This window comes from Neophocaena asiaeorientalis, unplaced genomic scaffold (genome assembly GCF_003031525.2).
Source record: "Neophocaena asiaeorientalis asiaeorientalis breed wild unplaced genomic scaffold, Neophocaena_asiaeorientalis_V1.1 scaffold203, whole genome shotgun sequence".
Taxonomy (NCBI): Eukaryota; Metazoa; Chordata; class Mammalia; order Artiodactyla; family Phocoenidae; genus Neophocaena; species Neophocaena asiaeorientalis.
Window position 1 is genome coordinate 536,808 of NW_020172776.1, and position 71,881 is coordinate 608,688.

General features: G+C 40.6%; 3 protein-coding genes across 3 annotated transcripts; 1 reads left to right on the top strand and 2 right to left on the bottom strand.

The window, feature by feature from the left end:
* Positions 1-1,329: 1,329 nt before the first annotated feature.
* FAM229B (family with sequence similarity 229 member B) lies at positions 1,330-10,181 on the bottom strand. Its single transcript, XM_024740941.1, has 3 exons — positions 9,971-10,181; positions 2,704-2,842; positions 1,330-1,544 (listed from the first exon to the last, which is right to left on the bottom strand). The coding sequence occupies exons 2-3, from the start codon at positions 2,826-2,828 to the stop codon at positions 1,418-1,420; spliced, it is 252 nt and encodes an 83-aa protein (XP_024596709.1). The 5' UTR covers positions 2,829-2,842; positions 9,971-10,181; the 3' UTR covers positions 1,330-1,417.
* Position 10,182: 1 nt separating this feature from the next.
* On the top strand, positions 10,183-29,247 carry TUBE1 (tubulin epsilon 1). The gene is made up of 12 exons (XM_024740939.1): positions 10,183-10,287; positions 10,382-10,455; positions 11,091-11,143; positions 13,618-13,675; positions 17,324-17,439; positions 20,058-20,179; positions 23,482-23,669; positions 23,871-24,046; positions 24,855-24,995; positions 27,806-27,946; positions 28,580-28,754; positions 29,072-29,247. The coding sequence occupies exons 1-12, from the start codon at positions 10,263-10,265 to the stop codon at positions 29,228-29,230; spliced, it is 1,428 nt and encodes a 475-aa protein (XP_024596707.1). The 5' UTR covers positions 10,183-10,262; the 3' UTR covers positions 29,231-29,247.
* A 146-nt stretch (positions 29,248-29,393) lies between these two features.
* On the bottom strand, positions 29,394-49,256 carry CCN6 (cellular communication network factor 6). The gene is made up of 5 exons (XM_024740940.1): positions 49,209-49,256; positions 39,815-40,112; positions 35,722-35,964; positions 32,255-32,448; positions 29,394-31,219 (listed from the first exon to the last, which is right to left on the bottom strand). Exons 1-5 carry the CDS (start codon positions 49,254-49,256, stop codon positions 30,938-30,940), a joined length of 1,065 nt encoding a protein of 354 aa, XP_024596708.1. The 3' UTR covers positions 29,394-30,937.
* Between the last annotated feature and the right edge of the window lie 22,625 nt (positions 49,257-71,881).

Below are 71,881 nucleotides of genomic sequence, written 5' to 3' on the forward strand. Positions count from 1 at the left end.
TCTGAGGAATTTTTCATTACTCCTTTCTCCTTTCCCATGATTCTTTCCCCAGCCTTGGGCAATTTCCTTAATGGATTTTTTTCTCTTCCTTTGAAGAGTATTAAATTTTTATTTGGCAAATAATTAAGTTACTCACGGATCATCTTGATTCTTTCAAGTCTTATTTTTAAACTTTGTTAAAGTTAGTATACATTAACCTTTAATCTAGTGCTACTTTAGACCTCCTACTAAGACATGACCTTTCTGAGGACTCTACTCAATGCCCCACAGGTTCAATAAGGTCTTTCTACTCTGGCTGGTTGGAATTCAAACATCTCCTAGCACTGTGTGAGCTCTCAGAATTTCTCCATTTATAAATCCCTGATGAAAAGCTTTTCTTTTCACCTCATGTAGCACACATGTATCTATATGCAAGTAATTATAAGCTAATAAACCTTTCACTTAAAAAGGTTTATATATATATATATATATCTTCAGGAGCAGAAAAGTAGACAAGAAACTGGAGAAACTATATCTGACACTAAAGTCAGTCTTTTGGAGAAAAAAAAATTTCATGGGATGAAGACTGGCAACCATCAAGAGGTAAAGAAAGCAAGCTGAGTTTCTTGGAACTATTACAAGAAGAAAAAGAAAACAGAAAGAGCTGGCCTACACCTCAAAACTGAACCTTAAGTCTAATTGAATAAATTTAAAAAATAAAATCTGAGGTTTCTCAATACTAACTGTAGACAATTTCAAGATGACTGGTTGGGACTTGAGGTAATAGTGTAACGATGAGACATCATTTTGCCTGGAAAAATAGGGGTTAGAATCACAGCCTTGACCTCTTTATAATAAATTTAACCAATAACCTGAGCTCCCATATGATAGCAGTGTATATGCTTTGCAGATTAACCATGGACTAAGAATTTCCTTCAGTCTTGGGTATTATTTCAAAATGCATAACCCACAGGGCTCCATTTCTCACCCAGTATAATCATTCCTGGGCAGAACATTATCAAAAGACAGAAACTGGCTTAGGGTATTCAAGTGAAAGGATTCAGCTAAGTAGCAACCCAAAAATAAGCAAAGGAAATCAGCCCAAAACACATTAAGCATTTAGAATGGGCCTTTCCTGACTGATAATCAAGGTGGCTTAAGCTTCATTGTGAATTGTTGATATTAATGATCCACTGTGAGCAAGATGATCTCTAAGGCACTTTCTAATTGTGAAATATTATTCTGTCTTATCTATCAAACATAACTGATGGCTTATCACTACACATGTTTTACAGACTACATTCCGGTCTTTCCCTACAAAAAGTAAATATTTCAACTACTGTCACCATCCAAAGGTGCCACCACTTTTATTTGCTTACCAGATCATAAGATGATACTGGTCCATTACCCTTGACCTAGTCAAACCTCTACAAAAGACTTAATGATGGTATTTAGGATGCATTTCCTCGTTGCTTTGTGCAGGTGGCTTTCGCATTGTTGCAAAGACAGTGATGGGAACATTAGTTATTGTCAGGCAATGATTTCCAGGGCATCTTCGGAGTTGCCTAAATAAAAGAGCAAATGACATGTACTTAGATATAAAAAAGGAAATTTTTTTCAGAGGACCAAAGTTTGAGTGTATATTCATTCAACTGTTTTAAGTCTTTTTGAAATCTCTGAATGTCACAAAATAAATATAACACGGTGGCACTAATGAGGCAGACATTTTAGACTTACATTGCAAAGAAATTGTTAAATGTTGTGCCATACATTTAATCAAAAGAAACTTATAAATACAAAGATAACCCTCCAGATGTTCTTTTGAAAGGTATGCAGTGATTGCTAAATGGCAAAGTAAAGTGGGGCAGGGGGGAGTGCATAGTTATAAACATAAGTGATAATCCTATGGCAATTCATACATATATGCACCTTAAAATCACTCCAGTTGAGTGATTTTAAAACTAGAATATTTGTGGAAAAATATAAAACTGAACATATTATTCCACATACTATTCAAATGTTGATAGGATCTCAGGTTTAAAAGAGCCCTTAAATAACATCTAGTCTAAAAATACACCTAGTACTTGAATTTCCTTTCCAACATCCCCATCAAATAATAACCCCACCTTAAACATTTCTAAAGACTATTGATCAGTATTTCTGAAGTAGCCTATTTTATCCTTGAATAACTCTGATGTTTAAAGTACCTACCTTATTAAGCTTAAATCTGTGTTCTGAAAATTCCAAGCCATGAGAAATCAAACAATGTACTATGGTAAACAGAAGAAAAGTGGAATAAATCCTATTATAGTTTTCTTCAATTTTGCAAAAATAGAATCTTCACCTCTCCTTCTGCCAAAGGTCAAGTCAAAGCCAAAGTGACACTGACTCTGAGGTCTGAGTATTTTTCATATTTTGTAGCCTTAGGCCTAGCACAGTGCCCTGCAAATAATAGCACTAAAGGTTTGCTTATTTGATTGAATGTTATATAATCTTGAAATTATTAACAAAAAACTAGCTAAATATTTACCCCCCAAAATTGGTCTATCATTCAGACTTACAATATACAGACTCTATGCTAAGAAAACCTAGGCTCTGGTAATACTAATTTAATAACAGCAATGCTCCTAGGCTTCTTTCTTACTAATTCAATGTCAGCTAAAGCTTGCATTGATGATAGCCATTACACATCTCCTCAGCTGTTAGGACAAGAAGACTTTTTACCTGGTTAGTAATATCTCTTTCCCGTTACAGGAAGCACTGGAGCTCAGCCCAGGCTCCAGCCCAACTGAAGGATCTCCCCCTTCCATTGGAAACCTCCTTGGCTGGGTCCCAAACCGAAAAGGCATAATTCACTGAAAACCTAGGTTAGAAAGTTAAAATAATGGAGAGGAGGGGTGAGTTGTTTTTAAATAGTTCTTTGAAATTCTTAATATTAATTTTGCTATAGGCATATAGAAACATTCTGAAAATGACATACTTAATATAAAAGTACATAAATACTCTATAACTCTCCTTTACATACAATTTTAAGTCTTGAGCAAATATAAAATAGCTACTAGATGGTAAAGTAAACTGTGCCCTATGGTTAACATAACTGAAGTCCATTTATGTTATGTGAAAAAAAATTGTTTTCCTTTGAATGGTTATGGCAATTGACAAGCTTGAGCTCCCACTGCCTCTCTGCCTATCTAAACCCTTGTCTTCCTTTGAAGTACAGGAGTTTCACATCTGCCTGATATCTACAGCTATTCCTCTCTTCCTGGTGATTATTTGTTAACCCCTGCCTCTCTACATTTACAGTGCATTAGTTAAGAAAGTGCCTTGGAAGAGCTGGACTGACCTGGATTCAAATCCTGGCTCTGGCTCTTCCCAACTATGTGATCTTAGGCAAGGTACTTAACCAAGTATGCTTCTCAAAGATAAACTGAGCTCGGGGCTTCCCTGGTGGCACAGTGGTTGAGAGCCCGCCTGCCGATGCAGGGGACACGGGTTCGTGCCCGGGTCCGTGAGGATCCCACATGCTGCGGAGCAGCTGGGACTGTGAGCCATGGCCACTGAGCCTGCGCAACGGGAGAGGCCACAGCAGTGAGAGGCCCGCGTACCACAAAAGAAGAAAAAAAAAAGATAACCTGAGCTTAATAATATTATCTACCTCCAGGGTAATAGTGGGGATTAAATAAAGTAATACATGTGAAATGCAGTGCCTAACACGTAGTACAGGCTCAATAAATGTTAACTGCTATTACTCAGCAGATACTACTGAGCATGATTAAATATATACATACACATATACAATGTAATGTATATATGAGATATATACGATATATATGATACACATACACACACACAACTACACTGCCTACTGTTGCCTCTGCTTGGAATTCTTCCCCACCTCACTGCTCCCACACTTTAGTTGTTAGGGCCAACTCATTCAGTAAGTCTGAATTTAAATTTCACTTTCTCGGAGAAGATTTTTATAAACCCTCCATTATATGTTTTCTTAGCACTCTACTTCTGCTTTATAGCAGTTATCATCACTCTAATTCAGGATTTCTCAACTCTGACACTATTGACATTTAGGGTCATATAATTTTTTGTTTAGGAGGGAGGAGACTGTCCTGTGCATTGTAGGAGGCTTGTAGGAGGTTTTGCAGCATCCAAGGCCTCCACTCACTCACTCACATGCCAGGAGCACCCCACCCCAAAGTTGCGACAAAAATATCTCCAGACATTGACAAATATCACTTAGTAGAAAAGGGGAGAAAAATCTCCCCCTGTTGAGAACCAGGGCTCTAATTTTTTTTGTAAATGTTTTTGCTTAATCATTGTCCCCCCCCCACTCCCATTCCATGTCTGTCTTTGTCACCACTGATTAAATCCTTAATACCTAGAACAGTGTCTGGGACACAGTGGGTAATTAATAGCTCTATCTTGTATAAATTTACATGTCTTCAGCAAAGGGCAGGAAAAATGAAAAATGTCTTGTAACTGTTCTTATGCCTAGTGCAGTATTCTATGCCTAATAAGTAAGTGTTTATTGTGGTAATAATAAAACTAAATTATTAAAAGCTTTGGAATTTGAATATTATATAATAGTTTTTATAGACTGTGTGTCCATTATCAAAGAAAAAAGTGTTATGCTCAATGACAAGTTAGTAAAACCATAGTAAAAACTATGGTTTAGTGTAACTAGCTATCATATGTAAGTATTAAGCTTCAGCTAACTTGATCAAGGATACACAGACTTATCAAAATAGGCCGAGTCTGATTCCTATAGAGATGTATAAATCAATTGCTTCTACTGACCTTCCAGAGAAGGCTGGAATTGCCAAAGGAATGATGATCAAATGTTCCGGTGATACCCAGAAATTGTGACACCAGAAGATTCTTTCACATAATTTCCTACCTGCTAACAAATATCACGATTCATAGCTCCAGCAACAAGCTGAAACCTAGCTAAAAAATTGTCTCTAAAGTTTGTGTGAAGCTTTTATTCTTGTTGTCATTGCCTTGTTTATTTTCCAACATTAAATATTTTAATTTATGAATTACTTTATCTATATCTATTCTAAACCAACAGTCTAATCAATCTGCACAAAATCACGAGATTCTCCTCACTTTATATCCCAGTCTCCTCATTACCTTTGTCTTCCAGACTTTCCCTTGACTAATAACCCAAATTAATCCAATCTAGTCATGTCCTCATCCTATGCCAAAAGCCTCAAACTGCACCTTTACAAATTTCTTTATCGTTCTTCCTATGTAGGACTCTCTAAAACCTCTCTCTAATGCCTGGACTACCTCTTCTCTCCCGTTTCCTCAAAAGGGGCTTGAAATTCCCACGTGACAGGAATAAGGAGAAAGGAAGAATACATCTTATACTGTCTGCCTTCAGTAACATTATACCACTTCCAACACAAGAAAATTACAAGAATATATTCTATTTCCCCTCTCACACCCTGTATTACTTTGTTGTCATGTACTTTACATCTACGTATACCATAAACCCCACAGCACATTATTATTAGTTCTTCTTTAAGCAATCATCTCTTTAGGAAATTTTTCAAGAGAACTCTTTTATATCTACCCCCATATTTATCATTTTCAGTGTTATCCCCTTGAGTAGGTCCAGATTTCCATCCAACAATTTTCCTTTTATCTGAAGGTTTTCATTTAAATTTTGGACTTCTGGTGATTAATTCATTCACCTTTTGAATGTTTTTCCTTAATCTTCATTCTTGAACATTCTTTTTGCTGGGTATAGAATCCTAGGTCAACAATTTTGTGGGTTGTTTTTTTTTTTAAGGACTTTAAATATTCTTCTACAGTGTTTTTTGGCTTGCATTGTTTCCAACAAGAAAGTCTGCTGTCATTCTTATCTTCGTTCCTCTGTCTCCCCAACTCAGGATGGCTGCTGGGCTGTGTTTCGATGCTATTCATTAGAAAGAAACCACTAGGTCCAGCCCAGACTCAATGGGAGGTGATTACACAAAAATAGGAGGCAGATCATCTGTAGAGAAGTTCAAAAAAAAATAGGAGGCAGAGATCACTGGGTACCATCTGAGAGGCTGCCTATCACAGATACTGTGTTTTGGTGTCATGTTTGAGAGTGCTTGTGATACACTTACAAATGTTTTTCATCAAATATTTCTGGCTTTCTGTCTCCCAGAAATTGTAATTCTTAGTCCCCTTATGATTACTTGGAGCCCATGTGACTAGCTTTGGCCAGTGAATTAACAGCAGCCATTAATGGCAGTACAAGACCCTCCTGAGTTGTCTTTCTCTTTGCCACAAAACCCAGGAATTATCAGAGTGGTAGCTCAGCAACTTGGGTGCCAGGGTGAAGATAACATAAAGCATAGCCACCAGACTCCCCCCCTCTAATGGACATGTATCATGTGCAAAAAATAAACAACTGTTGTTTTACACCACTGAGATTTGGGGGTTGGCTGTTACCACAGCATAATAAAATTTATCCTGACTTATACAGACTTAGGTCCAGACTTAGGTACTGCCATAACAAAAACATAAAATATAAGTCAAGCAGCGAGTGTCAAGAAAATTGTTATTGGAAACTGAGAGGATAGTTGTCTATGTTATTCAGTGGCAAACCTACTGGAAAAAACTTTGGAAAACTCTGTGATAACCTGGAAAGCAGATGATTTGCTGGTGAATGCTAGGTGAAGAGGTTGGAAGAAAGAATGTCAGTAACATGTTCGCTGCTGTTGGCTGTGTCTGTCAAGTTATATGACAAAGAGATGGGCTCAGAAATGCAGTGTGCAAGCAGGAATAAAAATTGATAGAGTGCCCACAAATTCAAAGTATATTTAAATGACAACTTTGAAAGCCATAGAAGTATATTTTTCTTGGAACACATTTTATTCCTTCTCAGAAATTTGTAGCATCTTTGTGATGTCGTCAAATACTAAATGTATTATATAGATGAATCTAAAGGAGCCTTATTGTTTTTTCTCCATGCCGCCCCCCAACTTTTGTTTCTTGCCTGTGTACATAAACAGTTCTTTCTTTATTCTGAAAACTGAGTAACTGAACCAGGATATATCCCTTAGTGTTGACTGTTCTATAGAAATTATTCCATGTAACATGGTACATGCTTTTAATCTATAGATTTTTCCTCCTTTATTATTTTCTATATCAATAAGAACATTTCTTCTTCAATTTGCTGTGTTCTCTATTTCAGGGGCACTTATTAATCTTATGTTGAACCATCTTTACCTCTTTCACATATATTATCTTCCAAGAGATTTTATACCTTTGTCCTTTGCCTCAGTATTCTCTGTGATTATATCAATCCTTTCTTCTAATCAGTAATTTGATTTTCAGCTCTCTAGTCTGCTTCTCTGTGCTTCTAATTATTCATTAGTCCTTTAACATGTTTTGGTCTTTAGTTTCCTTTCTCTTTTATTTCCATTTTAGTTCATTTATTCACCAAATATTTATTGATTACCTATAGTACACCAGGCAAAATACTAAGGATACAGTAGTGAAAAAAACAAGGCAAGACTCAGCCCTCAATACATTATTTTAGCATCTTGTCTTTAAGTTCCTGTACTACCAAATTCATATTCTTATTATTAATAAGTTCCTCTACAGCACAAAAATTATATGAGTTTTCTTTTTTCCTCTTAGGTTAAGTTTTACAGGTCATGTACTTCATTCATCTTTTACATGCTAGTTTCCTTCCATCCTTCCTTCCTTTCACAGGAGTAGTCTTTATAATTTTCATTGATGTTTTTCTCTTGCTCACATTTAACATATAAAATTTTGCCCAATCTATTTGCTTGGTGTGTTAGACAGCTATTGCTCCGATACTATTGCACCCCAAAATCTCACAGCTTTAACCAAAAACCTTTTTCTTGTTAAGACTGTGGAGAGCCTGCTGTTCAGCTGGTCTCCACTTGCCTCTCCTGGGTTTGGTTAGGATTAGCAGTACTCCACACTTCAACTGAGATGCAGATTCAGATCTGATCCACATGTCTTCCTCATTTTGGAAACAGCAGCCACCTGAGGTAGTTTTTCTTACGAAAAATAGCAAAGACCAAGAGGCAAAAGCATGCAAGCACACCTAAAACCTTTGATACTTGATATCATTCCACTGGCCAAAGCAAGCCACCTGACCAAGCCTGACCAATAGGACAAAGACGTATACTCTGCCTACCCACCTATGCCAGGAGGTACTGCACAGTCATGTGCAAAGGGAGAGGGTAAAGAATTCAGAGCAATACTCCAATCTACCATACTCTGCTATTCTGTGGGTAAATTCTCCTTGACTTCTTTCCTACTTATCTGAAATCTGCTCTTCCACTCACAGACAGAGTTTGAAAGGTAAATCATATTTTCTTTTTCATTGTGTTTTTATCAGAGGAGGTGTATCAGAGAGAATTCCACGAGAGCTGTGTGTAGCCTTCTGGGTGGCCTGCGTTCTGCTTGCTCTTCTGAAAGTTTGTTGAATATTTTAAATGAGGTTTCAGTCCGTCTAATTAGGAGTGCATTCAACTTTAGGATATGTTCAGATATATGACTTCAAGGTGGACTCCTGGAAAGTATAAACTCTAAAATGTTTCTTCTGCTTCTACTGAAGTCCTAAAGTGGCTGGTAGGTAAGGTTCTACCTTGACTCTCAAGCAGAATTTCCTCTCAGTCTGATTCTCCCCAGACTGAAGTTTTTAATGAGACTTGTTAGAACTTTCTTAATTTAATTCTGTTCCTATGTATGACCTCTAGGGAGTCATGACTAGGACCTAACCACTGCATGAAGGGTAGAGCTCTGCAGAGGCCAGAATACCAGATGAGCTGGCACCATAGCTCACAGATACAGATCTACTCACAAACTGGACCAAGCTTTGCAAATTTTAGAAGTCCCAGACTTTAGGACTTTAATGTTAAGACCTAAGTGAAGTGTTAGGGGAACCTGACTGCACTTCTAACACTGACTCCATGCTCACTAATAAGCAGTTAAGAGTAAAATCCAGCAAATGCAAAAAATTCTTGACTGAAAGTTACCTATTAATCATAAGATATGTGAGTAATAAGGTGAAAAACATCTAAATGGAAATGTGAGAAAGCCTCAGCCTCATAAACCACCCATTGCAACTTCAAACTTACCAGATATCAGAGATATAGTAACAACTATTATTTGTATTGGTAGGGGAATAAGGTGGTCCAAACAAATATTACAATTCCTATTACCACACATTAGTTGCACATGTAATTTTAACTTTTTTTTGGTGGGAGGAGGCTTCCTAGTATTTTGTAGTTCCTCAGAATTTTTGTTGAAAATATTAATTTTACGAAAAAAGTGCTTGAGTTCTTAATTGAAATCTGGTCTAAATTAATAAGCGTTTACAGTATTTTTCAATGTTTGAAAATTTTAGGAGTTGGTCGTTTTCAGGAATACCTGATTTTTCAATCTCCTCCTCCTTTGTCCCACCTAAACACTGTACATAAATAAAATGCCTAGTTTTAATTTCATCTCTTCCATCAGACTTCTATTTACTTGTCCACACTCTCATCCATTGAATCCTATTAGCGCCACAAAATTGTCACAATTTTTTGAGTATTTCGTGTGTATCTTCAATCAGATTGTAAGCCTTCTGGAGCTGGATCTATGTCTTAATTTCTTTTGAATCCTGCAGAGGGCCTAGAAGTTAACGTTGGGAGCCTACAGCTTCAACATACACTGGTTGGGCCTCTGAAGCGCCATTTTTGTCAATCTGTATAACCACCTAGTTTCGGTTGTACCCTGACACGTCTATTTGTCTGGGGTTTCTTTGTGCTCATCGACATTGTTTTCTATTAGAACAAAGGACTTGTTAAATAGATTAACGCAGCGTCCGGAGGAATCGGAATGAACGGAATTTGACCCACCGCCCCAGGTATTGAGACTGTAAATGAAGACTGAACCTCTGATAGATCCTAAACAGCTTTAAAGACACACGTTTTAAAATCCCACGCCAAAGCCTAGTTACCAGGAGTGACCCGGGCCCCCGGAGCTACAGTTGCTCAGACGTTTACAGGGTAGCGAAGATCTGCTATCGGGAGGACCAGTCGCTATGGTAACGGTGAGACACACGTGCACTTGCTGCGGCCTTCGAACGTAAAATCTTAGTCTAAAGCTAGAGCAGAGCGGAGCTACGGCAGCGACTTGCGGCAGCAGCGTGACTTACGGCCGCCCCGCCGCCTCGGAGAGAGCCGTTGGTGGGCAGGAAATACGCAGGCCGGCGCGGGCTCCTGGATGCCGCGCGACGGGCGCGCTGCAGCATGACCCAGTCGGTGGTCATACAGGGTAAGCCGCCCCGGGAGGGTGGGGATCCTGTCGCCGCCGAGGCGAGTGGCCTTGTTGCTGCCTAATGTCTATTCTCTTACCTTCCTGGGCGCAGTCGGCCAGTGCGGAAACCAGATTGGCTGCTGCTTCTGGGACCTGGCGCTGAGGGAGCACGCCGCAGTCAACCAGGTACCGTCCCCGCCGCGCGGGAGACCCCCATGCCCGCCTGTCCCCGAGGCTCTTCCAAAAAATAGGAATTAATACTCTGGGAGCTTTTATCTGGCCGATATAAGTTGTATGGGATCTTCTCGGTAAAGGGCAAACTGGTTTTTAAACTTCTGTTGGCGTTAGACACAAGAGTCCAAACGAACACTCGCCTGAGACCTTAGTCTTAAGGTTCCTTAATTCTCAGGGTTGCATCTTTATCAGGGTTCTTGTGAGGAGCAATGAGATAGCATATGTGAAAGTACTTTGTAAAATAGGTATCATGTGTGGCATTATATTCCTTAATTTAACCAGTCAGCTTTTTAAATGATCACCAAGAATACAGGGAAAGCTCTCATTTGATGCACCTGCTCTACAGTTCTGTGGGGACGCCTTTTCTCGGTACCTTCAGCTGCACTTAATCCATAGATCTCGCGGTATTTGCTCTTCTCTAGATTGGAAGAATCAGTATAAGCATTTTATGATTGTTTGCTTTTTCTCATTGTAGCCGTATGCCGGCCTTTAAAGTATTGTGGGATTATTAAATTAAAAGGACTTCGTTTGGGAAAGAGGCAAAACGTAATCAAGCGCTAATAAATGTGTTTTTTTTTTTTTTTTAGAAAGCGATTTATGATGAGGCAATAAGCAGCTTCTTTAGAAATGTGGATACCAGGTAAGATGGGGTTAAAGTCTGTCACATAGCTTAATTATTTTCATGTCAGCAGTTTGGGAGAAAATTCTTCAGAGGATAGTAAAAGCAGTTGATGACTGTAAAGAAGTTTTTTGGCTTTTTTGTTTGTTTTTCTCATTGAAAGCATATTGTCATTCTCTTGTCATTAATGGCATTCGGCAGAGCAGGACAACAGGTTTCCTTTTAAAGCCATATGAAGGAATAAAAAGAAACTTTAGTGTGCTTAATTTTAACTTGACCTTGAAATAAAGTTTCACTAAAAGGAATGCTGAAAATTTCCCTGAGAGTGTCTTGTTAGTACATTTAATAATGGCTGACTTTTGAAAGAAAAATACATTGTTTACATTTCTGTGATATTACTTGTGGTCAGGAGTATTTGCTCTACAAATAAAATGTGCTAAAAAGGAGCAAAGCAGTTGTTGTCAGATTAGTTTTGTTTATTTAATAAAGGGTATATGTAACTATATATCTTTTACCTGAAAGAGTAATTTGACATTCAGGGTGTGTTTCTAAGCTTTTAACGTTAAATCATGAAGTTCATGCATTTTCAAAATGCTTAATAAAACTAAACCTGCTGGGCTTGAACTGAAAAATACATACTTTATATCCAGTTTTAATCCAATAAAGATTTCAGTTCTAGTTTGAATTAGTTGGTTGGGTGTTTGAGGCAGTTATCTCCCTGGGAAGGCTAATTAGGCCCGACTTCCTAAGTGAATTTCAGAGTCTGACCCTCAGGCTTGCAAACTCAGAAACTTGGATGACATCTTGAGAATGGGTCCAGTGCTCTCTAGTACAGGCAGATAAACCAAACTCAGATAGGAAATTACAAAGCAGAAAGTCAATGTAGTCATGGACAGTAGGAGCTATAACTCGAAAAGACTAGACACCCATTTTCTTTCAAAAACACATTCTCTTCTGTAGGAAATCTATCAGGAGAGCTAAGTAATAAAAGGTTACTTAGTGACCATGGAATCAGACCAAGGTAAGTTAGGTGTATTACCTTAATGACTGGTGTTATTTATCTTTATTAATATGGAGATATCTGTCACATAGACTAGATTACCTGTTGTTTGCAAACTAGAACATCTTCTCCCCTACATACTATTAAGGGACTCAAATTTGCCTTTGTAATACTTCCTTGTAGGTAGTATTCTAACTAAATCTGTACTTCCATTCCCTCTGTAATACTCCTTTCATTGAATATTACATAGTTAAGACTCAGCTGGAAGCCATTCTCTCTTAATCAGGTGACTTTACCTAACTATTCTCATCTACTCGGTTCGTTTTATAATTTAACCTGAGAGCATACTTATTTCTCCAATATCAAGTTTGAGGAGAAGAGCCTTGGCATCTTGCTCTTCTTTCCAACGTAGTATCAACACATGCAGCATCTGTTCCACAAGTTAGTACAAAAATTATTTTTCAAAAATAAGACCAAACCTTTGTATATACTTCTTTATTTGAGGAAATTATCATACCTTTTTAATGGCATGATAGGAATTCACCTATACCAGGGGTTGGCAAACCTTTCCTGTAAAGGACCAGATAGTAGATATTTCAGGTTTTGCAGACCGTAAAGTCCATATCACATCTCCTTGAGTCCGCCATTGTAGTGTGAATGCAGGTATAGATAGTACATAAACAAATGAGTGTGGCTTTGTTCCAATAAAACTTGTTTTCACAAGTAGCTGGTCAGACTTGGCCTGAGGATTATAGATTATCAACCCCCGACCTATAGCATCATCTATGCTCAATTCAGCTTCCCTTCATATATTCTGTCTTGTAAACTATATTGACTTGTCCACTGTTTGTAGTCATAGATTTAGTTACTTTGGTGACTTATCTTCAACATGAAATTCTAGGAACAGCCTTAGATACTCAACTGTATATAACTAGTATGTTAGTTGATGTGTGTCTGGCTACAACAGAAAGCCTCACTAATGTTGGCTTAAACAATAGATGTATCCAGTTATGTCACATACAAAGAAATCTGTGTTTAGAGACGTGCCCTAAAGACCAAGATACTGTCATATTGTTTCTTGTGTTGGTTTTTTGTCCTCATGTTTTTTTTACTTCATAACCATAAAATGACAGCCTCCACTGCCAGGAATCCCATCCAGATTCGTGTTCAAGGTAGGAAAAAGGACCAACTGCATCTGGTCCTTTTTATCACAAAGCTTCCCAGAATATCTCCTTTTTATTTCATTACCCAGAACTGGATTACATGACCAGCCCAAACTACAAAGAAAGCCAGGGAAATAAGTACCTCACTTTTTCAGCCTATTGGGAGGTGGGTAAGGGAGAAGGAGATTACGAATGGCTTCTTTGTTGCCTTTTGTGTCTGCCTCACTTGGCCTATAAGTAGCTTTACTGTGTGAATAGAAGTTAACTTTATTACCTGATAGCACTATTAGCATGGAAGATCTTATGACCTTTTCTCATCTTTTATCTTTCAGAGTGGTTGGTGATGGTGGCAGTATTTCCAAGGGGAAAATTTGTTCTTTAAAAGCACGAGTAAGTCTTATACACTTGGATTCTTATATTGCATGTGTTTTTAAAATAACTCTACTTCCGTAACTATCATAAGAATAAAATTTTAATTTAACTTCTCAAAATAAAAAAAAGGTATTTGCTAAGCCACATTTAATATAAATATAATTAAGCAGACATTTGTGTCTCCATGAAACTTTAGGGGGAAAATTTTGTGCTTAAAATTTTGTGTATAAGCACAAAATTTTGTGCTTACTGCATATTTGGCATTTTTTCTAAATGTTTTAGGGGAAATATATGTCTAGATAAATGATAACAAAAGCTTTTCTTAACTCTAAGCCTAAAATACATTCTAATGAAGGTTAATTTTCATATAAAAATGATGAAAGGTTTATTTGCACCAGCGTTACTATTCCCAGTACAAAGCATAGATTCAACCACATTCTAGTGAATACATAATATAACCATGTAAGACCTCCTGAACAAAAATACTTCTAGTCAATAGCCTATATTTAGTCTTAATCTCATTGCAGTTAACACTTCTCTTCTTTGATTGTGTCTCTGCAACAAACTGCTTTTTCCAACTGTTGATCAGTAATGTTTGACTGTGACAGAAAAGAAAGGCAGTTTTGGTGCTGTGGAAGTAATTGAGATGATAAGGATCAGACCAGGAGTAGTGGCTGAAAAAGTAAAGAGCAGTAGTGTTGTAGTACCTGGGAACCATCACCTTGTATCTGTGGTCTCCAGTGTCCTTGGGAAACAAATTTAGGGCAGAGACTATGCGCTTGTAGTCTGTTAGGATAATTGATTAACATTTGGTATAATTCATGCCTTGAAGAGTGCTAACATCCCAATCCAAATCTTGCTCAGAGATAAAGAAACATTGACATTTCCTAGACCACTCCCAATTTGAGCTCTTTCCCACCACCCTACCAGTGAGCAAGATGGGAAATGGAGGAAACACTGCTGGAAGAGAATAAATCAGCATGTTTCTATAGCCTTTGGCTTTTTTCCTAGAAGGTGTTCTTCCATTTCTTAGTAGTCTTGGTATCATGTGGCTCTGATCACTGAAGAGTCTAGGCTTCAAAAGATAACTTGGTGGCTGGGTTCCTCCACTGTGTTAATAGGCAAACACTCAGAATTTTGTAAATCCTGTGTTACAATTAAGGGGAAGCTCAAGGGCCTAAAAGTTATCACCAGGTAGCTCTGGAAGAAAATAATAAACATCGAATCTTGGAAGTTGTGACTCCAGGTCTTGGATGGCTAAGTGAGGAATCCAGAATAATTCCTTGTAATTGTAATTAATTTCCTATGGAAAAACAAATCAGAGGTCTTATGTGACTAAGGAAAGATTGAAAGAGTTACAGACTGTCAGGGTTTAATGCTAAGTGACTATGACAGTGATGATTCTCTCAAAACTGACTTCAGGAGGTGCTTGAATGTCAGTTTGTATTCTGTATTCCCCTTCCTTTGCCTGATTGCAAAGTAATTGAAAGCATGACTTAAATATGTTTAATCTTCCACAAATCATCTCAGTAAGTCTATTTTGGAACAAGGACAGTAGAAGCTAATTTTGTTCTTTTTTGTAATCTTACACAACAGTGAAATCCCTCTTACATGGTTGATCAGGTGTTAAAGTCAGCATTTAAGATAAAAATTGCATATTATCAAAAATATCCTTGAAAATCCCTAAAATTGCCAAGAAATGACCCTGTATAGTCCTGTGTATGTATATTGATGCTGTATTTAAAGGAACACATTTATAAAACAGAATTTTACAGTCTTTCTAATATACCACTGTAATATGATGATATAACATGTGATATTACTCAGCCATAAAAAGAAACGAAATTGAGTTATTTGTAGTGAGGTGGATGGACCTAGAGTCTGTCATACAGAGTGAAGTAAGTCAGAAAGAGAAAAACAAATACCGTATGCTAACGCATATATATGGAATCTAAAAAAAAAGGTCATGAAGAACCTAGGGGCAGGACGGGAATAAAGACGCAGACATAGAGAATGGACTTGAGGACACGAGGAGGGGGAAGGGTAAGCTGGGACAAAGAGAGTGGCATGGACATATATACACTACCAAATGTAAAACAGCCAGCTAGTGGGAAGCAGCTGCATAGCACAGGGAGATCAGCTCGGTGCTTTGTGACCAACTAGAGGGGTGGGATAGGGAGGATGGGAGGGAGACGCAAGAGGGAGGGGATATGGGGATATATGTATATGTATAGCTGATTCACTTTGTTATATGGCAGAAACTAACACACCATTGTAAAGCAATTATACTCCAATAAAGATGTTTAAGGAAAAAAAGTGGTATGCTATCATACAATTAGAAATATATTTCTAAAGTACTGTGTAATAATATTTTAATTGCCAGCTTACAGTAGCGTACTTAATTACACAAATAATTGAATTCACAGAATTTAAATGGGCATAAATTGTGACTCCACTGTAGTCAGTACTCAGTAAGTGTCAAACTTGACTGTCTCCCTTTGATAAAATAATAGAGCATAGAGTTTGGTGGTTAAGAGTGAAGATTCTGCAGCCAGGCTAGCCAGGTTTGAATCAGCTCTACCACTTCCTAGCTGGGTGATCGCAGCCAAGTTATTTAACTTTTCTAGGCCTCAGTTTCCTCATGTGTAAACTGGGAGTAATTACAGTACCTATGCATAGGGTTGTGAGGATTAAATGGGGTGATACATGTACAGTGGCATGTAGTAAGTGCTTAATGTTACATGCTCACCAGCACTGAAAAAGCCCATAAATCAAGCACTTTCTCTGTGACACTGAATCAAAGGCTTAGGTTAAAGGGTACCCTAACATCATTTCAGATTACTTTTTTCAGCTTTGCTTTTTTATTTCTTTAACTCTGTTTTACTCTTTCATTCTTCTTCCTCAGTGTAGAAAATATAGAAAGTAAAGTACAAAACAGTGGGGACAGAGGGTATATAATTTTACTGCCAAACTATCTCTGCTTACATTTTGCTGTATTTCCATCCAGTCTTTTCTATTTGTCTTTCCATAGCTAATTTTATGTTTTATTTTCTCATTTTCTTCTTAGTAATAGAGGTTATCTCCCATGTCAATAAAGTTTGTGATATTTAGTGAGTTGGTGAATTTAGATTGTGAGTTACTTAGGGGAAGGGACACTGTTGCCATCTTTGACATCTATCCGGTGCCTTGGCTTTGCATGTAATAGTAGTTTACTGATTTGATTTGGACAGTTTTCGGCTGTGATTCATAAAGAGCAGCATGGTTATTCCTAGTGACCAAATACATTAATGAACCCTACATTTATTGAGAATTGTTTCTGGTTAAGGTTACCTTCTAAACTTCTGAGACCTTGTTCTCAAGAAATTTATAGTCACATAAGCATATAAATCAAAGAATTTTTAGAAAATCAGAGAGAATTATTCAGTTCCTTTTTTTCCCTCTTATTCTTAGGGTAAGAATTTAGAATCCATCTTTTCATTGGATTCCACATTTGGAGCAGAGTGAAATTATTTTTTAAGTTTCATAACAGACTGCACAAAGAGAGTCAAAGATTTGATCAAACTTAAACTATAAAAAGAACAATGCAACTTCAAGCTCAAAAATTCTTTTTATTTACAGAGTGACTAAAGAAAAATATGCTAATTACATTTTATTTGTCTTTCTCAGGCTGTCTTGATTGACATGGAGGAAGGGGTAGTAAATGAAATTCTTCAGGGACCATTGAGAGATGTATTTGATAGTAAGCAGCTCATCACTGATATTTCTGGCTCAGGGAATAATTGGTGAGAATATGCTGGATGTAAAAATTAAATGTCATCTGAAAAAAATGAGGAATCTTTCCTTTATTCTGATAGGTCCTGCTGACATGAAAGCAAGATACTTGCCATACCTAACTCTAGGCCTTTCAGCCCATCATCTTTTCCTTGATACATGATGGTGTTCACAATGCTTGGAAGCCATCTGTATCCTAGTTGTTTCTCTTTTTTTTTGAAAAAGATGAATCATGAAAAATTGATTTACTAAATTTCTCGTAATTTGATTCTTGCATAACTGCTAAGTAGTGACAAAAGTTGTATTTTTTTTTTGATATGTAGTTCCACATTTATATATTCTATAGAATTCTTCACTTGTCCATAAAGATACAAATGAAAGATTGTTCACTGAAACATTGTTTTTAACATCAGATAATACTCAACAGGGGCTTGTTTAAATCAATTATAGTATATCCATACAATGGAAAATCATGCAACTCTTATAAAATGTAACAAATCTGTATGGAAATTTTCTAACATTTTAAAAATCAGAAGTATTAAGGCACGGAACAATGTGGCTAGCATACTAATTTGTATATGAAAACCCTTACCTTTTTCTTTTTAACATCTTTATTGGAATATAATTGCTTTACATTGTTGTGTTTCTGCCGTATAACAAAGTGAATCAGTTATACGTATACATATATCCCCATATCGCCTCCCATCCTCCCTATCCCACCCCTCTAGGTGGTCACAAAGCACCAAGCTGATCTCCCTGTGCTATGCAGCTGCTTCCCACTAGCTGGCTGTTTTACATTTGGTAGTGTATGTATGTCCATGCCACTCTCTCACTTCGTCCCAGCTTACCCTTCCCCCTCCCCGTGTCCTCAAGTCCATTCTCTATGTCTGCGTCTTTATTCCCGTCCTGCCGCTAGGTTCCTCAGAACCTTTTTTTTTGTTTTTTAGATTCCATATATATGTGTTAGCATACGGTATTTGTTTTTCTCTTTCTGACTTACTTCACTCTGTATGACAGACTCTCGGTCCATCCACCTCACTACAAATGACTCAATTTCGTTTCTTTTTATAACTGAGTAATATTCCATTGTATATATGTGCCACATCTTCTTTATCCATTCATCTGTTGATGGACACTTAGGTTGCTTCCATGTCCTAGCTATTGTAAATAGTGCTGCAGTGAACATTGTGGTACGTGAGGCTTTTTGAATTACGGTTTTCTCAGGGTATATGCCCAGTAGTGGGATTGCTGTGTCACATGGTAGTTCTATTTTAGTTTTTTAAGGAACCTCCATACTGTTCTTCATAGTGGCTGTATCAAATTAAAAGTTGTAAGTATTTTTATAAACTGTTCTCTTACCTATAGTATTTGACTCTGTCAAAGTTTTCCCATCAGTCAGATTTAATAGAATTGATAGAGATGCAAGCCAGACCAGTGTCCCAGCATTCAAGGTCAGTCTGAGGCTATATTTGGCCCTTAAATATATAATCGTCTCTTCTCCTTAATGGGAAAAAAGCTCCAACAGTGATCATTTTAAAGTTTACATTGACACTGGTTTTGCTGTTTTTTAAAAAGTAGGTAGGTTCTTGTTTGCCAATCTAATATTTGTTATTTAAATTATTTGCAGTTAGTCCCTCAGGTTTATAATGTGTAATATTGTGTAATTTTACTAAAGCATGAATTTGAGTCTTGTGTTCTGGGAGACTTATTTGGGGAGAACCAGTCACTAAAATAAGTGAGTCCACCTAACCATCCAACCAGCTTTCTCTAATTGTCATATAACTTATTCTGCAACTTTTGAGTTACACCTGACTACATGTTGTGTGGAAATCATTCTTACATTTCAATTCATCATAATAATACTTGCAAATTTGGGCAACCAAAAAGGCTTGCAGAGCCTCATGAATATCAGTTTTCTACTGTGTGGCATTTCATCTAGTAATAACATGATATGACCAATATTTTTTTCATGTTTTAAACCAAAGTAGGTCAGTTTAAAATTTTTTATTTTTATGTCTTTCTAGTTGATCACATTCTGCTTTTTAATACATGAAAGACAGTGCAATCAGTTTACTTTCAATGAAGATGAGAAAAAACTAACTAAAAACTTGTTTTGTTGTAATTATACCTTAAGAGCAGATAAATTTTAAAAACCATAGTTTAGGGCTTCCCTGGTGGCACAGTGGTGGAGAGTCCGCCTGCCAATGCAGGGGACACAGGTTCGTGCCCCGGTCCGGGAAGATCCCACGTGCCGCAGAGCGGCTGGGCCCGTGAGCCATGGCCACTGAGCCTGCACGTCTGGAGCCTGTGCTCCGCAACGGGAGAGGCCACAGCTGTGAGAGGCCCGTGTACTGCAAAAAAAAAAAAAACATTTTAATATCCATTGATAATGAACTATTTTATCAGGATATTTGAGGATTATAGGTATATATATTTGTTAAATTATCTTCCTATATCCTTGAGATATCATAATATGATTTATTGATGTTAAACAGGAATAGAATTTACTTACTACAGTAAAAATACTTTTTGAAGCTTATCTATAGTCTTTTCATTTAGTTCAGAAATAATAAAATCTTGAAATAATAAATGCAAGGATTTTTTTTTAATCTATATTCTTTTTTTCCAGGGCTGTGGGTCACAAAGTGTTTGGCAGTCTTTATCAGGAACAGATTTTAGAGAAACTCAGAAAGTCAGCAGAGCACTGTGATTGTTTGCAGTGTTTTTTTATAATACATTCCATGGGAGGAGGTAAAATTATTTATTCATTTGTCTATAACAATGTGAAAATGCAAGTGAGAATTCATGTTGCCAACATGTCTTGTTTTCAGACCTTTGCTTAATAAATACAGAACTATTAAGAATTAAGAGTATGAATGTATGTACATAACAGCTTTTTATCTTAAATTTTTGTCAAATTGTGTCACTCAGACCATTTTTTAAAATTTAAACCCTTTTAAACAGTCAGTAGAAATGAATCTGAAAAAATTTTTTCTTTTATCTTTAGTAGAAGGTAGATTTTAATATAAGCTTTTTGGGAATGCTGCCTTTCTCCTAAGAGCTTGCTTGTGCAGTTTCATATGCTGACTAGAACTAAGTATTTGTGGCATATTCATAGATACGTTTGCAAAAGAATATCAGTACCCTTTCTTTAACCACCTTCAATACTTTCTTGTGTCCAATAAGAGAAATAAGTAAAAGAAATCCTCTTAGTCAACTCCCTTAAATCATTCCTTACATGGTAATTAATCACCTTGACCTAGAATAAATGATCTGCATTGCTTTCTTTCCCAGGGAAGCCTGTACCTTGCAAGTGAAGTATTTTGCTCCCCTGTTCCATGAAGTAGAAACATATCATAATTTGATAATTTCAAAAGAGAATTAGCCTATTTTAAAAGAAAACTTTGCCATGCTTTTTTCCTCCAAGCTGAGATTGCATTTTTATAGTCAGCAGGTTATGTACAGTTGACGTTCTTATACATATCTGTTATTCATTATGATAGCATTTGAAAATTAAAGTTAAAATTGCTATGAAACCATGCCTTTAGAAGACCATCATAATCATTAATTAAGAAACTAATTTTCAGGGCCTCCCTGGTGGCGCAGTGGTTGAGAGTCCGCCTGCCAGTGCAGGGGACGCGGGTTCGTGCCCCAGTCCGGGAAGATCCCACATGCCGTGGAACTGGTAGGCCTGTGAGCCATGGCCGCTGAGCCTGCACTCCGCAACGGGAGAGGCCACAACAAGTGAGAGGCCACGTACCGCTAAAAAAAAAAAAAAAAAAAAAAAAAGAAACTAATTTTCTTTATACTGGTATAATTAACCTGCAGATTTTGAGTAAGTTTTCGAAAAAAACCAATTTGATTTATAGTTCATTATGGTGCTTTTTATATATCCCTCCATTACTCAGAATCTCAGTAGACTGTACTTTATTCATAATGCACTGAAAATGGCAAAAATACTTTAAATAATAATGAAGGCTAAAAATGAAGTCTTTTCCCACATCTAATCCCTAATCTCTCTCCTCACAGATAATCAAGTTTGCCAGTGTCTGTCCTTCCAGATATTTCCTGTGCCCATTGTGTGTGTTTTTACATAAACAAGATCATGAAATACATACTATCCTGTAATGTTTTCACTTTAAATCTTTCCTGAACATCTTTCATCAGCTCTGTCCAATTGTGAGAATATGTAATAATTTTTAAAGTCAGTTCCTCATTGATGGATGTCGAGTTATTTATGGTTTTTAGCTACTACATAAAATTCCCAGCGAACATCTGGTACCTATATCTTTGTTCATTTGTGCCACAATAGCTGTAGGCAGTATTCCTAGAAATGAAAGTGGAACCAAAGAAAATGTACATTTTAAGTTTGGGTTGATATTACTAAATAACCTTCCTACATTATTGCATCAATCCGTATGATTAGCAGCAATTTATAAGAGTTTATTTCCGGGCTTCCCTGGTGGCACAGTGGTTGGGAGTCCGCCTGCCAATGCAGGGGACGTGGGTTCATGCCCCGGTCCCGGAGGATCCCACGTGCCGTGGAGCGGCTGGGCCTGCGCGTCCGGAACCTGTGCTCCGCAACGGGAGAGGCCACAGCGGTGAGGGGCCTGCGTACCGCAAAAAAAAAAAAAAAGTTTATTTCCCCACACTGTCACCAACGCTGAGTATTATGAGACAAAATCTGTCTAATACAATATGTTCAAAATTTTGTTGCTTTAATTTGCATTTTTTAATTAGAGAAAAGGTTGAGCATCTTTACATCTATTTGCCATTTGATTTATTTTGAGTTACAATTTATATCCTTTGCTCATTTTTCCATTGCATTATTCATATTTTTTTTGTTGTTGATTTGTGACCCTCTTTATTAAAGAAATTTAGTCCTCCATCATGTTTGAAGATATTTTCTGTTTGCCTTTTTATTTTGTTTGTTTTTATATATACATAGAGGGGAGTTTTGTTTATTTATTTTTTTTTTTTTTTGCGATACGCAGGCCTCTCACTGCTGTGGCCTCTCCCGTTGCGGGGAACAGGCTCCGGACGTGCAGGCTCAGCGGCCATGGCTCACGGGCCCAGGCGCTCCGCAGCATGTGGGATCCTCCCGGACCGGGGCACGAACCCGCGTCCCCTGCATCGGCAGGCGGACTCCCAACCACTGCGCCACCAGGGAAGCCCTTGTTTATTTTTAATGGAATCAAAACTATCTTCTATAATGGCTCTGGTTTTTTATAATGCTTAGAAAGTCCTCATTAAAGATTAACCCAAAAAATCTCCCTCTTTTTTTTTTTTTTTTTTTTTAGAGCACAAACCCGTCATCATAGCCTTTTAATATTTTTCCAAATGGGGTTAGAGCATTATTGGCTTATAAACTTTTTCTCATCTGGACAGCAAGAAATACGTTTTATATTACAAACCAACACACACACAAACATACACAAACTAAAACAAAAGATTATTTACCCACACTATATGTGACATACTAATATTTCTGCGTTTCATTTAAGAAAAGAAAATACTGGTCCTAACCTTATAAATTAGTTTCATAGCCCACTGATGGTTTACAAGCCATAGTTTGAAAAGCACCAGGGTGTAAAGGATTCCAGTTTTCTCTCTTTTAGTTCTTAAAAATATCTGAATTTATATATATGTAACTGTGTGTCAGAAAATTACCTTAATGAAATTCTTAGAGTTTCTGCTTTTAGATAGATAGTAAAAAGGTTTCCTCTTTGAAACTTTTGTAAATTCAAGTTGCATTTTTTACTCTTCAGTCAGTTCTTTTGACATCATAGAGATATAACTTGAATGTAAAAAAGTGTAAAATATAGAAAGGCCTCTCATCATCACAGTCAGACCCAGAGGTTGAATTCATGACTTTAAGTCTCACTACCTATATTGTCTTCATTTCTTTATCTGAAATTAATTAGTTAATATATAATCACAGGAATAAGTTGAAAATTGTATGTCTTTAATACATAGGTTTTTAACACAAAAACAGAATTCCGTTATATTCTGAACCATTTATGCTGTTTTCTTTTTGAAATCTTAATCTTCAGGAACAGGATCTGGACTTGGCACATTTCTTTTAAAGGTGCTTGAGGATGAATTCCCAGAAGTATACAGATTCGTGACTTCAATTTATCCTTCTGGTGAAGATGATGTCATAACCTCGCCTTATAATAGCATGTTGGCAATGAAGGAACTTAACGAGCATGCAGACTGTGTGTTGCCCATTGACAACCAAGTAAGAAATGGCATTGTAATATGTATACATTCAATCCTGTGTTCTGCTTATGTGTGTACGTGAAACAGTCTCTTCACTTTTCAGCCTTCCCATCTAAGAGAAAAAATAAGTTTAAATTGCTTTTTTTTGTCTTTTTCTTCCTGGTAGAATGTCATTTATATCCTCTCAATCGCTTCTCTCCCAATATTTTTCCCTTAAAAGTCTTTATTTGACATCATTAGCAAAATTGACCTCATGGTGAATTCTGGAAAGTTGGGTACAGCTATAAAGCCAAAGAGTCTGGTTACTTCAAGTGCTGGAGCTTTTAAAAAGCGGCAGGAGAAACCATTTGATGCAATGAACAACATTGTGGCAAATTTGCTGCTCAACCTAACAAGGTAATTCGTTTGACAGTGTACTTAAGGGCAGTTAAAAAATTTCCCTTGCTTTTGATAATGTTTTGCAGTAGCATTTTTTAGTTATTCTGAGTTGTAGAAGCTTTTTAAAAAACTTTATTTAAAATAAAGATTTTAGTTTGTCTAGTGTTTTCAGATCTTAGAGTAATAGGCCAGAATTTTATTTTCTCTGACTCCAGAGGAGCATTTTATTTTCCCCAGGTACGTTCCATGGAATATTAACAGATGTTAAATGGTAAAGGGTTTTGAAGGAGATACACTTGAGAAACACTTGGTTAGACAAAAACAAACTTGGTTGTTTTTTTTTTTTGCTGCGAAATGTCTTAACCTTTTAAACCAGCTAATCTATACCTCTTTATTAGTTGATCCAAAATATTTCTTCGACTTTGATCTAAAAAATTGCTTTGGCATTATTATATTCCAAATTGTAGAGCATGTAAGCAAATCCCAGGGGAATTTAGTAAGGTTTATAGAATAAATAACTGTTGAACTGTATGTATTTAATTCAATCTAAAGTCTGTTTTAAGTAAGATTTTTATGTAGGTAATTAGCAACTGTAGAGTAGTTACACTTCAGATAATCCTGAAATAAGAATTGCTGTAGATGTTATGTTATATTTTGATTATCTTTATACACGATGTTCATGATACTAAATTTCACTAATACAGAAAAAAAGAGCATATATTCTCTAATGGAGTACAGCGTACGAAAAGATGTAGGAAAGTGCCTGCTGACTAAATCAAGCTACATTAAGTTAAATATTTTTCATGCTTTAATGTTAATTTTTTAGCTCTGCAAGGTTTGAAGGATCCCTTAATATGGACCTTAATGAAATCAGCATGAATTTAGTTCCTTTTCCTCAACTGCATTATCTTGTGTCAAGCCTAACACCTCTGTATACACTGGCAGATGTTAACATTCCTTCTCGAAGGTAAGATGTAGTAACTTTATTCCAATTACTTGGGGGCTCAAATTACTTTAAAAACAAACACATTTTTAAGAGAAAAGTTTATAATAACTAGTTATTTCTTCATACCATTTTCTTTGTGAGAATTATATAAAATATAGGTGATGACAGCCATTTTTCCATTAAGTGAATGCTTCCTTGTTTAGAAGTCATTGTTTAAAAATGTCAGTATTAAACTATTTGAAATTAAATCTAATAACTAAATTTTTAAGCTTATGAAAATTAATAAAGATATAATTTTTATTGAAAAAGATTTAAAGGCTTTGAAGTCTGATGTACTTAAATATGAATGCTAATTCTATCATTTACTAGCTACAGAACCTTGGGCAGGTGACGAACTTTTAGTTTTTCTCATCTTTAAAAATGAGAGTCAGAGTACCTACCTCATAAGCTTGTTGGTATATTAAATAAGAGTATCTTTTAAAGCTCTTACCCCAGTCTAGCACCATAGAGGGTTTACAGATATTACTCTATTATAGCTATTATGTATCACTTCCAGGACACCTTGTTTTATAACTGTGTCATTTTTAAGCATAAAACTTACATCAATTTACTTAACAAAAATGTAGTTGAAACATACTCTTATCATATACAGTGATGATGAGCTTGAAAAGGTCACACTGACATTCACAGTTGACTGAGGGAAAAGGTCTTGTCAAACTCTGCTAGAGGAAATTATGTAAATGATAAAGTAAAAACTAGATTACAGATCTTTTTAATAGTTTAAATTTTGGCAACGTAATTCTATACTGTGGGAATGTCACAGTAATACTGATTAACTCCTATTTGAGCAAGTAACAAGTAACTGACTATGCCAACTAATAGGTGCAGTCTCTTTCTTTGTGGGATGCTGATGAGCTTAACAGGTTAAGTGACTTGCATAGTTTATTGAACATGGAAATCAATCATTAAATGACTGCTTTTATTATCAGCCCAGCATATTAAAAATGAGTATATTTAGTAAAAGGTACACCTTTAATGTGAACACATAGAATGTAAATTGGTGCTAAACTATTTACTGTACAGTAGTGATTATCCAGACATTTAAAGTTACTCCTTAAAAAAATAAAGACATGTAATTTCTAATTAAATTCAGCATAATTCTGCTTGGTGTGTGTGTGTGTGTATATATTTTTTTTTCTTTTTGGTTGTGCTGGGTCTTAGTTGTGGCAGGTGGACTCCTTAGTTGCAGCTTACCAGCTCCTTAGTTGTGGCATGCAAACTCTTAGTTGCAGCATGCATATGGCATTTAGTTCCCCGAGCAGGGATTGAAACCAGGCCCCCTGCATTGGATGCGCGGAGTCTTAAGCACGGTGCCGCCAGGGAAGTCCCGTGCTTGGTATATTTTGATAAAAATAATAGTGTCAACATTTAAAATGTTTATATATTTATAGCTTGTTGCAGGTTTGTTCTGTAAGGAACCTTAAGAATGTTAGACTCTTAAGGAACTTATCACAGTGTTCTTTCTAGCTTTGTGGGGGTTTTCCTTTTTTATTTTCTTTTTGCTTCTACTGTACTATAGGTATTTCAAAGGCTGCCATATCCACATATGGACACGTTTATCCTTGAGCAAATAGTAAATTGTTTTTAAATTGTACTATTAAAAGGCATAGTTTTAAGACTAATTTCTTATTAGTAGTTTACAAACAACTGAGAATGGTTTTTGGATGTGCTTCATATTAATAAACGTCATCTAGTCCATTTTTATCCATGAAAATGACAAAGCACATATTAGAGTGTGTATATTAAATTCCTTGTTTGTAATGTAAAGAGAAATCTCCCAATAACTATAAATAGCTCCTTGCTAGTTTTTATTTTTTTTTTGACAAAAGAATGAGTGTGCCTACTTGTTGTATAGTGCTTCTTAACCTTTTCTGGGTTTCCTTGACTTCATAAAAATGCCCAAAAACACATCCCCCCAAAAAAAATCCCCCAAAGCTCACCATCCACTAAGAGAGTCCTCTATCCTTCTTACTGTAGAAGAATCAGGATAGAATGTAAGCTCCATTAGAGTCGGAAATTGTTGTTCACTGCTGGGTCTCTTGCACCTAGAATAGTGTCTGGCACATAATAGGCGTTTAGTAAATATCTCCTGAATGAATAGGCAGCATAGTGTAATGCATCTAATATGACCCCAGACTGGGGTCATATTAAAGGCCTAGGAGCCTGCGTATTATTAGATATAAACTTCATCAGTTACTTTTATCTTCCTCTCTTTAGAGGAATGATAAAAGAATGAAGTTAAAAGACTTCATTCACTTAAAAGCCTCCCTTTTCAGGAATAGTAGTATAGAGTAGTGTCTTTTTTGGAGAGCCTAACATTGTCCTTTGATAGCTTCCTCATTATTCCTAAGTAATTTATGATATATTTTATAGACAAAGTAATCTTAATGTAGTAGGTTTTTAATTAGTTTTGATAGTTCTGATACTACGAAGTAGATAAGCATACTGAACTAAGTAAAAATGACACAATTTTCAGAAATTAGTACTACATAGAGCTCACTAATGAGGTAGTCAATATTTTGTAGCTACCTGAAATCAGGTATATATAAAATATATTGCAGAAGCTTTTTATTCCCCTAAAAAAAAATATTGCGTGATTTTCTCTCATATTTATCCAGATTGCTTTGAGGAAATGATAGCTGAGATTCAGAATATATTTGTGTGTGAAGTTTATTTACCTGTAGATGACTGTCTTTTCATTTTATAGTTACACATAGAAGAAAGATGTAGTACAGTATTTTGTATAAACAGTGACTGTCTCATTGTTTTAGGTTGGATCAGATGTTTTCAGATGCCTTCAGTAAAGATCACCAGCTAATTCGAGCTGACCCCAAACATAGTCTCTACCTCGCCTGTGCCCTCATGGTTAGAGGAAATGTACAGATTTCTGATCTTCGCAGAAATATTGAAAGGTTCAATTTTATATTTTTCAAGATAATGTTATGTGTACTGTTTGTAACAGTGTAGCATGTAGTTAAGTAGCACTGTGAACTTAATTGAACTGTGACTTTGAGCAAGCTACTTAGCCTCTCTGAGCCTATTTTCCTCAAATGTAGAATAAGAATAATAACAGTACAGAGTTGTTATTTATGTTAATTATGTTATGCACATTAAATGATGAGATGTTATTTTCTGAAAATGTTCAGGAAATTTAGCTATTGTTATTATTGCCACCGCTACTACCACTACACTGCTTCTAAGTTTGTTTTACTATTTGACAGTCTTATTTTTTAGGAAAACTGCTCTATTGAATTACAAAGTAAGGAAAATTATAATACCTTCATTTCTTTTCATCCCCAGATTTCTAACGTTAAGGAATGTGTTTCTAGCTTCTTGAATCACCATTACGGCCAATTTAAAGTCCCTTAGTTCACTGTTAGACTGTACCATAATACTGCTAGTATTAAAAAATAGGTAACTTACATTATATACTAAGCACTTAGAATGGTACCATTAGTAATGTCCCAGTTTAACTAATGTGGGCTGCCATAATATGGCAGATATTTTAGTACCTTAATTCTTACCTTTGAGTTTTTGCATCTCAGATTAAAACCTTCTCTACGGTTTGTCTCCTGGAATCAAGAAGGCTGGAAGACCAGCCTGTGTTCAGTACCTCCTGTGGGCCATTCCCATTCATTATTAGCTTTAGCAAACAACACATGTGTGAAGCCTACCTTCATAGAACTGAGAGAGAGATTCACGAGGCTCTACAGAAAAAGGGTAATTATCAGTACACCTTTTTAACTATATGTGTTTATTTTGGCTATTTAAGATGTGTGCTCAAGAATTAAAGTAACACAAATCAGGTGTGATCCTGCCTGCTATATCTTATACCTGTGTATTGATTATAACTGAAGAGGAGAGGCTTACTCAGACTCCAAATGAGAAATCTCATGGGTTTATAGGATTTAGATTCTCATTTCTCTTGTAAAGCTGAGTGTGAACTATCATTTTAATATGAATATTTACATTATAGGATAGTTGTCTGTATTAAATTTCCTGAAAATGGTCAAGATCATTCAGTTTTTTATTTATAGGCTCATCTTCATCACTATCTACAAATTGAAGGGATGGAGGAAAGCTGTTTCACAGAAGCCCTGTCATCTTTATCAGCACTCATACAGGAATATAACCAACTGGATGCCACAAAAAGCATGCCTGCAGAGGAGTTACCTAGACTAAGCGTAGCTGTGTGAAAAAGAAACCCCAAAGATACAATTTCTTTTTCTTAATTTCACGTTTTTTGTCCCCTTACCTTTCTATTTTAGAATTTTTGTGATTCAGAAAGGCTGATTTGTGTTTTTCATATTGGGAAGTTTTTGTCTTTAGAGTAGTTTCCATTTAATCACAGTTTGTTGATGATCCCACTGTGTGAAATTAGCCAAGTCCTAGTGCCTTGACTTTAAACATCTGTCTTCCAAAAAGTCGTGTTTTCTAAAATTGAGAGAACAGAGTTCTTCAACATTTTATTTTATTTATAGTCTCATATGTAGGCATTTATACAGAGATAATGTCTTCAATAAGTCTTGTACAGATATATTTTTTATATTTTTTTATAATTTATGTCTTCACATTCTGTTTAAATTCTCCTAACTCTTTAAAAAAGTAAATACGGGAGTAGAAGAACACAGTATAAATATTTCTATGTAATACCCACTAACTTCAGGAATAGATTTTATTACAACTTGAGGTTTCATTTCTTCTTTGGGTAACCACTTGTTTGCACTCAAAAGAATCACAATTTACAATTATTTTAACTTGTATTAAATATAATGGTTTTTTTATCAAACCAGTTAATTTTGTAACAATAAATGTCCATGTTTTTAAACCATGCTACTTATCAGTTTTGCTTGTCCCTTTTTTTTTTTTTTTGGGCCATGCCACATTGCATGTGGGATCTTAGTTCCCCAACCAGGGATCAGACCTGCACCCCTTGCATTGGGAATGCGGAGTCTTAACCACTGAACTGCCAAAGAAGGCCCACTTGTTACTATTTATACAAGCAAACAGAACATTACTAAGCTTGATATCCTCTTTGAAACTTTGCAGTAAATGACTAATAGTCTAGTGAAAGTGTTCCAGTTACTATAAATCTCCAGTTTTAGTCTTCAACATTAATTTATCTTTAATCACAATTTATATTTAAAATTCATAGGTGATTTATCATTTAAGGAAGTAATTTTGAGCAACAGTTTATTTTCAAGCCAGAAAAATCTGTTGGGTGCTTGCTTTAATGTTATTTTTTAAATTTCTTTCCTTTTCAGAGTAAGGATACTGCTCTTGGTCTTTATCTTGGAAATTAAGTTTTTTTACAGTATTTGGTATAAAAATTTAGATTACAGTTGTCAACAGTGGCCAAAGAAGTTCCATTTTTTCCTTCCAAAAGAAATCTTAGTAAACTGATATTCAGGATAGGGCAATGGAAATAATAAATATATTTACAGCTTAGTCTTATTCCTAGTTAAGATTTAATCTAGAAAATCTTGCTCACCCTATAATGATTATGTGATTGGAGCCTAGGCTGTATTGTCAAAGTACAGTTTTAAAACTTTAATATGCTTTTTATATAGCTTCAACAGATCATTTCAGATTATTTTCTAGAATAAAATGTTCTCTCGTAAACTGTATAACGTTTCATTATGGAATATGTAGATGGAACCAAATACTTTTGTATTACATAATTATACACTTTAAGAGCTCAATTTTAAGGTTTTCATATTTTACATATATTTTTAGGAGAACCTTTTTTAAAGCTTCTAATGCCTTAAATACAGTTACCTGAGAATAGCTAGGCATTCTTACTGTTTTAAACCAATAAGGCAGATTTGCCACCCTTTTAAAACCATTTTAAATTTTGATGTGATGACATGATTGACCTTAACTTTTTCCCCATGTGCTTGGCTTTATAGGATCTTGAGCTCAGAAAATATATCTCCTGGATCTCTGCAGTTTCTCTGACATACACAAGATGTAATCCACAGCATCTTCCATTTAAATGACCCTTCATTTGGGCAATCAAATTGAATGGTAATCATTTTAGACTTGTTAGGGACACAGCATCTTTTATCCAAGCATATCCCACAGAAAGTGGGTTTATAACTCTGAGTGCTTGAACATCCAGAAAAGACAAATTTTTCAGCTTTGACGGGTTGGAAAGTAGGTTGGCATGTTTTTCCTTTGGGGATCTGAAAAGATATATAACGTTAAGAAGTCACTCTTTAAACTTGATTACAATAGTCCAGAAAAGCGATACTTTGTGGACTATTACATAAATACACAGATATAATTATTTTCAGGACATTAATAGTTGCCATTTAGTGACATCCAGCCCTTTCTTTTCTGCCTTTAAAGTCCCCTCTCACCAGAGGACCTTGGAAGTCCTCCCTGTGCTTCCTCCATCATATTATAGGACCCACTCCCCAATGTTTTTCTGCTATCTACCCTTGACTAAGTTCCACAATAAATGAAAATTTCTGTTTTATTTAATATTAAGGGCCAAGACTTAAATTCTCTAACATGGCTCAGTTTTAAGTAGATGGATAGATGAACATCTTAATCCCTTTGAAATTGTCAGCTTTCTAATAAATAGGATAGGGAATAACAGGGATAAGATTGGTTTTGTAGCATTTCTAAAAATTACTCGAGACAGTCACAGAAGCAGGACCAGCTCTAGTTATACCAAGCAATCTTAGAGTATGTATTATTGTATCATAGTCCTTTGGCAAGTAGTAGCTAAGCAAAGCATTTTGGAAATAGTGTGGTTCCCTCTCCAAGTTGGTGATACATAAGATCAGAACTTCTCTGATGTTCCTAATGTTTTTATAATTATGATGTAGCAACCAAAATCTTTTATCAATTGCTCTGATTCCACTACATAAAATTAATATAGGAAAAAGAAGGTAGAATCTGAAAAGGATCCTCTCTGAAAAAACAATATACATGGTGGGGTGCCCCAACAAATCAGGCTGATCAAGACCCACGCTAGTAAGCTGTTAACCTGTTGATTCTAGATACCCTAACATTACCTCTCTGCTTGGTGAAATTTTTTCCACAAAGTGCAGTTAATAATCTGCTTTCCTCCAAGACAGTTTGACTTTAAGAGTTATAATGAAGTGGTTTTATTAATAAACACTTCCAAAACACACACATACATAGACACACATACTTTTCAGGCGTCTCAGTATTGAATTATCATGAAGTTAAATCTACTTAAACTTTACCTTTACTGTCTTTGATATATTACTGTCACAAGGCTGAATGTAGCACAGTCTTTTCTCATTTCTCATTTCACAGTTGCTGTTTTCATTGGTTACCCTATTAGATATGCCCATCCCACATGTTCTGGAGCAAGGGGTCCACTTTGTTGCTTGCACAAGACATTTTCTTTTCCAAATAAGTGGGAGATTCCTATAAGCTAAAATAAAGGAGGAGGGAGTGCATGTGTATAAATATGTATTCATGTAGGTAGATAATTTTTAATCATTATTTTTAAGCTAATAGTTAATAGATCTGAACTTTATATAAAGTAATTCAGAATAAAATAAGCTCATGATCTAATTATTCTTTTTCCCACTCCCCAAATTATCTTTCAGTCAAGTGTTACAGTGCAGTATCTTAGGAGGAATAAAAATACTTTATCTTTGAAAAACTGAGTAAAGTACCCATTTGCTTCTTTCTGCGTAGCCCGTCCTCTGAGTACTAAACAGGCTTATGCTTTGATGGATATCTGCCTTTTCCCTGGTTCTTGCCTCATGCTTGATGTTATTTTCAACAGATGTTGAAACAGACATCAGTAGGATTAGGGAATTCAAGATATTAATCAGAACAAGGTGGTCTTACTGTTAAATTTCGTGATGTTAAAATCTAAAATACAAAAGTTACATTTGAGAATTCAGCTATCAATGAGACCAGTTATTTTCTTCTCCACTTTTTAAAATCTAGTCTTTTAGAAAATTCTCTACGTTACACTGAACTAATCTAAATACTTATACTAAGTCATGAAAGATGTGCAGTCCATTTTACTCATTCAGCTTAACTATTACATTCCCTATGGTATCAGGCCTATGGTATTCCCTCTGTTGTCTAGACATTTCATCTCACTTCGGAATGCATGGACGGATCTGTGGGTGACTGGGTTGGATAGACAGAGCCCCCCTCCACTGCCTGCAGCTTAGGAGAAACAAGGGAGGGGACGGGGTGAATAATGAAAATATAAAGAGTGCATAATAATTCTTCCATCTTCTAGTAAATCCATGGGGAGCTTCCCTCTTGTTCTGCTCATGAATGAATCAGGCACTTGGTTCATTTTAAGCAAACTACTAATTGGTTCATTGTCTCAAAGCATTTCCTTCAGGTTAATATGCATCCTAAAGTGGGTGCTTTGGGAGTAAGGTGGAGATTTGAGTCTGCAATTAACACAGCAAAATTCAGGCTACATTACTTTAAAATGTCAATTTAAAAAGGAACCACCCACCCCCCCTCAAAAAAATGCCTTCTTGATAGGGAAGAGTCACTTTGAAGTATGTGCTATCTTTGAATAAAGTGATACTTTTTGTTACTGTTGTCAGTGTTATTACAGTAGGATCTTGCCATTGCACACAGAACTGAGGGAGAGGAAGCAGAAAAATGGAGATACCTGGAAGGTAGACAACAGTTTAAAGACCTCAGCACAGGAAGCAGGTTAAAAGCTTGGCATGCATCTGCAATAAACAAAGGTAGGTTAGATTATCATATTACCAAGAACCCCCTTAGAGTTAAGCCAAGAGCTGCAGTTCAGGAATTGCTTAACATTCATTAAAGGGCAAGAAAACTAGAAGAAATTTTCAAAGTACAAGTTCAGTGTTTGGTGAGCAGTGAGAAAAGCATAGGGGCATTATGTCATTGCATGCTTCCTGCTGACCAAGCAAAAGCTAGATTCCAACTGTAGACTGTCTGGAATTAAGTATATAAATTACTATCACAAATATATCTTAAAGTATGCGTGTGTCATTGTGCTCAACTTTGAAAGCAAACTCCTGTCTGGGCCCGTAAGTACAGTTTCAAAGTTAAGCAGAGGAGAGACATTAAACTGAACATATACTTCCTTTTAAACATATCTAGGCCTATATTTTAATTACCAGGGAACACTTGGGAGATTTTCTCATTTTTTGTAGCAAAGTACTGACCACTAAGAATGACCATCTGACGCCTCCTCCAACCAGGTTCCAAGTGAATCCACTGAAACTGCTCTGACTTCACAAATGAGACCAACTTGACCTAGACCCAAAGGCCTGGCCTTGGGGACAACTGCTGTTCTACGGTGGTCTCACCAGGGAGGTTCACGCATGGGTTCTAAGAACTTAACCCTGAGTCACTAAGATCCAATGCAGAAAATCAACTGTTCTTGTACATTTGTTAAAAAAAAAATTTGGCTTATATTTTCAAAACTTTTAGAGCATTAGCAGTATCACGCGGTTAGCTGAAAACCGCGGATGGTGAATGCCGATTTGCCGTAACCTGTTAAAGTTTTATGAATTGGCATAATTGGAATCCCAGAGGATGTTCCTTTAAGAATTCGTTTTTACAGATCTAAGACTCATTTCTCTGATTATAGTTGCTTTTATTAACTATCCACATAAGTGAATTTAGGAGTCTTTAGCATACATAAGTATTCCATATTTCCATTGGCACCTTTCATTTACTAAGCTCCAAATTTCAAGAAAAAGGCATTCTTAATTTCTGGATGAAAGCACAGATGTGAATAATAACCAGGCATCAATATTGCCCCTTTCTGAGTCCTTCCTCACCTGTGCTTCATTTGCTGGCATTTTTGAAACTCCTGTCCCCCAAAAACCCTGGCACCTAAATAAGATGCTAGCTTAGAGCAGACCAAACTATAAGGTTTGTGAATATACTGAGGCCAACTGTAAATGGCCAGGTGCTCCAGATGAGTAATAAGGATTCTCATTACAAGTTTCTGACTACACACATACCTGGGTAACCTACTTAAAAGTGCCTGTGTGCACATTTATTTAGAGAAGTTGGTCATTGTTAAGCTTCATTTTCAGTGAATGAAAGGGTAATTTTATATTAGTTTTTTCTGTTTTTAGAAACGTTTACAAGTCAACGTACCCTCAAATATTTTTGATCATAGCCTTCCATTTCTGCTTTTACCATATGGAAAAGTTGCCTTTGGAAATTTTTGGAACTGGATGGTTCATACTTCTTGCCCATAATAGAACAATACAGATAAAAGTTTTTCCAGGCCAGGGTACATGTGGATAATATTTGGTCAGTTTGCCTGAGATGAGGTTAAATGGAAATAAGTAGAGGTAGTTAGAAGAGTTTTCCTGACCTAGCAGAGCTTTCAAAAACTGGAATATTTGGAGAGTTCCCTAGTGATCTAGTGGTTAGGATTCAGTGATCTCTCTGACGTCGCGTGGGTTCAATCCCTGGTCAGGGAACTGAAATCCCATGAGCTGCGCGGCCAAAAAAAAAAGGAAAAAATCAAAAACATTATAAAGTTCCCTTTACAGATACTCAGAGCATACCTGCCTGAGGTAGAGACCGAGTATGATGGCACACTCAAACTAAATCTCACACTGATCACCAATCAGTAAGTACCTACTTAGTTCCTATGGTACATAAAAGGAACATGAAAGAAAACCAGGCGAAGTCATACATGAGAGACAGTTCTACTTATCAGTACCTGGCATTGTTTTGTAGCTTGTTGACAGCTGCTGTTGTGATGACCTCAGGCCACATTTTGACTGATCAGTCTTCTTTCCACCTTTAGCCCTAGAGCAGTGCCTGTCAGCCGGCTTTGGTATGAACAGAGGTGTGCATCCAATGGCCCCACTCACACAGAGGCAGCTAAACAGGGGATTGGGCTGAAACACTTGGCCATTATGATAATGTACCCTGTTGAACTCACATCCCACAGCTACAAGGTCTGAAAAGAGAAAAGAGCAAAATCACCAAAGAAGCCATAACTGATAGTCTAGACTTCCAGTTATAAACCATAGAGGAAATTGCTATCTCCTTTATGAAATATAGTTCTCAATTTTTTAGGCCACATCTGAAACCTCCTTCACAGAACATCTGTAAAAAGTGAAAATGAGGGCTTCCCTGGTGGCGCAGTGGTTGAGAGTCCGCCTGCCGATGCAGGGGACATGGGTTCGTGCCCCGGTCCGGGAAGATCCCACATGCCGCGGAGCGGCTAGGCCAGTGAGCCATGGCCGCTGAGCCTGCGCGTCCAGAGCCTGTGCTCCGCAACGGGAGAGGCCACAGCATTGAGAGGCCCGCGTACCGCAAAAAAGAAAAGTGAAAATGAGACATTTTCATTATATCGTAGATTATCAGCCCTGAGTAGTCACCTTCAAAATTAAGACCCTGTTCCTTGTTCTTGAGTAAAGTTAATAAAAAATCACTGAGTATAGCACTGGGATAATGACTGTAAACCTCAGAGCTGGGTTGATGGCTGGTGAGACAGACATCCCCAGATGCCCAACAACAGGCTGGGATATATTCCTAGGGAGTTAGTAAGTGAATGGGTGAAGAAATCATAATTTGTTTACAGTACTGTGCAGTAGCTGATGACCTTTCACAGAGCTGGCAGGTCAAAACCTTTTCAGAATACTAAGATGTGACTGACTGCACTGTGTTGACATTTGTGCTGATGGTGCAAAAGCAGCAGTGGCTAAAACTGCTGCCGGCACTTCAGCGTGAATCAAACTCTACAGGTTCGTCACTATTTTTCCTTGCCATACACTTGTACATAAATGTACTGTTTTTTAAAGTTCTTAGTTCTATCTAAGAATGTCCTTGATGACACAGTAAAAATTACTAATTGTATTAAATCTGAGTGATCAAATATACATGTCTTTTTAATATTCTGTGTGACAAAACAGGAAGTTACATAGAGCCTTTCTCTAGATATTGTACCAAAGTACAATAGTTATCTCGAGGAAAAGCACCTATGTTATTGTTTGGGTTGTGGGCCGAAGTAACCACTTTTTTAGTGGTAATTTCCCCTGAAGAAATGATTGACAGATACCTCATGGTTATTCAGACTTGGGTATTTGGCAGACATTTTCTTGAAAATCAACGAAACGGGCCTGTCACTTCAAGGAAAACAACTGACAGTACTTGTTGCCAGTGACAGAATTTAAGCTTTTGAGCAAAAATTAGAATTTTGGAAAACTTGTGTACACCACTGAGATCTTTATAGCTACCCAATATGTAGACTTTTCTGATAATTTTGGTACTAACTAATGTGATATTTTAAAATATCCATATAACCCATTGCTCCAAACTGGTATTTTCCAAATAACCAATGCATGGTATTACAAAATTATACTTGAGGAAAAGCCCCATTCCAAGTGGGCCTTTGAATAGAGGAAAGTATTTTAATGTCACAGAGTCTGAAAAGTTCACTGATTTGGTTTCCGATTCCACACGATTAGCAGTGATGCAGCTAATTTTTAAGAAACTCCACTTCTCAAGTTTTAATATGATATGAAAAAAGAATATTCACAATTATCTGAAAAGTCTGTTAAAATATTCCTTCCTTTTCCAACAACGTATCTGTGTGAGGCTGGAATCCCTTCATATATCCCAAACTAAAACAACATATAGCAATATACTGAATGCAGAAGCAGATGTAAGAATCTATCTTCTGTTAGAGAGATTTGCAAAAATGTAAAACAATTCCACTTCCACTCTTCTCTAATTTCTTTGTTTTTAAAGTAAAATTTTTTCACAAATAATATATTATTCTTATTAATTTGCAATGGGTTTGTTATTTTTAAATGTATCAGTAAATATTTTTAAATTTCTAATCCATTAAATACCAAGAGGTAACTCACATAAACAAAAGCTCTTTGGTTCCTCATTAATTTCTAAGACTAAAGGGATCCTCAGACCAAAAAAAAGTTTAAAAAACATTGTTCTATAATGATGAATCAGCACATTCTCTGTAAAGTTATATCTTAAGCCTTTATAGATCATTCGGTCTCTGTTGCAACTACTAGACCCTGCTATTGTAAAGCAGCCACAGACTATATGTAACTGAACTGGTGTGGCTGTTCTCTGATAAAACATTATTTACAGAAACAGACTGTGGAGCGGATTTGGTCCCTGAGCCATAGTTTGTGACCCCAGTTATAGACCGTCCCCACCCCCATCCTCATGGCTGTGCTCTGTTACAATACTCATCACGTTGTACATAAAATTACTTGTGGAAAGATCTGACACAATAAACTTTGACTCCGCGAGGGCAGGACCTGTATCTCTTTTTTCCCTGTTGTGTCCCCACCTGCTGGTCACAGTGTCTAGCTCAGTAGTGAATGCTCACTAAGTGTTAGGTTAATGAAATACCTTGCCTGGCACTGTTTGGGAGAAAGGGGTATCCTGAATGCCAGAGTCTGATAGATCACGTTTTTCCTGTTGAATTTCCGTAAGTAATAGCTAACATTTTTGAGAATTTACTACATACCAGATATTGTGTTAGGTGTTTTGGGTTTTGTGTCTTCATTTCATTTGATCCTCCTAACAACTCTATAAAATAGGAAGTACATATAACTGAGGCACAGAGAGGTTAAGCAACTTGATCAAGGTCACTCAGCAGACAGAACTCAGAATTTGAACCCAGACCCTACATTCTTAACCAATATACAATAGTCAAGTGCTGACAGGGGCATCAGGCTATCAACTTGAACTGTTCCACACATTCAGTCCAACTCCAGAGATGTGCTCTCATTCCATACTTACAACCAAACTTCTGCTAGTAGTTTTCCTTCCCACTTAGACTTTTCTACAGTGTAACTTAACCACCCAGCTGACAAGAGTATTTCTCTTCCCTTAGAAATTTTCTTTTAATCCTCAATAAATTGGTATCCTGAATTATTGTCAAGGCATAGGTTTAGATGGTCTCAAGCAGTCTCCAGAGCTGAGGCCCATAAAGCTGAGGATCCTGTTGTGATGTGGGGTGCCCCTACCTTCTTTTTTACAAATGTGCCTCAGTAAAAAGTACAGTAACTTGGGCTTCTCTGGTGATGCAGTGGTTAAGAATCCATCTGCCAAAGCAGGCGACATGGGTTCGAGCCCTGGTCCAGGAAGATCCCACAAGCTGTGGAGCAACTAAGCCCATGCGCCACAGCCACTGAGCCTGCCCGCTAGAGCCTGCGAGCTCTAGGCCATGCTCCGCAGCAAGAGAAGCCACCGCAGTGAGAAGCCCGCGCACCACGACGAAGAGTAGCCCCCGCTCGCTGCAACTAGAGAAAGCCCGTGTGCAGCAACGAAGACCCAACGCAGCCAAAAATAAAATAAAATAAATTTTAAAAGTACAGTAACTTGACGGTTAGTTGGAAAGGCCGAGATTAAAGCTGTATGTCTGAATACTAGATATACATCCTTACGTTTTAAAAAAGATTATTTTTTAGTCACAGAAAAGGTTGAATTCAGATTGCTTCTGACAGTAGTAACGAAAGCTGTCGTTTGTGGCACTTTAATGAGTCAGGCCGTTTACATAATTTCTCCTATTTTTATCATTAAAAGCAATTACCTGAGAAGAACTGCAAGATCATTTCAATGCAATAAAAGTAACAGGTTTCTGAATGTGTGTGTAACATCTGCTCATTTCACATGGTGTCCAAGATGAGAAGGCTAGTCTCACTGGTGCATGGACACTAAACCCACCTCTTATTTAGTCACATTAAGCTGATTATTCCAAAGTAACAATTGCAGGCAAAAATCCTGTCTAGACTCCACATTCGCCAGCCAGTGCAGAAGGAAACACTTACATGCACACACTCCAGTCTCGTACGTAGGCCCGTCTGCTGAGTAGTCACAGTACAGCCCTTTGTGGGGGTCGCAGAGGTCAGCTTCGTTGCAGGTGTCCCCTGGTTGCCTGGCACAGATTTTACAGCATCCACAGCCATCCCTCACCAGGCTCACTCCAGGAGGGCAGCTGGGCTTGTGGTGAGCGCACTGACAGGGCCAGTGACAAAACTGTTGACGATGGTGCACTTCTGCTACCTCACCAGGCCTTCCTTCGGGCGCTGTGTCTAACAGCCCAGTGCCCTGGGCCCTGCAGTAGAACTTCATTTGACAACAAAGGTGATGTTAGAAATAGCTCCTCAAACTAATTTCAGAGGTTTTCTGGAAATAGATTTCCCCCAGAGTACGAGAATACAGTGTGGCGAATTGTAACAATAATAGTATCTCTCAGTATTTGACATGATCACTTGCTCCTTAAACTTTTCTGCACTCAGCTTCCAACACATGACTCTTTCTCCTCCTTTCTCACTGATGGCTCCTTCTCAGTCTCCTCTGCTAGCTTCTTCTCATCATCTTCATCTCTAAACACTGAAACCCCCTGTGGGTAAAGACCTCTGAAGTAACTTCCTTCACTGCATCTCATATCTCCACCCAGGCCTCTCTTCTGAACTCAAACTGCCTACTTAACAGATCTCCACTTAGATATTTGACAGGCATAGCAAACTTCACATGACCAAAAACAAACTCCCAATTCTCCCCTCCAATCTACTCTTCCTTACAAGGAAAGGAGAGAGGGAGGTGTGTCAGAGAAGATGTGATGCTAGAAGCAGAGGTAACACGATGCTGCTGCTGAAGGGGGGCGTCACAAGCCAAGGAATGCAGGCAGCTTATAAAGGCTGGAAAAGGCAAAGGACAGGCTCTCCCCTAGACTCCCCCGAAGGAACACAGCCCTGCCTTGATTTTAGCTTTGTTTCCAGACTACAGATGCCAGAACTGTAAGATAATATATCTGTGCTGTTTGAAGACCTTAGCAATTTATTCAGTAGCAATAGGAAACAATACACCCCATTTTACAAGGGAGGACTATGGGGCTCTGATTGCTTAACCTACTCCAGGTCACATATCAAGTAAGTGGAAGAAGAGGGACTTACGCCACGCAGGCAGCTTCCAGAGCCTGAGCTCTCAATCCTTACCTTCCTCCCTTCCCCAGGCCAGATCTTGCCACCAACCAGCTTTGATATTGAACAGATCACTGAATCTCTGCATCTGTTTTTCCTCTCTAGCCCAGACTCTCCCCCTGAGCTCACAACTAACTCATTCATCTCTTCGGGGTATATCCCACTTTGATGTCCCACAAGCACCTCACTTTCTCCCTCCCCACAAGAAACTGCTCTCAGCTAGTCCCCATTTTAGTGAATGGTGGCATCATCCCCTGAGTTCCCCAAGCCAGGAAGCTGAGATCAACCTCACCTGTTCCATCTCCTTCATCCCTCACACCCGAAGGTCAGCGACCTGCAGGGAAGTCCAAGCTCCTGAGCACAACGTTCAGGGCCCTCCTCGTCTCTTGCGTTCCTTAGATTCCTTAGCTTCTAGCGAGTGAAAGTGCCTGCCGTTCCCTGCATATCTGAGGCTGTTCCTTCCACCTGTAACCTTCTTCACCTGCCCCCACTCCTTCCCTGAGTTACCACCTTCTCCAGAAGACTTTCTATAACCTCTCCATGCTCCCTTTTACCTGTCGGTGTACTAAAGTTAGTGTATAAGTGCCTGTCTTCTCCACTCACCCTAAAGCTACCCAACCACAGGGACTTGAGGTTCCCTTGCTGGTGTACAAGTGGCACTTAGCACAGTGCCTGGCAAGTAATTTCTGTAATTAACTCTCAATTTTTATCTGATGGAACTGAAGGCAGTTGGACTGATTCAGACATCCTAAACCTCTTTCCAACTCAAAAACCCTACATTTAAGGGACACCAAGTGGGGAAAGCGGTTGGGGGGGATGAATTGGGGGATTGGGATTGACATATATACACTAATATGTATAAAACAGATAGCTAATATAAAAAAAGAAAAAGTTTGGACAATGAAAAAGAAAGTCAGAATCAGAAAAAAAACCAAAAACAACCCTACATTTAAAAGTATCTGTTTGAAATTCCACCATTAAATCTTAAGCCTTTTTTTTTGCGCAGGCTCAGCGGCCATGGCTCATGAGCCCAGCCGCTCCGCGGCATGTGGGATCCTCCCGGACCGGGGCACGAACCCGTGTCTCCTGCATCGGCAGGAGGACTCTCAACCACTGCGCCACCAGGGAAGCCCAGCCTTTTTTCTTACCACTGATGAGACATGTATTCCCCAGAGTAACACTTTCAGCTACTATTTGAGTTGAATATACCATGTGAGAATAGACTTTGAGGATACAGTGCTGGGCTTCTGAAGGACGAGGAGGAACAATGGAAATCCCGAATGTAGAGGGGCAGAATATCAAGGCTACACATAGCGAGCGCCTGCTTCGCATTCTTGCCCAGGTTCAGACGTGGTTACCAGGGACCCTTTGCCGGGTTCGGTGGCCTCTCAGCTGGGCTCATGTTCATGAACTTTCCATCCTCCCCTCTCTAACGTGTTGGACTCTCAATTCTTGGCTTTCATGACACCAGCCCCACACCCCTGCCCAGTTCTACCCCTACCTCTGGACATACTTTCTCAATCTCCTTTGCAGGCTCCTGTTACGCTGCATTTGACTTAGATCTAAGTTCACTGGTGTTTCGTGACCTTAATGTATTGCTGTTCTCACCCTGCACACTGTCTCTTGACCATCTCATCAACACCCTTGCCGTCATTTTCGACCCTATGCAGCTTCAGATATAAATTTCCATCCAGGACTGCCCCGCTGAGTGCAGACCCATATAGCTGGCTGCCTACTGGACGTCTCCACTAGAACGTCCTACAGGAAAAACTCACGTCCCAAACTCAACATTGCCCCACCCACCCGAGACAGCTTCTCCATACCCTGGAGATAGGAAGCTAGGAGTCGTCCAGGTCATCTTCCTCTCCCTCACCTCCCATAGTCATTTAACAACTAATCCTGCTTATCATCCTTATAGCCCTAAAACTAGTCACTCTTCCCTCATTTTCACTGCTACCAAGTACTACTGCAGTTCCTAACTGGTCTCCCTCCCTCAAGAATGACTTCAACAAATCTACCACGTCACTGCTTTAAGGAGCTCTTAAAAAACATACCTGTCGGTCCCCAGCATCTCCACACACAAACAAAACAAAACAAAACAAAAAACACTGTATCTAGTTCTGTAAAAAATGCCATTGGTAATTTGACAGGGATTGCATTGAATCTGTAGATTGCTTTGGGTAGTATAGTCATTTTCACAATATTGATTCTTCCAATCCAAGAACATGGTATATCTCTCCATCTGTTGGTATCATCTTTAATTTCTTTCATCAGTGTCTTATAGTTTTCTGCATACAGGTCTTTTGTCTCCCTAGGTAGGTTTATTCCTAGGTATTTTATTCTTTTTGTTGCAATCGTAAAGGGGAGGGTTTCCTTAGTTTCTCTTTCAGATTTTTCATCATTAGTGTATAGGAATGCAAGAGATTTCTGTGCATTAATTTTGCATCCTGCAACTTTACCAAATTCATTGATTAGCTCTAGTAGTTTTCTGGTGGCATTTTTATGATTCTCTATGTATAGTATCATGTCATCTGCAAACAATGAGTTTTACTTCTTCTTTTCTAATTTGCATTCCTTTTATTTCTTTTTCTTCTCTGATTGCCATGGCTAGGACTTCCAAAACTATGTTGAATAATAGTGGTGAGAGTGGACATCCTTGTCTTGTTCCTGATCTTACAGGAAATCCTTTCAGTATTTCACCATTGCGAATGATATTTGCTGTGAGTTTGTTGTAAATGGCCTTTATTATGTTGAGGTAGGTTCTCTCTATGCCCACTTTCTGGAGAGTTTTTATCATAAATGGGTGTTGAATTTTGTCAAAAGCTTTTTCTGCATCTATTGAGATGATCATATGGTTTTTATTCTTCAATTTGTTAATATGGTGTATCACATTGATTGATTTGCATATATTGAAGAATCCTTGCATCCCTGGTATAAATCCCACTTGATCATGGTGTATGATCCTTTTAATGTGTTGTTGGATTCTGTTTGCTAGTATTTTGTTGAGGATTTTTGCATCTATATTCATCAGTGATATTGGTCTGTAATTTTCTTTTTTTGTAGTATCTTTGTCTGGTTTTGGTATCAGGGTGATGGTGGCCTCATAGAATGAGTTTGGGAGTGTTCCTTCCTCTTCAGTTTTTTGGAAGAGCTTGAGAAGGATGGGAGTTACCTCTTCTTTAAATGTTTGATAGAATTCACAAATAAAATTTGTATGGACACACAAAAGATCCCAAATAGCCAAAGCAGTCTTGAGGGAAAAAAAAAAGAGCTGGAAGAATCAGACTCCCTAACTTCACACTGTACTACAAAGCTACAGTAATCAACACAATATGGTACTGGCACAAAAACAGAAAGATAGATCAATGGAACAGGATAGAAAGCCCAGAGATAAACCCACGCACATATGGTCAACTAATTGATGACAAAGGAGAAACTTTTTCTTACCTCTTTGTTTCCTGGTGCGCGAGGTGAGGGGATTAAGAGCGCTGCTTAAAGGAGTTCCACAGACGGGCGCGAGCCGCGGCTAAAAGCGCGGACCCCCAGAGACAGGTATGAGACACTAAGGCTGCTGCTGCCACCACCAAGAAGCCTGTGTGCGAGCACAGGTCACTATCCACACCCCTCTTCCGGGGAGCCTGTGCAGTGCGCCACTGCCAGGGTCCCGGGATGCAGGGACAACTCCCCCGGGAGAACGCACTGCGTGCCTCAGGCTGGTGCAACGTCACGCCGGCCTCTGCCGCCGCAGGCTCGCCCCGCACTCCGTGCCCCTCCCTCCTCCCAGCCTGAGTGAGCCAGAGCCCCCGAATCAGCAGCTCCTTTAACCCCGTCCTGTCTGAGCGAAGAACAGACGCCCTCCGGCGACCTACACGCAGAGGCGGGGCCAAATCCAAAGCTGAGCCCTTGGGAGCTGTGAGAACAAAGAAACGAAAGGGAAATCTCTCCTAGCAGCCTCAGAAGCAGCGGATTAAAGCTCCACAATCAACTTGATGTACCCTGCATCTGTGGAATACATGAATAGACAACGAATCATCCCAAATTAAGGAGGTGGACTTTGAGAGCAAGATTTATGATTTTTTCCCCTTTTCCTCTGTTTGTGAGTGTATATGCATATGCTTCTCTGTGAGATTTTGTCTGTATAGCTTTGCTTCCACCATTTGTCCCAGAGTTCTATCCGTCCGTTCTTTTGTGTTTTTCTCCTAATAATTTTTTTAATAACTTTATTATATTTTATCTTATTATATTTTATTTTACTTTATCTTTTTTTTCTTCCTTCCCTTCCTTCCTTCCTCCCTCCCTCCCTCCTTCCTTCCTTGCTTTCTTTCTTTCTACTAACTCTTTCTACTTTTCTCCTTTCTTCTGAGCTGTGTGGATGAAAGGCTCTTGGTGCTGCAATCAGGAGTTAGTGCTGTACCTCTGAGGTGGGAGAGCCAAATTCAGGACACTGGTCCACAAGAGACCTCCCAGCTCCACATAATATCAAACGGTGAAAATCTCCCAGAGAACTCCATCTCAACACCAGCACCCAGCTTCACTCAACGACCAGCAAGCTACAGTGCGGGACATCCTATGCCAAACAACTAGCAAGACAGGAACACAACCCCCACCCATTAGCAGAGAGGATGTCCCAAATCATAATAAGTCCACAGACACCCCAAAACACACCACCAGACGTGGACCTGCCCACCAGAAAGACAAGATCCAGCCTCACAGAAGACCTAAATAGACATTTCTCCAAAGAAGACATACAGATGGCCAAGAAGCAAATGAAAAGCTGCTGAACATCACTACTTATTAGAGAAATGCCAATCAAAACTACCATGAGGTATCACCTCACACCAGTTAGAATGGGCATCATCAGAAAATCAACAACCAACAAATGCTGGAGAGGGTGTGGAGAAAAGGGAACCCTCTTGCACTGTTGGTGGGAATGTAAATTGATACAGCCACCATGGAGAACAGTATGGAGGTTCCTTAAAAAACTAAAAATAGAATTACCATATGACCCAGCAATCCCCACTACTGGGCATATACCCAGAGAAAACCATAATTCAAAAAGACACACGCACCCCAGTGTTTACTGCAGCACTATTTACAATAGCCAGGTCATGGAAGCAACCTAAATGCCCATTGACAGACGAATGGATAAAGAAGTAGTGGTACATATATACAATGGAATATTAGCCATAAAAAGGAACGAAATTGGGTCATTTATAGAGACATGGTTGGATCTAGAGACTGTCATACAGAGTGAAGTAAGTTGGGAAGAGAAAAACAAATATCGTATATTAACGCACATATGTGGAACCTAGAAACATGGTACAGATGAACCTGTTTGCAGGGCAGAAATTGAGACACAGATGTAGAGAACAAACGTATGGTCAACAAGGGGGGAAAGTGGTGGCGGCGGTGGAGGTGGTGGTGTGATGGATTGGGAGATTGGGATTGACATGTATAAACTAATATGTATAAAATGGATAACTAATAAGAACCTGCTGTATAAAAAATAAATAAAATAAAAAAATTTTTTAAGTTTAAAAAAACCACTGTATCTGATTTTACTCCTCATCTCCTTGAAGCCCATCCAGTGGCTCCCCACTGTCAACAGTATATGGTCCAAACTTCTGAGCATGGTATCTAAACCCTCTGTGTGCTGGTCCTCGCCTTCCTGTCTAGCGGTAGCACTCAATGCACTCTGCTCCTATGCCATGCACCTGACAAGAGGCACCAGGTCAGTTTCTCCTCCTCTGAGGTCTCCTCCTCTAAGGTCAGGCTTTTCCTCACATTGCTCCCTCTAATGAAGTGCCCGCTCCCCAAACTTCCCACCTGGGGACACCTGTTTATCTCTCCAGTCTGGAAGCATTTCTATATGATCTCCGAGGTCAAAAGGTAACACGGTTGAAAACTAAGGATAAAGAGAAAATCTTGGAATCAGCCTGAGAAAGGGGGAGTATTACACACAGGAGAATAACAATAAGTATGAGATCTGACTTCTCATCAAAAGAAGGAAACCAAGATGCTCTTCAATAGGTGAGTGGATAAACTGTGATACATCCAGACAGTGGAACATTATTCAGTGCTAAAAGGAAATGAGCTATCAAGCCTTGAAAAGACATGCATATCACTAAGTGAAAGAAGCCCATCTGAAAAGGCTACATACTGTATGGTTCCAACTATATGACATTCTGGAAAGGGCAAAACTATGGAGACAGTAAAAAGATCAGTGGTTGCCAGGGGTTGGGGGAAGGGATAAATAGGTGGAGCACAGAGGATCTTTAAGGCAGCGAAAATACTCTGTACGATATTGTCATAGTGGATACATGTCATTATACATCTGTCCAAACTCAGAAGGTACAACACCAAGAGTGAACCGTAATGTAAGTGATGGACTCTGGATGGTTATGATGTGCCAGTGTGCTTCATCAGTTGTGTACCACTTTTGTGGGGGACACAGATAATCCGGGTGGAGGGGAGGCAGTGTACAGGAAATCTCTGTACTTTCCTCTCAAACTTGCTGTGACCCTAAAACTACGCCAAAAAAACTATGTCTTTAAAAAAGGAGGTGGAGAAGGAGAACAAGGCCCCCAGACAGAATGTTGAAAGAAAAAAAACTGTCAACCTGAGGTTCTTTCTCCAGTGGAATTATCTTTTTAAAATGAGGGTAAAATTAAATACATTTCCAGATACACAAAAGCTGAGAGAAATTGTTGCTAGCATACCTGTCTCACAAGAAATACTAAAGGAAGCTCTTCAGTCTGAAGGGAAAATTACAATAGATAGTACTTTAGAAATACAGGAAGAAATCAAGGGTCCCAGAAATGGCAAATATGTGGGTAAATGTAAAAAACTGTATATAATTTTTTCTTCAGACATTTTGATTGTTTTCAAAATCAAAAGCTCAAGACCACAAAAGAATCATCAGAATAATACAACAGAAACAATGAGGGGTCTTGACCACAGAGCTGAGCTTTAGTATAACTCTGGGATTTAGATAACTTTCATTTATTTGATCTTTGAGCCTCAATCCTCCTCTGTAAAACAGGGCTAATAATGTCCACTTTGCAAGGTTATTTTGAGGATAATGACTAAAGTGCATAGCACAGGGCATGGCACATAGTAGATTTTCTATAAATGGTAGGTATTATCAGACCCTTAACTTTGCCATTAAGCATAATATTTTCTTGTTGCTCTCTACATAACCCCTTTTTGTGTTTGTTTCTTACTTTGCGCGCATCTCTCTCTGTTGGAATATTTGCTGTTTAGGGAGATGCTGTAGTTCTCAGTCAACAAAAATGACAGGGTTTTTCTCAAGAGCAGTGGAATAGGCAATAGGCAGCCCCATCTCACCCCTACTGGAGAAAAGCACCCCTCCACATAATGGTACCACTGACATTCTTGTTATGACCCTTTTAAAATCTTCAATCTCTCCACATATAACAATTTTCAACCCCTTGTTTTCTAAAATACATCTACTACTTACTGCCTCAATCAAATTAACTCACAGACACATCCCTGTATTCTAAATAACCACGTTTCAAAAGCTCTGTCTTCTGGGCTAGCGAAAACCTCCACCATGTAAATAAATCCATAAATAAGTCACCCTGTTTTAATGGTCTTAATAAAAAACACTAAAGCAAAGAATTGCTCATATTAAATTAAACTTCCCTTTGGTCTGCTGTGTGAACTACTTAAAAATCCCCTGGACTGATTCCTTTTCATGAAAAGTGAAAAACTCATGGGTTAAGAAAAAAGAAATAGAATGTTTTAAAAATATAAATGTTTGATCCGAAAAGCTCCTTTCCTACAAGGACAGGCTTAGCTGAAGAAAGCCATTAGGATCACTTTTTCCAGCGGCTCTGTGCCTTCTGCCCGGGCTGGCGCCCGCAGAGGACCACAGCCACCCCACCCACTGGGCTGCCGCTCCCCAAGTGCGTGTGCCAGCAGACTCCAGTAAAAAATACACCGTATGAAAATCTGGGAGCTGTTCAAACATATCGGAAGCAGGATTAAGTGCCCTTCCCCGAAAGGGAGAAATGTTTTTCACTCTTTCCCGAAGCTAATGAACCAAAACAGGACTCGATTTGGAGAGGAAAATGGCTCCCTATTCGTCTGCAAGTATTTCCACAAGGAATGCATCCCTCCTCTTCCCCCATCTTCTCTTCCTTTTTATCTCTGACCTGAGGAAATAGGAGTCGCCGCATCCCCTGGGGGAAGGAGTGGTGGGAGACCCAGGACGTACCTGTGACAGAGCAGCCAGGAGAAGCGTGGAGAGGAGCGGCCCTCGCATGGCCCCGGCCCGGCCGCGCGCAGCCAGAGATGCGAGGCCAGCGCACAAAGCTCCCCTGTCTCTCCAGGAGAAAGGACCCACGCCTCCACCTCTCCCGGTTCCTGACTTCGTGCTCCCGCTCTCAGACTCTGCTTTCGCTTTCCCAGATCCCTTTTACTGCCCTGTTTACTTTCAGGAGACTCTTCTCATATTTACCTTTGCGGTGGCCTGGAGCGCACTCCTCCCGGGACTGAGAAGGGCAGATCAGGGGTGACTTCTGTTTGAGGAGCTGTCCCACCTGCTCTAGAGATCAGAGCCCGCCTTGGGCAAAATGGTGAAGTTAGACGCAGTTACCCGCCTTGCCCTCAGCCTCTCGTCTGGGTTTGCCTCTCCAAGCCCCCTCTGTGCTGCTTGCTTTCCCCAGTCCTCAAGCACAGGGTACCAGCCTGGCCTCTGGCCACAGCACCCCCATCACAGCCTGCTGCGTCTGGGCTTCTCCCTCCACATGGTAACAGGTTCCCACAGGCCTTCCCTCACCCCCCAGCTTCTACTCACAGTTCCCTGTACTTATCTCTGTTACAGCACATTCCTCATAGCAGGTGGATTAGGTTTGGGGAAAAAAAAATGTAGATTGAACCCAGGTGGATGCCGGCAGTACAGGGCCTGAGAGAAGCCCCTTTCTGTGGCTGCAGCCCCATGATAGATGAGAGTAAAGTTAACCCCAATCTTTTGGGGCTAAGATAAGACAATTACACTAGCGGCAATCATTCATTTAACAAATTAAGATTTTTTTTAAATTTATTACAGATTTTTACCCCCCTCTCCTTCTAATTCTCACCTCCCTGGCATGTGTGGTCACCAGCCCATGTCCTCCTGTGTCCTGTTGTGTGTGACCTTTGCTTACCCAGCTTCTCAACCTTGGTCTTTGTCCATGTGTCTTGACATGCATCTGTGATGGGGCTTCGTCTTCTTGTGGATCCAGTGTCTGGTCCATCTTCCTGCCCCCATCCTAGGGCCGATTTCTATTCCCTTTGACCTGTTACCTATCCTCTCTTTACCTGTTGCCTCTCCTGGGTTCACTGCTCACCTTTGTTTCTACGTATAAGTACACAGTGACTGACGCTCATTCAGTCCCAAGCCCAAGACCTGGGGAAAACCTGGGCTCCCTGCCAACAACGGGGAATCTGGGGTCCTGGGAGAGCCAGGGACTCCATAAAATGTGCAAACATACTCTACACAATTTACAAAGTAGTCAGTTACACCATAATTACATACACACCAAACAACAAGGAATACCAAGCATAGTTATGGTGTCATCTCCTCATCCTTCCTCCCTGAGAAACAGGACAAAACCTATGTAATAGGGAAAAACCTCTGCATTCTATTACAAGTCAATCACTAAAGGGATGTTGCCTATAAGCTAAAATTAACATAATGGCCCATCTCTGGGAACCCTGCCTCCCAGGTAATGAGAGTTAAGCTAAAATACCTTTGTTTAGCTCACAGGAAACATTCTGACCAGGCCCACCTGTGAATGGCTGCAGGAAGGAAGAAACTAACACACCCCCTCCAGAGCTGGATCAGAACCAAGGCTTCACCCCCTCCCCTTTTAGTATAAACGAAGCCTGAATTCTAACTCGGGGAAGATGGTTCTTTGGGACCACCCATCTTCTCCGTCTGCTGGCTTTCTGAATAAAGTCGCCACTCCTTGCCCCAACACCTCGGTCTCTTGATTGATTTGCCCGTCCTGCCATGAGCAGTACAAACATGGACTCAGTAACACCTGAGAACGGCCTAGTGAAGGAAGATGGGTCTGTGTTGGTCCAATCTTATTATTTTTGTCTCTCTGGTTTAACATCATCTGATCTTTGGGTTCCCAGCCTCAGTGATTCATGCACCACACTGGCCATGAGAAAGGATCATTTCTCATTTCCTTGCTGGTCCATCAAAAGCAGAAAAATCTACGCCCAGAATTAACATATTCATCAACTACATCCGTCCTCTTCCAAATGTGATACTGCACCTATCTGTTCAGTGTTTGAACTTAAGGAGATTCATGTTCCTCCCGTGTGCCCTCTGTGAAATGCTGGCAGCAGCAGCCGTTCTTCTGGAAATGTCTTCCCTCCCTCGGCAGTCTCTCTGCCACAGGGCAGGGGAAGGTGTCATACTCCCCATCCTTGCCTCTTGGTAGGAAAGGAACATCTTAGTTGAGAATGAACTTGCGAATCCTCCTCCAGTGTGCAGAATGGATGGGCTCTGGGTTACTCACTGTGGCTTGTGTTTAGACCTCTCCAGCCATGGGCATGCTCCTCTTTAACTATTTCAAGCCCACTACAGATGGACTGAGTGACTATCATATTTCTAGAGGTTGGGGCTGCCATCTTCTACTTTAGACATCAAGAACCATCACAGTGTGTGTCTTGCTGTGAGCACTTTCCTCCATTATCTCATTTAACAAAATGCCAATCTGCCTGGGAGTTCATTTCACAAGTGTTCAGCTTGAGATGTACATTCAAGTAGACATGTCATTGAGCATAACTAATATTTGCAAGATGTTTCATGATTTACAAGGAAGTTCACATGCATTATCTTTTTTAATTTCACAGCTCAGTGAGGTATGCAAAAGCAGTATTACCATCCTCATTTAGCAGATTAAAAAGTTGAGGTTAAGTGATTGCACTTGGTCCATAAAACACACTTAATCCCAGCCCTCTAGAGCTATGTAATCTACTGAGAGCGAAGATGCTAAACAAATAAACATGCAAAATGTCCATGATTAAAAATTGAATAAAGGCTAAAGGCTAATAATAAAGAACAAGAAATTACAAGAGAGAATGATAGGTAGGAGCTAATTTAAATCAGGGGGCAGGGAGGACACCTGTAAGGCAGTGACACAAAGAGTTGAGAGAGAGGTACTTCCCTGGTGGCGCAGTGGTTAAGGAGTCGCCTGCCAATGCAGGGGACACAGGTTCGTTCCCTGGTCCGGGAAGATCCCACACACCGCAGAGCAACTAAGCCCGTGTGCCACAACTACTGAGCCTGCGCTCTAGAGCCCGTGAGCCACAACCCCTGAGCCCACATGCCACAACTACGGAAGCCCACGCGCCTAGAGCCCGTGCTCCACAACAAGAGAAGCCACCGCAATGAGAAGCCCACGCACCGCAACAAAGAGTAGCCCTCGCTTGCCGCAACTAGAGAAAGCCCGTGTGAAGCAACGAAGACCCAACACAGCCAAAAATAAATAAATAAAATAAGTAAATTTACTAAAAAAAGAAAAGAGTTGAGAGAGGAAGCCAGCTGAAAAGTCGGGAAGACTCCTGGTCCAGTGGTCTCTCCACTGGCGAAACACACACCTCTGGTGGTGACAAGCTCCATCTGTGAAGAACATGTGCCACTGCCCTTCCTGTAAGATTCCTGAGCTTGTTCTAACAGCAACAGCATCACAACTAGAATAGTCCCTTCTCCTGGGTCATCTGGGCAGGCAGAGATCAGCCTCCACACCTCCGTCAGTGCACCGAGTATGGGATGAGTCTCCCTTTCCTCACCCCGTCCTTCTTTTCCTAGCTTATTGGTTGTGGAGAGGAAGCTATTGTTAGTCCGAGAAAAGAACCAACATTGTTGGTGTAGTCGGGCGCTGAACGTGGGTGTCAATGAAAGTAGAGCTTTATAATAACCACTGCTGGGCTTCCCTGGTGGCGCAGTGGTTGAGAGTCCGCCTGCCGATGCAGGGGACACGGGTTCGTGCCCCGGTCCAGGAAGATCCCACATGCCGCGGAGCGGCTGGGCCCGTGAACCACGGCCGCTGAGCCTGCACGTCCGGAGCCTGTGCTCCGCAACGGGAGAGGCCACAACAGTGAGAGGCCCGCATATCGCAAAAAAAAACCCAAAAAACCAAAAAAATAATAACCGCCGCTAACAATTACCAAGTGCTCAGGGCGCCTCTCATCGTTGTGCCGAGCGCTGTACACATGTGGACTCAGCTGCCCCTCACAGCATCACTGGCGGGGAGGTACAGTTATCACCATCTTTGAGGAAGCTGAGGCAAGGCCACGTGGATAGCAAGAGGTAGAACCAAGAATCCAAGCATTTAATCCCCTGCTCTGCTGCCCCTCTGCCTGGCCTGTAAATTACATAGAAATCCGCAGCAGAATGATTTATTGAGATAATTAATTTGCACCGCATTTTCAGAGCTTTTTTCCCTTCCTGCTCACCTCTCTAGTTTCAAGAAGTTAGTGAGGCCATTTATATTTCCCTCTCTCCATCCTCCAAGCAGAAGAAGGAAGCTACTGCAATGCTTTCTCTCGTCTTTTAGGGAACTGGATCTCACTGAAGAGGTGATGCTGGGAGAGAAGAGAGGAGTGAGTCTGAGGCAGCCAAAGAAGGAGGAAGCTCGGGAGGCCGGTGGGGAGGGGTGGGCGGTAAGGACTGGACACTCGGGCCACCTCCGCACAAGTTCCCCGAGGGCCTCCGTGCACGTACAGAGCCTTCAGTGCCTACGCAGACGTGGACCGTCGGGGTGTGGGCGGGAAGCTCAGCAAGGGAAGACCAGAGGCCTGGCCTCTTCCCCAGGCACCAGCTAGGCCTCCTGGATTGTTGATCAACCTCCGCTGGCGGAAGTGGTGGAACGGGGAGGAGCCCTCCAATGACGGCTTCGAATAATAAATTTATCTCCAGATGGAGATGGGGGAGGGTGCTTCAGAGCCAGGTTTAATTTAAATTTTAACTTTAATTAAGTTAATCAAATTAAAATTTGAATTTGAAGAAAATGAAGAAACGGATATTTCCTAAACGCCTGGATTTGGGGCTTCATATTCATGCTTGCTACGAATACCGTAAGTCTCACAAAATCACCATTCTCCTAGAGTGCATATTCTCCCCTGAAAATTCACAGGCCTCAGAACCAAAACCAATGCCGGGATCCTCTATACCATCTCCTCTGGCTCTCCGTCCGCTCTGCCTGGGCCAGCAACTAGATCTCTAATCATGGATTCTTCCAAGCGACTTGCTACTGCCGGCCCAACGGTGCTGAAGGGCATTCAAATGGCAGGTGTTCAATAAAAACTTGTTGGTTATTTAAAAGCACTCCTTTTAAAATCGCCCTAAAACTACCAAATCTATGCATGTCTCTATTCTTGCATAATTTATCCACTGCATCCTTAAGTGCCCTTTTAAAACTAATCGTTGCACTTCTCATGTACCTTTTTCCTAAGTGTGTATATTCTGTTAAATGCGCCCCCCCGTTTTTTTTTTTTTTGCAAAGCTCAAGCCTCAAGATCCTGACATGAATTTCATGACACATGTCCGGGGAAGCAAGTTTGCTCCCTCTTCTTCCCCCACTAACCTACAAGCCTAGTTCACCAGCACCTGCGCACTCTCTGAGGGGCTGCACCATGCGTGCTAAGGTGCTGCCAATGCCCCAGCCTCAGAGGGCAGGTTGTAAGCATTGCCAGGCTCTGCTTGGCCTCCTGTCCAGCTTTTAGTGAACCGGGTCCAAGAACGAGCAGCCCCTGACGACCGTAGAATGCCAGGCCTGCCATCTGCGTGGGCCTCATAGCAGAGTCTCCTTGAAAAGAAGCAGGTGCCCTCATTCCAGGGCATCAGAAAGTCAGGCTGCGGCCCAAGAAAAACAAGGCCCGCAAGGTTACCTCAGAGGATCTAACTCACTTTGTCACTTGGCCCTGTTAGACGGGTTTGCAGGGGGAGCCCTGTGTGGGAAAGAGGGCTGAGTTAATCAGATGCAGGAGCTGAGGGGCCTCCTGAGAGGCAGGAAGGGAGAGAAGAGGAGGACGAGGTATTTCCCGTATTTCCAAATGTGGGTGGAGCTCATCTTTCAGGGAAGGAAAATGTGCATAATGTGGTGTTATTCCTGAGCCTAAAAACGATTGCACGTGGGAATCATAATCCAATTAGATGGGCAGGCCCATTGGCTGACTTGGAGCCAGCAGACCCCAGTTCACATTGCAAGTTCTGCTACTTACCAGCTCGCTGACCTTGGACAATATCCTCCACGTCTCCCCACCTCTAGGCTTCTTAACCTTCCAGTCCATCCTCGACACTGCTGCAGATTTATCTTCCTTCAACACAAATTTGACCAAGTCACTCTCCTACTCAGTACCTTTCTTTTACTCCCCCTTGCACCCGGGATAAAATCCACCTCCTGGCCGGCATGGTAGATAGCGCTCTGTGATGCAGCGGCCTTCCCACGGGCCTGTCCCCTCCTCACCCCTGCACTTACACAGCACAGAAATGCTGTGTGTGGGCTGTGCTGTGTGTTCCCCCAGACTCTTGCCTTTGCTTATGAAGTTCTACCAGGAGAAACCCGCCCACAGTTCACCGGTTTGGTGAACCATTCGCATTAGTGACTCTCTGCTGAGAAGCCTTCCTAACCAGCACCTCTGAACAAAGGTCCTCAAGCCCTTCGTCACAGCTAACGGCCGTGTAAAACCTGTATTGCAATCATGTGTTTCCATGGAAGGTTGCCAGATTTAGCTAATAAAAAGAATGGTAATAATAATGATAGGATGCCCCATTATTTTTTTAGTATATATGGGACATATTTTATATTAAAAATCTATTCGTTGTTAACATGAACCTCAGATTTAGCTGGACTTACGTTTATATGGATTGTCCCTACTGGACCGAGTCACAAGAGGGTGGAGACTGACAAGACCTCAATATAGCCTTGGTACACACAAAATGACTGGCAGGTGCTTGATAATCTTTATTTACCTTACATGATTGGCACCTGGTGTTTCTAGACTTAAGTTATTCGTTTTACAGGCAAATGAATAAACACGGCATTCATTTTTTTCTTTGCCTTTTAACATTAGGTCGCCTTTTGAAGGCTAAGCGTTGCCCCACGCACAATTCAGACTAGTTTCTGATGTTCAGAACTGCAGTTCTGCAGTTTTCCAGACCCAACCTGCAATGAACACTGATAGACGATAGATGGCGCAATGGACTAACGTACTGGCCTTCCGCCCCGCTGCGGGAGGCGGGTAAGAAAGAAGGCGCAGCGCTGCCGCAGAGCCCTGCGTTATTGATTGCAAAGCTGTCGCAGAGGTGGGAGGATCCCGCCGCCATCTCGCCACGCCAGGTCTCCCGCAGTATCCGGGATGTCCCTTCAAGATGCTTTCCACTCCCTGCCAAGTCCCTTGATGTGGGAGGAGAGAGCTGTCTGTCGCACACATTATTTTTCTCATTCATAGGAAGATTGGACCTCTCCATAGAATTATTTTAATTCACATTGTCACTGTGAAGAGTGGCACCAAAGAATAGCGGCTGTCCTTTCTGAAGACCACCGCCTTTTAAATCGACATCTATGCTTAAATATTACCGAGTGTAATTAAAAGGCAATAAAATCGTGTGGGGATGGGATGAGGGTGTTCATCACTCAATTATAAAACATTCTTTTATAAATAGATGAAACAGTTGAAAATAAATAGATGAAAATACTTGGAATACTTGAAAATACTTGGAATACTTGAAAATAATTTCGTTATATTGATGTGTGAGCGCGGCTACGTTTTCAGCCCCATTGTAATCGGACACCTACCTGCACATTCTAACTGAAAGGAAGTGCTCTGAAAGTAAACCGTGGGTGGGGTCGCCGTGCAAATCACGGTTGGCATCCCTCACTGCTAACAGTAGAGGGCGATAATCCATTCGGACAAAAAGGAGAACCATGCGCACAAATGATACCTTTACGCAGCCAACATTTTATTGTAACAGGGAACTTAAAATCTATATTCACTCACCAATCGTTTTATTGACCCAATGCCTCTTCTTACAATATGGGTTTGCTGGTTAGAGTGCTGTATTATTTCCTTTCTTTGCAAACCACACACACATAATGCATCCTCTGTATTGTCTCACTGGGTTTCCTTAGTGAGATGAGAATTTAAAGACAGTACAAAGCATCTTGACTCAAGAATCCTTCTAGATGCTGTACTGATAGCCATCAAATATAATTCAGCAACGCTTTTAAAACAGACTTTCCTTCACTGAGTCTTTCCAAAGCATTAAGCTGAATTTTTACTGGTAGCACATCCCTCTTTCTTTGTGTACTGGTGTATCACTAGTTTTAATAATATCTGGTCAAACTGTGTAATTACCGGAAAACCATCAATTGGAATTAACAGGTTAGGAAAGAAGCAAACAACACACCGTGGGCCCACTAAACAGCAGCCTGTGCAGTACCAGCCGCCAGCCCTCAATGAGCTGTGGACATCAGTCAACCTCTTAGCTCAGGCAGCTGTAAAGAACACCATAGCTTGGGTGACTTACAAGCAACAGAAATGTATTTCTCATAGTTTGGGAGACTGAAAGTCTGAGATCAGGGCCATGGTCAGGTTCTGGTGCGGGCGCACTTCCTGGTTGAAAGACAGGAGTCTTCTCACTGTACACTGACATGGGGAAAAGACGGGGAGAGCTCTCTGGGCTCCCTACCACCATCACACTGAAGGCTGGATTCCAACCTATGAATTTTGGGGGAGCACAAACATTCAGTCCATTACAGTCAGTATGCTTCACAAAGAAAATGGATAGTTAATCTGGCCCATCAGTTTCATGGAGGTCATCTTAAAAAGCTTCTGCTTGAATTCAGGAAATAGTCATTGTTTTTTCAAAAAAACAAAAACAATAAAAAATACATACTAATCATCTACCACTTAGCCAAATCCACATGCAACGTAATTGAATCAATTGTGAGATCACATGCCATCCTAACTTAAGACCTGGCAGAACAAAACTGAGCTCCTCTCACCCCCAGTGGGGCTGCCAGTTGACGAGGTTCATCCACAAAGGCCTCCCCACAGTGAGTCCGTGTCAAATTTTCAGAGTGTGGAAAGCAACTCTTCAGTCCTGGCTGCCGGAATGCCATCTGTGTCCCCTTCCAGTCACACAGACACTGTCCTTACCAGCCCCTCGGATTTTATGTCCAAACTTAGTATATCCAACTGCAGCAAGCAAGGATTTTAGTCCTGAGACTCAGGTGCACAAGAAATATATATTTTTAGAATCCCTTAAATCAAGTTAAATGTGACTCCAGGTCCCCCTCCCACTGAGTTGATGGGCAGTTGGATCATTTTCATTACCGGGCACCTGCTCTGTCCTGATTTGTATCAGGGTTCCGGGTTCCTGCAGCCCACAGGCCACATTGTCCCAGCCCCTGGGGTTCCTTGGGGTCTAAAGACCTCGCTTGGGGCATGAGAATCATTGGTGAGCTGCAAGGTCCCACCTCTGGGGCCCAACCTCTCTAGCTAGGGACACTCTGGGGACATCCTGCCCTCTTTTCAGCGCACGGACAAGGAATGGCAAGCAGCTCCACCCTCACAAGACCTCTGACCAGTCGTAGGGGGAACTCTCTCCCGCATCACCCAAACTGCCTCCAAAGGTACTCCTCCCACTCTAGGGCAGAATTTACCTTAAACAGGAGCAGCTGTGACCCGCCTTGGCACCAAGGGGCGGTAAAAACAATTTGTGGATTGGCGCTGAATGGAAATGAGTTGTTTTAATGTGGACAAAACAATTTTAAAGATTCAAAGCAGCTTTCATCAAGAATAGCCTGTCTTTTCTGGACAGTTATAAAAAGAGGAGGGATGGATACTTCCCTACGATGGAGAACACGGAGCCTCTGCTGTTGGGCTCTGCAAGCATCTCCACATGCAGACAATTCATCTTGTTAACGAGCATCTCCAGCTCATACATTCCTTCCATCCCCCCTCTAATTAAGCAAGTGCATTAAATTTTCAGTATCAGCGATAAATGTCCCTCCAGCGCAAGAAATTTCTATTATAGTTGTATACCTTTTCTACTATAGAAAAGAAATAACTCACATTTACATGATTCCAGTGTTGGCTTTGAGTAAACGAATATGGGAGCAACTCAGAAAGGAATCCGAAGGAAGTATAGTGTTGGGAAAGAAGGCTGGAACTCACAGTCCCCTGGGAGCGGAAGGGTCGGTCCTGGTCAGCGAACCGCTTCCGTTAGGGAGCTCATTATTTCAGAAGACGGTCCATGCCATTATGACAACCCTCTGCAGCAGCACTGGAGAGTAGAATGTTCTGCAACGATGGAAAGATCCTATAATACAGAGTTTGCTCTTATAGTGTGCTTGCTACTGGGAGCTTAAAATATGGCTAGTGTAACCAAGAAACTGAATTTTAAATTTACTTAACTTTAGTTAATTTAATTTAAGTTTAAATAGTTGTATGTGGCTAGGGGCTCCCATGTTGGACAGCACATCTCTGCGGTCTTTTTCTCTTCTAATCTATGATTTGTACCTCATCTACTTTCGTAAAAGTTCTAAAACGGATTACCAAAAAAATCAAGCGTAGCGTGAAATGGCAAAATTGAAAAAAATTTCATAATAAAAGGAGAAAGTCATTCTGTAAAAGAGAGCCGAAAAATAGTGTTCCCAGACACATGGAATGAGTTAGTCATTGCCTTTGAAAATTAAATTTATTTGTAAATTGCTGGAAAGTAAGGCAAAAATGGAAAGTCACACAGGAGGCAACGTTGAAATGTGTAGTTAACAAGTGTTTGGCTGCCAGCAACCCTTATTTGTTTGGGAACGGTTGCCCTGCCTCTGAAGCCCCCAGCCCTCACCCATTGCATCTACTTGGTTATGGCAGAGCCATTGGGGGTGACTCTACCTCTGGCACCTACTGGCCAATCACAGTTGTCCTCTTGAGAGACTGGACTTGGGACACAGGAGAGTGTGATCTCTCCCTAGGCCAATGGACACAGGTGTGAAACTCGGGGTCTGTGGAGCTGAGGGACAGAAGACGGTGGTCTGGCACCAAGACAGGAGAACACAGTGTGGCGAGGGTCATGGGCACAGGCTCCGGGTTCAACTGCTGTCTTACTTACTAGCTGTGTGACATTGGCCACATGCCCTAACTTCTCCAGGCTTCCTCTTCTCTAAAATGGGAGTGATTTTAGTTCAGATTTCACAGAGTTGTTGTACAAATAAATGCAAGGACATAATAAGTGCTTCACGAATATTATTATTAATTATAATAATATTAGGGTCAGAATCCCGACAGCACTCAAGTCACTGGACTGTGTCATTGCCAAAGTCTTAGCAATTACCAGCCCTTGGGCTCCATGAGACACACTGCTCCCCATACTCTTAAAATAATATTCTGTTCTGCATCAGTGGATTCGGACTGGGTTTCTAGTAACTGTATCAAGCAGAGTGTTAACTTGTATGCCATCTTTTGGAATGCTATCTTGTCTTCTTCCCTGTGCAGATGGCCAGGCCGACCTAACCTTCCTCAGACTCTTACCACAGGCAGGGGCATGGATAGGAGAGCTCAGGTAGACACAACTTTAAAGTTATGATTTTTAGTGGACACGGGCCATATTTTTGGCTGCCCAGCACCCACACCATTTTATTTGGGAATAAACCTTGCAGAATACATGTCTTGGAGGGAGATAGGGTCCCACTTCCTACTACAGGAGCTGGAAGTTGCCAAATGATGCTTTTCTCCACCCCTTGGCAGATACAGTGTGGACACATGACCTGGGCTGGGCTAAGTGGATGCTTGTGATGGGGACTCTGGAAGGAGTGACACAGATGTGACTTGTCGTTGTCATGGTGACAGTGATGCTGACATCCAGAGCCCTGCTCTGGAGGGGGCGGCACTGATGCCAAAGTGCTGACCCGATTGCTCCTGAGACCTGACCCTCACTGGCTCCCCCTGCCCAGCTTCCCATTTTCCAAGCCTAGTTCTGCAAATTTCCTGTGCATTCTGTGAGCTACCTAGTACGTTGCCAATGAACTCCTCCTCTGCATAAGCTGGCCAGGAGGGGGCCTTTGGCTTGTAACCAAGAACCTTGCTTTTCCCTTTTACCCCTTTGAGAAATTAAGTGACCAAAAATAAACACAGCTTTCTCCCTGGGCTCTTGCTGCATCACCTTCAACGAATATTCCTGCTCCAGCCCCCAAAATGGGCACGTTTCTATCAACTCTTGCACAATCCCGTGGTGATTGGACTGCCACTTGGCCACACTCGGCCTGGTTCTTGTACCACGGCAGAGCATGTGATGGAAGAGGTCCGAACGACTGAGCAGGTACCAGACATGATGCATTGCTTCCAAAGTTACCATTATCAGGTTTGAGGCTGATGTCGTATTCTGGAGAGAGGAAAGTAAGCTGTCTTCAGAATGACTGAATTTATACACAAGTCAAATGTTCATCTTTTATCTTGAATGGATGTGCCAGAACACCTCTAATAACGACCTTCTCCTTTAGATTAATAAATTAGTATTCTCTCTTGATGAAGTGGTGTTTATAGCTTCACCTTCTAACATAGAGTTCTTCCCAGAAACTTGTTGTTCAATAGTCTATCCACATGTGTTCAGCTCTCAGTTCTGTGTAGACAGGAGCATATGTACCCAGAGCCTAGTGCTATTCTCAATGAACACTAGACAATAAATATTTGTTGGACAAATGAGTAAGGGAGCTAACTCATGAGTGAAGGTGCAAGTAGCACGCAGGAGAAGCGTGAGGCGCCAGCCATTTGCGTTTGCCCTGGAAGGACAGACCTTCCGTGAGCTTGGGAATGGAGAAGGAAAGAGCACAGCTGATGATCCAGAACATCTACTCATCACAGAAATATGAGGCTGTTTTGGTCTGGTTTTCGTCATGAGGAGAACTGACAATTAAATCCTTCTGTGAAGGTAACAAGCACAGCCAGTGGGAGACTTGGGCTCAAGCTATAGGACAGTCATTGACGGGGCAGGGTGCGATCACGTGTGGTGTGAGGCTGGCATGACCCTCCAAAGTGAGCTCACCTCTGTCATGGGAGGGGTGCCACGGAGCGCCCCCTCTTCACTCGTCCGGCTCAGCTCCCCAGGAGCCCCTGGAACAGCAGACTCTTCTGTCCTGGCCCAGATTCATCTGGATGACTTGGCTGATCACTTAGGACCTACATTTCTGATTTTCCCCCATTCTTTAACCCAAAACAAAGAAGGAAAAGAGCCATTTCGGACACCATTTGTCATCTCTATAAATCAAACTACATTTCTGGTTTTTTCTGCTTTGACCACATCAGGGGAATGCAGCTGGACAGATTTCCACCAATTCGGGATTGCCTAACTCAAAATATTGACTGACTGGTCTTTGGAAAATTTAATTTGGGGACTCTGAAGCCTCCTCCTTCGAGAGAGGCAGTTGGCCTCCAGGGTAGCAGACCTGAGGTATAGGAGGCCGATGACTACTGACAGGGAGAGACGTGCCTTCAATACTAAGATGAATGAAGACCACACAGGCAGACTCTCTGGATGGCAGGTGCTACATGGAGTGGATCTGCTGTTCTAGCTCAGGGCCCCTGGGACAAATACAAATCTCCCGGGGGATCATGATTCAGGATGTGGGTGGGGCCTGAAATTCTGCCTTTCGGACCAACCCTCAGGTGGAGTCAGTGCTGGCGGTGTTCAGACCCCATGTGGAGTTGACAATTTCCAGAGCAACTTCTGTTACGGCAGATACACTCAATAAAGGAAACCTAGCATGCAGAAGAAGACAATCTTTTTTTTTTTTTTTTTGCAGTACGTGGGCCTCTCACTGCTGTGGCCTCTCCCGTTGCGGAGCACAGGCTCCGGATGCGCAGGCTCAGTGGCCATGGCTCACGGGCCCAGCCGCTCCGCAGCACGTGGGATCTTCCTGGACCGGGTCACGAACCCACGTCCCCTGCATCGGCAGGCAGACTCAACCACTGCGCCACCAGGGAAGCCCAGACATTCTTTTAAACATTTCCATTCCTGTTCCCCTAAAGCAGTGGCTCTCAACTTGAGCTGCAATTAGAATCACTTGGGGGGCTTTAAGTATCCCAGGGCCTAGGCCTCACCTCAGACCAGTGGCATCAGCATCTTGCAGGGTAAGACCCAGGTGTCCAGATGTTTACAAGCTCCCCAGGTGATTCCAGTTGGCAGCTGGAGCTGAGACTAGCTGCCCAGAGAGAGCGTTTGCCCAGGAGTCGTTGGTATGATCTGCCAGCCCTGCCTCTTGCTGCTGCTTCTACTGCTTGGAATGGTGCTATCGTCCACCTGCCTGTGGAGCCTGTTCCTCTCCCCAGATTTGGGAACACAGGTCATGGCCCGTTTGCCATGGAGAGTCCATCTTTCTGGTCTCCAGGCCTACCTGTGCTGTCGGTGCTGACACCCACTCTGCTGTCTGCTGGGGTATGGCTCCCAGAGTCTGTTTTACACAAATACCACGGGGATGCTCATAGATGCTATTTAAAATGGAAAATACATGTATTTTTTAAAATGACAGTAGTTTGGGTTAAATAAAGTCAACCAGATTTATTTACTCTAGGACTTCTCAGATCCTTTACTATTTAATTGGCCAATGTGCTCATCCCTTATCAGAAGACACTAGAGGCACAGTTCTCCCAATTAATTTGACCACGAAAACTTGTTTAAAGCACAAATTCAGGAAACAGGTTTTGGAACATACCGCTCCAGGGTATGATTTAAATTTAAAATTTTCCGGGATACATTTTCTAATATTTTCAATATTGTTTGTTATCATGCACGTATTTTAGTCAACTCACTAGTGTTTTATAGGTAACCACCTAATGCTCTGGGCTATGTCGAGTACTAGGAAATATGAATTTGGTATCTGCTTCACATGAAACAATTCGAGAATAACTGTGCTTAACTGAGTTGTATTGTTAAACTACAATAAAATGTAATTCAATGTAAAACATAAAGGAATAATAAAAGAGTGCAGCTTAAGGCAAGGAGGTCTTCGTGGAAGAAGTGGTACCTTCCTTGAAGAGCTTGAATGAGTCGGATTTAGACAGGTATGAAACAGAGCAAAAGGAAAGGCATTTACAGTGGAGGGAACAGCATAAGACAAAACCTAAGAGCAGGAATGAGTGGGGTGGGATGTGATATAGGGAGTAGGGTATGGGTGTGAAGGACAGCAAGTGGACAGGCCTGCATACGCTACTGATGGGAATACTGAGGGTATGCAAATAAATGCATTTGCTCGTAAGGTGATATCCAGTTTTCCCAATGAGACAATTTTTTAAAAAAATTACTCGCCAACCTGAATGTATAAACTTGCAAGGATATAGATGAACTAGCCAGTGTCTTCCTGCAATGTTTGTTAATGTGGTACCCTCCTGACGCAGGGCGAGTTCTCTGGAAGCAGATGCTGAGAGGGAGTTTGGGGTGCACAAGGTTTAATAGAGATCAACACCTGTGAAAGGACGAGGGAGGAAGCAGGATTGCGCAGAGGAAGACGTGTAACTGAGCTACAGGGCTGACAGCGCTTCCGCCAGCCCTGCCGGGAGCTCAGGAGCCAAGTGTGCTGACTAGAGACATCCTAAGTGATGCCCCAGGGCCAGGCCCTTGTGTCTCTACCTCGTTTGGTTCCAGCACAGGGGCTGCCCCCAAGAGTGAGACCTTGGGCTGGGGAGCTGTCTGCAGCTCAATGGTGCTGATGGTGAGACAGCAAGTTCTTCCCCAAAGACCATCTGGGCAGCACGTCTTTGTGTCTCAGAGACATACATACAAACACTGCTTTTCTCCATTCTCACTTCTTATAACCCAGTTCTTGAAACACTTCTTATGTATCTTCATATACATCATCATCATTACTTACAGCTATATTTTGAGTTATGCATCACAATTTTCCAGAGCACACCATCTTTACATTCATCTAAGATGCTGGACATACAGCGTGACTTAAATCTGTGTGCAAAGTTGTCACTAAACATTTTATCCAAGCTGCAATTTACCAGTTCCATCCCATTAGGTCATTTTTTTTTTTAACCTTCTTCTTGTGGTTACATACTCATGATCTCCGCAAAGTAACGTCGTCCTGTATTTTTCTAAGTAATCTTTACAAAATAAATCACTTTAAAAATCTTAAAAGTGAGGTCATACTCCTAGAAGTAATTACTAAACCATGTTAAGTTTCTTTGCTTCCTTTTAAAAAAATGATTCTAGCAGGTAGCCTCAATAAACATCCCAAACTTTCACCAATGTTAGTCTAATCCTATGTCCTCTCAGTAGTGTTCCAAATAAAGTAGTTCAGAAAACATCCAAATTTTGGTGCTCTTTACGAAAGTCATCAAACTTTGTAAAGACAAATACAAAGTGACTTTTCTTTTTCTGAAGGATGCTATTGGGGAAGAAATCTTAACTAGTATTTTGGGCATAAATGGTAAGTTTGTCCAGGTGATGTGAGAGCAGGTCACTGAAACTTTGAAGACCAAGAAGAGAAGTTAGATGTGTCAACTGAAAAAATGCACAGCCTAAAAGTTGAGCATTATGTTTTACTCGGTGGTCTTTCTGAGGACCTCAAGCCAGGAAGACAGCTTGTCAGATGGCTCTGAGGGAAGAGGTAAGGGACGAGCCCGGAAATATAGGGGCTTTTGCCTCAAAGACCGGGTAGTCGGAACATCAAAAGATTAATTAATAAAAAGAAAACCAGATATCTCAAATTAATGATTTAGCGCTTTTCTATGTACGGGAAGATGCAACATGAGGACCTACTATATAGCACAGGGAACTCTACTCAATACTCTGTAATGACCTATATGGGAAAAGAATCTAAAACAGAGTGGATATATGTACACGTATAACTGATTCACTTTGATGTACACCTGAAACTAACACAAAATAGTAAAGCAAATATACTCCAATAAAAATAAAAAAGATGCAAGAGTCTGGGCTCATGGAAATCATTCCTTTGCTATGCACCATAGCTATCTAGGGCCAGCATCCTGGGTCCCCTCAGGGCTCACTGTTGGGGGTGGCTGCAGTGGCTGAGGATTGCAACATCCCTCATTTACTGACATGGCAGGTAACAGTTTTCATTCACAGATGGGATAGCATCTGGTTATGGAGCATGGAAGTGGCCTGATTCACATCATCTCAGGAAACTCTGTACAGCTAAAGGAGTTTTCAAGGTGTGTTTGGGGAAATATTTTGGAAACAAGAAAATCATCTCATAACTGCTATAATCAGAAGCTAAATAGTGTGGACTGTAGTCGTGGCACCGGAAGTGGAGGCAGAAGCTGGGAGAAGTGAGTGGAAAAGCATTTCCAAAGAAGAATTAGTAACCTTGGAGGCAGCTGGATATTGGGCCAGTAGGAAAGTGAAGGGTCAAACGTGGCCTTAAGAACTTGAAAAGAATCCTTGAAATACAGTCCTCCCTCTGCATCTATGGGTTCCACGTAGATGAATTCAACCAATCATGGAACAAAATGTGCAGATGTCAGACTCTCCTGCAGATTCACAGGCCAACAGTACTACACCATCTTATACAAGGGACTTGAGCATCTGTGGATTTTGTTATCCACAAGAGGTACTGGAACCAACCCCTCACGGATGCTGAGGGAAAACTATACATAATTGGTGTATCCCTGAGGAATGGTTTTATAACCATTGTATAACTACAGACTCTGGTTGATAGACTCCTGGAAAAAGTTTTAAGCCACAGCAGGACACAGCGCCTACCTTCATGTTCCCTGTCCACCTGTTCCAACAATTGCTCTTTGTCAAAAAACTAAAACCAGATTTTTTTTCTCTTTTGTCAGCACTGACCACTCACTACGATGGAATCACGATTAGCCAAAGCTGCATTCCAACCTCCGACTTTGCAGGGACCGCAGACTTATCAGATGCCTCCCACTTTAGTACTGCCCTGGGCCAAGTTATTGCCTTTGATCCTGCTACCACTGTGATGAAAGTTTTTACTTGGGAAACACAAGGACTGCCCTTTTTTATTACTTTGATCTTTGCACTGGTAATCATGAGTATTGGTTATCACAGTAAACATGGTAGATGGTCTATAGAAATGTAGGTATTGATTGGCTGGTTAGTTGGTTGGTTGTGTAAAAATCAATAAACAGAAACCTCAATTAAAATAGACCCAAGAGGCCAGAAGGGGGAACTCTCACCCCCTACCACCATAGCAGAGCTCAAAAGGAAGAAGAAAGACCTCCTCTTCTTGCCTGGCAAAAGCTCAGCCAATGAGAGACTGTCACACTCAGCCAATGAAAAACCACTATACTTTGAACTGTCAGTTCCTCTAATGGGCTCTTTGTTTACTGTAAACCCCACTGTCCTCCCCCCCCCCCTTCCTGTTACTGTTCCCTTCTTTCAAAGAGCTCTCCTCTCTTTGCTGTGTGGGGACTAACGTGTGGCTCATCGTGGTTGCAGACCCCAATTGCAATTCTTTGCTGACCCCAAATAAACTCATTTTTGCTGGAGAAATAACAGTCAGTCTGTCTGTTTTAGGTCAACAGTTGGTTGAGGCTCCACATAGATATCTAGACTGCCTCCGAGCTGCTCCCAAGTGTCTACTCAGTGCTCCTCTAACTTCAATGTGCACACAGATCACCTGAGGATCTTATTAACTGCAGATTCCGATCCAGTAGGGCTGAGGCGGGGCCTGAGGGTCTTCAGTTCTAACAAGCTCCCACGATGACCAACCACGTTTATGTAGGAAGGCGGCCGTGAGCCACTGTGGACTGACCTCTCCTGGGAACATGTACACACATATTGTAGATCAGTGAGGCATCCACTGTGGATTCCGAAAAGCCAGGAAGCTCAAGGTAACAGGGCTTCAGGGCAAGTAGGAACATCTGTGAACCTCACCAGACAAGTCCTAATGGCTAGGGTGTGGATACTATACTGACAGCAAGATGCTAGGACTTGGAGAAGCCTGCAGAGCGTTTGTCAGTCAGCTGCTTCTCAGAGGAGGCTGCAGAGGAGGCGCACACATTTCGGCAAGAATGAGGACTATTTTATCTATTTTATTATGGAGAACTCCCTAATTATGCAGTTAGAGAATCATGTGTGGCACATTCCGGGGCCTACACAGCTCTCACAAGGATTCCACTGTTAATTTTAAGAAGAGAAACAGCAATGCAACTTTCTCAACTCCCACGCCATTCACACATTGAATTTGTGTGCCAACTCAAAGCATACCCACTGGAAATGAAAACAGAGTTAAAGCCAGCCCTTAAACTGAAGCTTGTCAAGCTACAGAGCTACACAGGGGGAGGGCTTGGGTTTCTTTCTCCCATTTCCAAACAGATTTTTCTCTCTGCCGTTTCCTAAATTTACATCAGACTTATATTTGTTAAATTGAAAATGCCAGAGCCCAAGTAGCCTAACACAGGGCCCTTCACATAGTAGGCACTTGATCCACGTTTGTTGATTGCCTGACTGGTCTTTTGTACACTTCACAATTGACCTAAGGAAATAACCTCCAATAAGAGCCCCTTATGAACAAACCCACATACTCACACTTTGGATGCTGCCCAAGCAACTTGGTCAATGATGGCCCCTCCCCCTGGAAATAGGAGTGGGCAGCACGGACGGAGCTCTTAGGTTACAAGAGACTGTACAGCAGTGAGACAGCAAATCTGGACCTGATCGCTGGCCGTGCCAGCCAGCTTTGTCTCGGTAGAGCAGCAAACTCTACAGAGCAAGGGCTTTCAAAGTCTCTTGACTGTGACTCTTAGTAAGAAAAATATTTTACACCACATCCCAGCGTGCACACACAGGCACACACACAACTGAAACCAGAGCTTTATGAAATCATTGTCATCCCTGCTGTTATATAATGTGCCCTGTTTTTGAGTGATGGTCTCTTCAAATGCATCCTTCAGACAGCTCCTCACATATTTTCATACATGTTTCTTTAACACCAGCAACAAAACTACATGGCAGCTTTTTTCTGATCTCACAATTTATAAAGTACTATTTTAATAATTCCTTTTTCCTTCATCATTCCCACTCAGTGCATTGCTCCTACGGTTCTTCTCCCTATCAGTGGATCTTATTCTCCTCTTTTAAAACCGAGGAAAGCAATTAGCACAATGATGATAGAGTCTGGAGCCAGGCTCACCTCCACGACTGCGTGGCCTGGCCTGGGGCAAGTTACTGAACCTCTCTGTGTCTCATCTGTAAAATGATGATAATAACAAGGCTACCTCATAAAGCTGTTTCAAGGATTTAATGTGTTGATACAGAAAAAGCACTTAGATTATTGCAGAGCACAGATTAAGGCACCTGCTACCACAACGGCTATTACTGCTCAAACCCTCTCCTCTGGGAAGAGACACCCGCTGTGAACAGCCTATGCTTGGCCTTCTCAGCACTTATGCACTGAACCTAGACAGTGTCCTTCCACATCTGTGGGCGCAGTCACGCTACACCTACCCTGCATTTTTCCATCCTTTGGAGTTAACGTTTTAAGCATGAAAAAAATTTTTTAACATTTCTAAAATGTATTATTTAACTTAAATGCTTTCAGAAGATACTAAATCTACTTGAGGCTTTACTTGATTACAAGTGGCCATCATTAAAAACATCAATTATCACACAAGGCTGGATCACTGAGATACCTTCTGAGCCCATGACAAGTTTCCTTTAGTCAGATGTTCCCATCTTCCATTTGCTCCAAAATGCTGCTCTGAGGCTGGCAGCCCAGAGAAGCATGTTTGTTAAAAGAATGAACAAAATCGTAAGAATAAATAGGTTATGTTTGAAGACCTCCTTAATGAGTAAAGGGCATGTGCTTTGGTGCAAGTGTTCAGGGACATTTATTCTGGCTGATCTGCAGACACTAGCTTTCAACTATGTTCTAGATAATTGCCACTACCCAAAAAGGGCATCTCGATTAGTGAGGTTTTGTTAGACACTGTTCTGGTGGTATTTCATGAGTGAGTGTAGCCTCTTCCCAACCTGATTCTAAGCAGAGTTCAGAGACTATGGTTTTTACTTCATTCATTCATTCATTCATTCACTCATTCTTTCAACCAAAAAGTGCCGAAGTGCCAGGCATTATGCTAGGTGATGGAAAATAATAACAAGCATGTACATGGGACTTTATAGTTGTCAAAGTGCTTTGGGGTAAATTACCTCATTTATCCCTCTAAATAGCTCCATGAAACAAAGTGATCTTATTTCCATCTTACAGGCAAAAAGAAAAGTAAAAGGAAATAATGCAAAGAAAAAGTAAAGGGGTAAGAAGTATTTATTAACTGACCAAAGGTTCTGAACATCCCATCCAGGCTGGTGCTGGCAGGAAAATGACACACCCGAGGGGCATGGACCTTGATCCCTGAACTTATGTGCTGCTTTGCCCAGCCCAGCACTGCATGCAAAGAGTCACAATATAAACACTTTGGAGGAAGGTAATTTTGATGTTGGTAAGATTTCAGGTTACGTCGGGGAAGGGAAAAAGGATGCTAATGAATTCCAGGAGCCAGAAAAAAGGAGGAGATTAACAATGCTTGTCCAAATATGTGTGTGTGTGTAGGGGTGCTAGGGAGGACAGGCAAGACTTAAAGGAAAGTAATGAGCATGAGGTTGATTTCAGTCTGGGGGGAAGGACAGCCCACCACAAAGGACACGGGGCCCAATGAAGGCATTAGAGCACAGAGACTCTAATGGAGTCCAAGGACCCTTTCCAGGATGTTACAAACTGGCCTCAGGAAAAAGGAAACACGCTTCGTGCTTTCACCAAAAACTTGCAGCCAGCAAAGTGGTTCCAGATTTCTGGCAGCCTTTTAAATTAGCTTCAGTCCCAAATTCAAAGAAGAAACTGCCCTAGCTTCCTTTGTTTCTCAAAATTTCCCTTTTCTGTTGCACCAGGCAGCTGAAGATGATCCTCACTGATGAGCTTGTTGCTGTTCAAAGACGGTGGCTTCACAGATGAATCAATGAGCCAAGTATTTATTGGAGATCAGCCTCAGGCTCACCATGGTGAGGCAGGCTGTGATAAGAACAGATGGACAGTATCGCGGACAGCAGGCTGCCGGCATCAAGTACTGTGTGCTAATTTGCAGCAGTGCGCTTGTGATATACCCTTGTGGGTATATGTACTCAGCAAAAGAGGTTATAAGTGAGTGGGAAGTAGCATCAGATAGGTGGTGCGGGGCCAGATCACAAAAAGCCTAAAGAGGAAGGAAGTTAAGTCAGAAGCTTTAACTAAAGTCTGGTGGCACAGTAAGTATCCAAATCTGTTGAATATACACATGCATGAATGATTTAAAATGAGCGTATTGTCCCAGATCCAGGACACAGTCATCTCCTCTAAAGCACTGGGTCCTGGATGTCAAATTGTGTCAAAACACTTGTGTGATATTCACAGTTTTGTAGAATTATTCTGAGATTAGAGAAGGACAGAGGGCTACACTTTTCCTGAAGACAGTGACTTTTGACTACCTGAATCTATGATCACTTGGATACAGAGGAAAAGCTGAAAGAGAAGAGTACTTGGCACATAGTGGGCACAGCCTTCTAACTGCTGAATAACAGAGATGATGAGTGAAAGAGAAGTCACTGCTATCACCAGATTCTCCTTCTGCTCAAGAACGGCCCCAGGAGAGCAGCCACAGGGAACCTGCAGCCTGGGAAAGGAGCTTCACCATCGCCCCTGCTGCATCCCTGCTCAACAGCCACTTCTGCAAAGGATGGTCCATACCGACCAACCACTGAGTGTTGTTTTTTTTTTAACATCTTTATTGGAGTATAATTGCTTTACAATGGTGTGTTACTTTCTGCTTTATAACGAAATGAATCGGCTATACATATACATATGTTCCCATACCTCCTCCCTCTTGTGTCTCCCTCCCTCCCACCTTCCGCATCCCACTCCTCTA

What these genes read in the sequence shown, in the direction of transcription:
- FAM229B (XM_024740941.1), bottom strand. Translation starts at nt 2,828, where the DNA reads ATGCCTTTTCGGTTTGGGACCCAGCCAAGGAGGTTTCCAATGGAAGGG. An exon ending in AAAGAGATATTACTAACCAG is followed by an intron (nt 1,545 to 2,703) that starts GTAAAAAGTCTT and finishes TCTTTTATTTAG; the next exon opens with GCAACTCCGAAGATGCCCTG.
- TUBE1 (XM_024740939.1), top strand. Translation starts at nt 10,263, where the DNA reads ATGACCCAGTCGGTGGTCATACAGG. An exon ending in CCAGTCGGTGGTCATACAGG is followed by an intron (nt 10,288 to 10,381) that starts GTAAGCCGCCCC and finishes TCCTGGGCGCAG; the next exon opens with TCGGCCAGTGCGGAAACCAG. An exon ending in TGTTGCCCATTGACAACCAA is followed by an intron (nt 23,670 to 23,870) that starts GTAAGAAATGGC and finishes TTCCCTTAAAAG; the next exon opens with TCTTTATTTGACATCATTAG.
- CCN6 (XM_024740940.1), bottom strand. Translation starts at nt 49,256, where the DNA reads ATGCGAGGGCCGCTCCTCTCCACGCTTCTCCTGGCTGCTCTGTCACAG. An exon ending in CGAGACTGGAGTGTGTGCAT is followed by an intron (nt 35,965 to 39,814) that starts GTAAGTGTTTCC and finishes TTCTCTTTTCAG; the next exon opens with ACCTTGTAGCTGTGGGATGT. An exon ending in AAGCTACAAAACAATGCCAG is followed by an intron (nt 32,449 to 35,721) that starts GTACTGATAAGT and finishes CCTTTATTTTAG; the next exon opens with CTTATAGGAATCTCCCACTT.